The sequence below is a fragment of the Mya arenaria genome, chromosome 3 (genome assembly GCF_026914265.1).
Source record: "Mya arenaria isolate MELC-2E11 chromosome 3, ASM2691426v1".
NCBI lineage: Eukaryota > Metazoa > Mollusca > Bivalvia > Myida > Myidae > Mya > Mya arenaria.
Genome location: NC_069124.1, coordinates 50,779,467 through 50,851,555, shown reverse-complemented (window position 1 = coordinate 50,851,555; position 72,089 = coordinate 50,779,467). Strand labels below are relative to the sequence as shown.

The window sequence follows — 72,089 nt, the reverse complement described above, 5'->3', positions numbered from 1 at the left end:
ATTGATTTTAAAAAGGCAATCATATAATATTTTTGTGGATAAGATGGCCTCCAAAGGGTATTGTGTGTTACAGAAGTAACAGTGCTTGTATGGATAATGTGTTTCACAATGATCCTGTCACATTAAGCTTCACCGTATAATTATATAAGCAGTTGTATGTGAAACAGAAAAAAAATGGAAACCATATTTGAACCCAATTATTTTTTACTTTCAAGGTTGGCCAGGATTCGATGAGCCCCTGCCAAGCAACACGCCCGCGACCCTATGGGAGAACGAGTACAACCCCTTTGACCAGGGCATGGCGTGGGCTACGGCCCCAGACACACCTCCTGAATCTAGTGTATGTGAAGTATAAAGCCTCGGGCACTACAGCGCCCAAACTAATCTAAATATCTTTAAAAAATCAAACGTGTCCTAACCCACGGGTTCTCAGTGTTTTGGTCATTATTAGCCTGTAAAATGCCGGTAGGCATTTCTTTTTTACTAATGGCCAAAAGTCTTGTCCGGTCTACAAAAATTACAATATCCAGAAGTCTTGTCCGGTCTACAAAAACTACAATATCTGTTTTGTTTTATATCGCACACTCATAAATTTGGTATCGATGGAAAGAGGACATTAATATGCATTCAATTTTGGAATTGAAGCCAGTACTGCCGGTACAGTAATGTGTTGAAAATTGGCATTGAGGATTTGCAAGGCACAAATGAAACCCATACCAGACAAGACTTTTGGCCATTAGTATATATTGATTGTAATACGGATCTAAGATGACAAGTTACATTTTTCACCTACTAAATCCTAACATTTTATGTTGTAGTTTATTTCAAAAACATTTTATGCTGTAGTTTATTTCAAAAAGAATGAAAGGGTGTTGCTGTACAAGTGTTTATAAGAATAATTCTTAAGAAAGTATTAAATGACAGATTCTTTAACAAGCTTGTAAATATGATTAAAAAAAAATGTTGACAATTAAAATGAAATTGTGTCATTAGAAATACCTGAATAACCTCTATACATGTATGTCATAATAACTTTGAACCAGCAATCTTACTCAAGGTAATTATATTACTGAAATTGCATATACACTAAAGAATATTTTTGTACTTATATGCTCTTTGTTTTAATCTTTTATCATTTTCAATCTATATCTCCCACAGCAGGCGGGCATATGGAGCACCCTGACGAACAGCGCCAACAGCAGCTGGAACTCTCTATTGGGAATATGGGGCGGGGCGTCAACCAGCACCAGCCCCACCCCCCTCACCACTACCCCGAACTTCAACCTGCCTGGCCCCAGCCCCAGCAACCAGGACCAGCCCCAAGAGAACCTATTTGATCCCTTCAACTCTCCCATCTGGGCCCCTAATGCTTCTACGGGCTCCACTGGATGGAACCTGCCTGCCCCTGGCACACAGGCCCCTAACGATGAGGGGCTGTCCAATTAGGGGCTCACAGGGAAATGTGGGACATTGATGAAGGAGCTGTGTCATTTAACATTTAATTACTTAAGTATCTGTTATGAACTGATTATGAATACAGAGCTTTTTCAATAGTTTTATCTTTAAGTAAGAAACTAGATAATACAGGAACAAATAGTCAATGTGATTGTTCACTAATTATGATATTAAGAAAATCAGCTGGCCAGCCTTGTTTTCTTAGACACTTATTTTCAAAGGCAGTATATTAATAAAAGTTTTATACTCTCTCTGTGTCTGACAAAACAAGGTCATTTTAAGGTGTAAATGATCATTTTAACTACATGCTTAGGTGTTTTTATTCTTGTTGATGATTTTATTATAAAACAGTTTTAATTGTCATTGCAGTCCCCCTATCATTAAAAAGAATTTTAAATTTACCCCTACCCTGTTGTAGGTTTGAATATATAGTAAGAATTTGAAATAATTGACTCATTTAATATATATCAAATTTCTCGATTTTATATCAGGAAAGATTTTAGTAATGATCGGTAAATAATTTGCTACATGTATTGCTACTAAAACAAGAATAACATCATCTTCTTCAACTACTTCAACTTCAATAATACTACCACGACAGAAACAATTAAGCTACATTATTATGCTTATTGCATACTAATTAGGCAACTACCGGTACTTGTGTAAAAATAAATCCATGTTTCAAAGAAAGTATTTTTTTAAAATGAAAAAATTTGGCACGTCTTTTTGTTGCAAGTTACTGTTCTGCTTTATGACAGTTTTTTTTTTCAGGAAAAATATTCCTATCCGATCTAACGGTTTAAAAATAATCTTTTGTCGTATAGTTTGATATTATGATAAAATTGAGTTTCAATCTAGGTTATTGAAACTTGTTTATTAGCTAGTTTTGCTCTTATTCCTGCATATATGTATATTTTGTAACCCTTCACAATTCAAATTCTATTGTTATTAGCAATGTATAATATCAGAATATGTGTGAGGGTTTCTATATATTGTTCGTTTGCTGTGCCAGCTGTTTTTCTTCATTAGTTAGAGTGATAACATACACATTGCAGTCGTTGTACACGGACTATTGTGACTTTTCTACCCTATATTGTGAAGTCAGCTTCAGGGGGAACTAAGCTATATGTACATGTGTGTGTGAAATAACCTACATGTAAATATACATGTATAATTATATGAACTAATATGTGTACATGTATTACACCAATTTTACCAGTGCTTATAATTTATGCACAATAATAAAAGCAATAATGGTTTGTAAGCTGCACATAACTATTTATCTTTAAGCCTTTGATGATTTATTGTAATCATATCCCTTAGTGACCCCTGAAGCTGATCTTCACTGATGACATGAATAATTATTATGACATATGATACACATGTTATAAACAGTGTGACGACAGTCCTAAGAATTGAGGCTTGACTGATAAACGTCCTAGCAAGGTTTAAACTTATTGATAGATAATGTCAACTATCAGACATGTTTATTGATACTTGTGTATTACTTTTGCAACATTATTTCTTTCACTTTTGATTTGTGGAAGATTTAATTTGCTAAAAAATCCCGAACGAGACATACCTGAATTTTACTTGACATACCTGAATTTTACTTGAGATAGAAGAAAAAGGAAGAAAATGTTTGTTCTAAACTTTTAAAAGTAACGTGTAACTGAAGCACTGAAATTTAGTCACTGGCTATTATTCACATGTAATTGGAGCTAGTTGAGAATTGTTTGTTACATCACGTGGAATGAGTGTTAACGATGGTGTTGGTAAGAACCAAATTGACTGTTACCCATGTTTATGTGGCAAATTGGCCAAAAAGGCAATGCTACTTCATTGATTTTTTGTCTTCAACAGACTTGAATCATTTGTTTATTTTTTAAGGTTAAATGAAATCTAGTTTTGTGATGTAAAAATGTCTGATCATGTTTTTCTGGGTGGACCTAACAGTTACAAGAAGTGCATATACAGATTTCTTTGAGACTGTTTGCCATAAAAACATGCAACACACATTATGCATTGTAAGGTTTATTTTCAAGTTTTCATTTGTTAATTTTTTGTTATTTTTATTTCAAAACCATTGGACTTTTTGTCCACAATTTTTTTGTCTAGTCGTATTTAACAAAGGAATGTTAAATGCTTACATTTTTTTTCGTGTAAAATTATTGAAATAAATGGAACATTTTTTTGTTGGTTTTTTAATTAACATTGTTGACATATATTTTTTACAAGTTAATCTTTTTTTGAAGTTTGAGTGTTGCAATATAAAGTTTGCTGGTCTGTACATTTTTCATTTTTAATACCATAAGGCAATAGTGTTTCTATTTTGTTGAAATGTTTATACCGAGAAGGTTTAAAGGTGTCTGAAGGTGTTTTGTGTTAATTACAGTTTCACTTTGTAGAAATGTGTGTTTTGACTTGTACAAGGTTTCCTATAATGACTTGATAATTGTACGGCATGGATGACCATTTTGTTGACTGCAGTGTCGACTCGGGATTACCTGCCCTTGTGTACTCCGTTGCTGAGGATTGGCTTGAAACATGTCTTAACTGCTTGTTTTCAAAAAAGGCCATTGATAATGAATAAAACAATTACTGCAATAAAACTGCCTTTGTTCTAGCTCACAATTCATAAAGCCACATATTATTAATGCGTTTTTATGCCCCCAAATGGTGGCATATACCGTCCGGTTGTTCGTCAATCCATCCTTTACAATCATGTCCAAGCAATAACTTTGTTTTTATTAATGGTGTTTTATTTAAACTTAATATATTTAAAGAACACCATGGAAAGGTGTATCATACATAAAATTTGTGCTCTTATTTCAAAGTCAATGTCACAGATTTAGATCATCGCTATACAGGTCAGATTAGCTATATTTGTGTCTCGCCAATAACCTTTTTACTATTGATTGGAAATTGAACCAAAGAATTGTCAAGCACCATTGGAAGGTGTGTTGCACACAATGATGAAGGTCTTACTTGAAGGTCAATGTTATATATGGATTTCATAGCAACAATAACTGTCACAGCCATGTATTATTTTATTGGAATTTAACTTAACCTAACCAAACTAAAAGTGTAAATACAAGGCCTTTAGGGGCAGGTGTGTTGCAAAAAAAACATCTGTGTTCTCATCTCAAAGGGCACATTTGGATGTCATTATTGCACAATACTTCGTATATCGGTCATAATGTTTTACCTTGTCATTTAAAGCACCCCTTTAAAGAAAGGTCTGATGAATGAAATTTTATCCAAACCTTTTTAAAATATGAGTTTATACATATTTAGCTATCCATCCAAGGCCCAATAGAGGGCATTTGACCATTTCTGTGTTAGCTAGTTTTTAACCAGGTTTTCAACGAAAACCGGGTTATTAGAATGAGTTTGTCGTTAGGTGGGCGGGCGGGCGTCAAACATTGGTTTCTGTTCAATAACTTTAGTTAGCATTGATAGATATTGATGAAACTTGGTGTGTAGGTAGCTTATGGGAAGAGCTAGCCTGGGATTGCTTTTGAGGGGGGTGGGGCTAAGGTCAAGGTCACTGTTACTAAAAAAAGAAAAATGGTTTCTGCCCAATAACTTTAGTTAGCATTGATAGATATTGACGAAACTTGGGTGTGTAAGTTGCTTATGTGAAGAGCTAGCTTGGGATTGCTTTTGAGTGGGGAGGGGCTAAGGTCAAGGTCACTATTACTTAAAATAAAAAATGGTCAAGGTCACTGTTGCTAAAAATAGAAAAATGGTTTCCGCCAATAACTTTAGTTAGGATTGACAGATATTGATGAAACTTGGTGTGTAGCTAGCATGTGAAGAGCTAGCTTGGGATTGCTTTTGAGTGGGGAGGGACTACGGTCAATGTCACTGTTACTTGAAATAGAAAAATGTTTTTTTGCCAAATAACTTTTGACAGCATTGATAGATATTGATTAAACTTGGTGTGTGGGTAGCTTATGTAAACAGCTAGCTTGGGATTGCTTTTGAGGGGGGTGGGGCTCTAAGGTCAAGGTCACTGTTACTAAAAGTTTAAAAATGGTGTCCGCCCAATTACTTTAGTTACCATTGATAGATATTGATAAAACTTGGTGTGTAGGTAGCTTATGTACAGAGCTAGCTTGGGATTGCTTTTGAGGGGGGTGGAGCTAAGGTCAAGGTCACTGTTACTAAAAATAGAAAAATGGTTTCTGCCCAATAACTTTAGTTAGGATTGATAGATATTGAAGAAATTTTGTGTGTAGGTACTAGTAGCTTATGTGAAGAGCAAGCTTGGAATTTCTTTTGAGGGGGGTGGGGTCAAGGTCACTGTTACTAAAAATAGAAAAATGGTTTCTGCCCAATAACTTTAGTTAGCATTGATAGATATTGATGAAACTTAGAGCGAAGGTAGCCTATGTGAAGAGCTAGCTTGGGAGGTGGGGTCAAGGTCACTGTTCCTAAAAATAGAAAAATGTTTTTCTGCCCAACAACTTAGTTAGAATTGATGGATAGTGATGAATCTTAGTGTGAATATAGCTTATATGAAGCTGCAGATTGAACTTGCTCATACAACAAATTAATTGGCTATAATTTCTGATTGCCCATAACAAAAACCTGGTTTCGTCGCATTGCGGCGCTTCTAGTTATAATGCTTGAAGTCACAAACATTTTATGGAATAGGTATTTGGGCATTGTCCATATGTCTGTTACCATGTCTTCACTCAAATAATTGCAAAGGATTTCAATATAAAATGTTCACCAAATAAACATACCTTCATTATTTATATCTATTCTTCGAAACTATCAGCAGCGTAAGCAAACTATGAGCCTTTAATCAAACAGTAAAAAATAAGTCACAAACAGGTGTTAAGGCATGGAAACAACGAGATCAATGCTCTGCCAAAGTATGTCAATTGCTTTATAAGTTTTGTGTCTGAAACAAGCCATTTTAAGTTTCAGGTCGTCAAATGGTTAAAGCCAGTTTTTGTTTCTAGGTGATGCCCTTGATCATGATTTTTACGATTTGCTACTGGCATCTAACTTTGACAGAAGTGTTGGACATATACTGCTCACTTTATTTAATCAAAATTGCCAAGCAATCACAGGAATGACATGCCACCTGGACACAGATAAGGTGTACTATTTCTATTTGAAAATAATCGAATGTACTATGGATTTAGTTCAATAGGGGTCATCTACTGGTCAGGTCCAACCTCCAATATCAAGTTCGAGGGTCATGGGTGCGAGCATTGACAAGTTATCACTAAGACACATTGACGCATTGAAGGTCATTGTTACCTTTGACCCGATGACCCTTGGTCAGGTCCAACCTCCAATATCAAGTTCGAGGGTCATGGGTGCGAGCATTGACAAGTTATCACTAAGACACATTGACGCATTGAAGGTCATTGTTACCTTTGACCCGATGACCCTTGGTCAAGTCCAACCTCCAATATCAAGTTTGAGGATCATGGGTGCGAGCATTGACAAGTTATCACTAAGACACATTGACGCATTGAAGGTCATTGTGACCTTTGACCCGATGCCCTTAAATTAATAGGTGTCATCTACTGGTCAGGCCAAGATTCCATGTAAAATTTGATGACCATAGTTCCAGGTGTTATCAGAGATTTGTCAACCTTTTGGCGTCAGAGGTTGTGACCTGTGACCCCTTAAATCAATAGGGGTCATCTACTGGTCAGGCACAACCTTCATGTTAAGTTTGGTGACCATAGGTCCAGGCAGGAATCGTCAAGTTTGCGTTCAAGGTCACTTAGACCATGGCCTAATAGCCACTCAAATCAATAGGGGTCATCTACTGGTCAGGCCGAATCATCCAGTCAAGTTTGAAGGCCATGGGTGCAGGCATGGTCATCATTTGGGCAACCAATTAGCATTCAAGGTCACTGTGACCTTTGACTCTTAAAATCAACAGGGTCATCTACTGGTCAGGCCTAGCCTCCATGTCAAACTATCACTCGGACAAGCTTTGACATTTTCCCATTCAAGGTCAGTGACCTCAAGCTTTAACCTGATGATCCCTAAAATCAATAGGGGTCATCTACTTGTCAGGTTTAATATTCATGTCAAGTTTGATGACCATAAGATGGTTCAGTAATCACTCGGACAAGCTTTGGTCTACCCTGCAAAGCAATATACCCTCTCTTCTTCGAAGGGAGGCATAACAATCTGTTGACCTATTCAATTTATTGTCTGGACACCATTAACACCAACAAGTTCACCACACTGAGCAAGTAAAATATAAATAAACACTGTGCATAGCATCAGTTCCATAGATGGCATCTTACCAACCTTTATTGACTGAATTTGACAGTGACAAATTGGAACCCATAATTATACTTGACCTAGACTTCATAAGACAACATTCAAAACAAGAGCTGTCACAGAGACAGCGCGCTCGACTATTCCGCCGCTTTTCAGTGTAAGGATTGAAAAGTTTTGGCGAAACATGCATGGATCACTGATAGATTAGATTTCAATGCAATACATGATGTGCGAAGATATTAACATAAATGTGGTTACATGCAAAATTTTAACCAGAATTTTTAAGTGTAATAATAAAGGGCCATTATTTGCAAAACAAGGTTATCTAACTTGATTATTCAATTATGTTGGGTGGTTGAATACCATTGTATAAAGTCTCAATGCAATACATCAAATAGTTGCTGAGATATTATCCTATATATTGCCCTTGTTGTTTGTTTAATCCTCAAATAAATATATCACACTTCCTTTTCAACAGGCAATAAATCGTTTAGGATGGGTAGTAACTAATTAAATTGTCACAGTGGTGTATACGGTTAAGTAATCTAGCCAGGCATTGTAAAGATAAAAATCAATAATCTTCGTCTGTGAAACTTGGTAACTAAGAAAGTTATGATTGATGTCCTTTGGGTGTCCGAAAATTAGGTACGCAAAATAAATTATTTTGGGAAATAATTATGGGTCTCCAAATATTTAGAGTGTCCGAACTCTTAGGTGAATTACGGTAACTTTAATAGAAAAATATTTTTGTTGAAATTATAAACGTCTTACGATATACCATATCCCGATCTTCAACTGCCGTTTTAACCCGTATATACTCGATCAACATGACGCGAGTAACATCCCTTTCTACATAAATCTAAACAAACTCTCGGCTTGAAATTGACCTCAGAAAAAAAGTTCAAAAAATTGTTACTGGGTATTATACGCAGGCATTTTTTTTGCATCAAAATCTGTGGGAAAAAGTGTGTCTAATACCCAGTCATTTACGGTAATAAAGGGGCAAAAATTATATAATATAAAAGATAGAGTTATCTTTCTGATTAAATAAGAAGGTTAAATGGTTGGGAGCCTGTGTGTAAAGTTTCAATGCAATACATGATGTATTTGCTGAAGTATTGACTTAAAAGTGGTTACATGCAAAACCTTAATCAGAATTTCTATGTTGAATAAAAAAGGGGCCATTATTTGAATTTAATGCAAACTAGAGTTATCTTACTTGGTTATTTAAGTAGATTGGATGATTGAGTATCATTTAAAAAAGTCTCAATGCAATTCATCCAGTAGTTGCTGAGATATTAACCTATGTGTGCTTGCACGCAAAACCTTAACCAGAATTTCTGAGTCAAATAATAAAGGGCAATTATTTGCATTAAATGCAAACTAGAGTTATCTAACTTGGTAAATTAAGTAGGTTGGATGGTTGAGTACCATTGTATCAAGTCTCAATGCAATACCTCAAGCAGTTGCTGAGATATTAACCTATGTGTGCTTGCACGCAAAACCTTAACCAGAATTTCTAAGTCAAATAATAAAGGCCTATTATTTGCATTAAATGCAAACTAGAGTTATCTTACTTGGTTAAGTAGGTTGGATGGTTGAGTACCATTGTATCAAGTCTCAATGCAATACCTTAAGTAGTTGCTGAGATATAAACCTTTGTGTGCTTGCACGCAAAACCTTAACCAGAATTTCAAAGTCAAATAAACGCCTATTACTTGCATTAAATGCAAACTCGAGTTATCTAACTTGGTTAATTGAGTAGGTTTGATGGTTGAGTACCATTGTATCAAGTCTCAATGCAATACCTCTAGTAGTTGGTGAGATATTAACCTGTGTTCTTGCACGCAAAACCTTAACCAGAATTTCTAAGTCAAATAATAAAGGCCTATTATTGGCATTAAATGCAAAGTAGAGTTTTCAAACTTGGTTAATTAAGTAGGTTGGATGGCTGAGTACCATTGTATAAAGTCTCAATGCAATTCATCCAGTAGTTGCTGAGATATTAACCTATGTGTGCTTACATGCAAAACCTTAACCAGAATTTCTGAGTCGAATAATAAAAGGGCAATTATTTGCATTAAATGCAAACTAGAGTTATCTAACTTGGTAAATTAAGTAGGTTGGATGGTTGAGTACCATTGTATCAAGTCTTAATGCAATACCTCAAGCAGTTGCTGAGATATTAACCTATGTGTGCTTGCATGCAAAACCTAAACCAGAATTTCTAAGTCAAATAATAAAGGCCTATTATTTGCATTAAATGCAAACTAGAGTTATCAAACTTGGTTAATTAAGTAGGTTGGATGGTTGAGTACCATTGTATAAAGTCTCAATGCAATACCTTAAGTAGTTGCTGAGATATTAACCTATGTGTTCTTGCACGCAAAACCATAACCAAGGGGTGACGCCGACGATTGGGTGAGTAGTATAGCTCTCCTTATTCTTCAAATAGTCGAGCTAAAAATGTTGACATAGATCACGGAGTGACTTGGCGATCACACCAACCAATTAATTAATAACAAGTAACGTAAAGAACAGAGGTAGTTTTTTTTTCTTTATTTTTCTTTGCTGTACATATAAATCGCTCATCTAGGAGTCATTGTCAACATTCAATGTATGGGATCCTGAAACGATATGACAAAAAATACATTTAAAATAAAATCCACTCCAGCAAAGCAATACAATTATTGCATAGCACATCCATTTTGTCCCCATTTTTAAGGGAATGGTGGCAGTGCCCTTAGATGCGGGAAAAAAAGTATTTTTATGGCTAAAAGGGGAAAAATACTATTAGTATGATTTATATAATGTTCAACTTGCTTCCAAACGTTTTATGCAACAAACCTATCAACATATTCATATCTGAAGATTATGAAAAATATCTTGATAATACTTGTTAAAAAAACAACAACAAAACAAATCAGATGAGAAAACCACATCACCAACACATTCATCTTATAAAGAACACATGAAAATATGGGTTAAACTGATAACCATATATTGTTTGATAAAGAAACATTGTAGTTTCTTTTTTTATCAGACACAAAAAAAATCATTGCAAATTCACAACCAACAAATCATAATGAAAATAGAATGATGCTTCATTCAATGCATTACTAGAATAAATAGACAATTAAAGAAGACTTTAGTATAGGAACACTTTTATAATAAATTATAAATATTGAAACCATATCCACCAACCTTTAAAGGAAGTGCAGGGCACGTATGTGACAAGTGTGTACAGCCTGTGGACAGAGTCCTCATCCTCGTTACGCTTTCTCGCCAGACGAACACGAACTCTGTATGGAACGCTCCTACAATAAAATGATCAAGGTTATAACTGTTTTAAGTTAATGTGGTACGAGGCCAATAAAAAGAACTTGAAAATTTAATTTTCTATCACATATGCCAGTTTTTAATTCTTACCAAATACAGTATTAAAACAGGTGTCAATATTAGACTTGTATGGACATGGCCGAATTCTAACACAAGTGCTTGGCATAAAAACAAACAAACAAGCCATGCTATATAAAAAATAAAATCCTTTATCTGAGAAAGCCCAGAAGCAATTGACCAGTACAGGGCAACTGAGTAAATAGAATGAAAACCAGTAAGATACATTGTTACTTTGTTGTGAATTGACTGATCTAATTTGCATGAGCTCACTATCCTTTACAGGTTTTTTGTTGTTATCCGTAATACATATACTGATGATGTACTCAAGTACAATGGCCAAATAAGCATAAGCCCTGCAATGGTCAAGTTACTTCCCGAGTTGCTCAAAATCTTGATTTGTATAGCACAACTTGTTAAATAAAAGTGTTAAGAATCACTTTTTGCAAACATTTTTGTGCATTAAATGATCTTGTCTTTTTCTACGCCCCAAAATTTCAAATTAAGTCTGTCCATCAACTTTACACATGAAAGAAAGTGGCCTGCCACCGTCAGCATTGAGTGTGACCTTTTTATATTGCAGGCTTATACACTTGCAATCATCAAAATTAGACTTTTAGATGAACAAGCCCGAATTCTCATATTATGCTTGTCATCAAAAAATTTAACAGGCCCTGCTAAGTGCTATATAAAATTTGGAATTCGAGCAAGCCTTAAGACATTTTACCAGTATGGGGCTTGTGTTAATTTTGACCACTTGCAAATAATTTATAAATTAACATTTAGCATTGGTTACTAATCAACTGGCCAATTAAATCAAAGCCTTAAACTGCTGACAACAAATAGATCGCAGATTTTTTATATATTTTATATAATTCAAAAATTTATGTTTTATGCATTTTTCTTTAACCGTTAGAAAACCATTAAACTAAAGTATGAAAATCTACGATCTGATCTTTTGTCAGCAATATTTTATTGTTGGTTTGCAGATAATTTACACAAAGATTGACCTTTCCAAGACAAATAATAAACTAGAAATGTGTCCATAGGACACGGATGCCCCCACTTCGATTTTTTGTCACAGAAAATAAGCCATAATGATTATTCAGGATAATCTGAGGGCCCTAACTCCTAAATGATTAAAGCGATTTCCATGGCTATCGAACTTGATCAAGATATTATGGTCACAAACATGTGTTAAAAGTTTGGTGAGGATTGGACAAACAGTTTTCAAGAATTAGATCGGAAACAATCTTCGGGACGTATTTTTCAAGTCTTTTTTTGCAAATAAAGGGCCGTAACTCCTAAATGACAAAAGCGGTTTCCATGGCTATCGAACTTGATCAAGATATTATGGTCACAATCATGTATGTAAAGTTTGGTGAGGATTGGACACATACTTTTCAAGAATTAGATTGGAAACATATATTTTTGAAGTATTTTTGGCAAAAAAGGGCCGTAACTCCTAAATGACTAAAGCGATTTCCATGACTATCAAACTTGATCAAGATATTATGGTCACAAACATGTGTTTAAAGTTTGGTGAGGATTGGACAAACGGTTTTCAAGAAATAGATCGGAAACAATCTTCGGGAATTTTTGGCAAAAAAGGGCCGTAACTCCTAAATGACTAAAGCGATTTCCATGACTATCGAACTTGATCAAGATATTATGGTCACAAACATGTGTTTAAAGTTTGGTGAGGATTGGACAAACGGTTTTCAAGAATTAGATCGGAAACAATCTTCGGGACGTACGTACGTACGTACGTACGGACAAGGGCAACCCTATATGCCGCCACTTTGTGGGGGCATAAAAAAGTTGTAAAAACGTATATATCTGTAAACGCTATATCTGTGAGAGTGAAGCTTTAAAATCACATTTTTAAAGAGTGCTTTTATTAGCTGTGATGGGTATGCACTGTGGATTCTTTTTGCAAAGAGAAGCATAAGATTTAGGCTTGTTAATCCAAAAGTCTAATTTTGATGACTGTAAATATTGTATTCTGGTTTGTTAAAAAATCTTAATTTTGATCATACTTAGTTTTGTGAAAACTGATTAACAGATATGAAGAGAAACTCACAAAATGGGAAACCATTGCATCTTTAGAAACGTTCTAATTACAAACTCATTTTATCAAATGATTATAGTCTTATACTTGAAGAAAAAATGTTTGTTCAATAGTTGTTACAACAAAATCATCCCTACAGTAGATATCATCATAGAAATCAATGTTTCATACCGGATGCCTTTGGACCAGATGTGTTTGTTAAGCCGAGCCTCAATACGGACATCATTGGTACCCATCATCTTCTCAGCAAATCTACGGATCTCATTGATAGCACGAGGGGCCCTCTTCTTGAAACCACTGTCAAATTTAATATAAAAATATTATAGATGCAATATGCAAGACAGAATACATAATCATTTCATCACAAATGATTATACTGACATTCTTTTAATTCATAAACTGTGTATATTGAATACATAATTTCTGTACAATTTTAACTTCTGTGTTTGTTAGCTGTAATATGAAATATCTTATAAAAAACAGCCCAAAACTCGGGTGTCATTTATTTATTTCCTCTGCAACATTTATGCAAATGGATAGGATTTGTTATCAGTTATGAATTGACTTACACAATAGTAATGAATGAATTCACTATGATTCAGCAGTTACGTAAAGGGAAAAGTAACGCATTAACCATAATACAATAAAACCAGAGACTAATTTTTGAACTAAAATTTTATGTCAATAAAACGTGTTGCAACCATTATCGAAGTCATTGTTCATCATTCCATCCACATGTAAATCAATAACACGATACAAAAATGGTTAGCTTATACCATTATTACACATTTATTGCCAATGACATGTTCCCAAAATTCTAGCCACAGTGAAAAGAACAAGTTACTTACATTCCGAAGACCCTCTTGTGCAAGTTGATGGTGCACTCCTTCGTTATAACTTCATTGATGGTGGACTTGGGCTTCTGCTTACCGTCCTTGCCTCCCTTACGAGGAGCCATAGTGCTGAAAAAGACAGTTTAATATTAATCTATTTGTCACAATGTTGAGTTATCAAACGGTCCAACTCCGTACTTTGAAGGAGGAATAACTCCATTATAATTTGTGTCATTTCAATCAAATAATCAGGAATGAAAGAATACATATTGCAGATCAAATTAGGGCTATTGGTTCTCAATATTGTTCACCATACAAAGCGATTATGAACGATAAAATTGCGTTTGTTTATATCCCAACCTGCTAGCAAATATGGAGGAAAAAAGAGGAAGTCGATGGTTGTTGTTGTAGGTAAACTGTTTAAAAGCCGGATCCCAAATTATTTACCGAAGGATAACCGGTACCATTTGTGTCATTGTCTACACATTGATCTCCCCTTACACGTAATTTTTATGGATACTTCATTTATCATTAAACAGAGTGTTTTGGTATATAACTGATTCGTGTTATTGCATTATCAAATTCTGGATCAAAGGGTCCCATATTATTCTTGCACCACATGTAATTACATAGCAAACTTTAATACAGTACATATGTCCGTCGCTAAAAAGCTCTATCATAATCTATCTAACATATAAAATTACAACATTCTAAACCTGCACCTTAACAATTTGAATTGAATTGCATTGCGGATTCACTTACAACCCTAGTGTTGAATCTGGAGCTATTTGGGTAAGATATTACATGACATCGCCGAATAGCCATTCCATTTTCCATTTCGTACATTTTACATCAATATAAGATATATCACATATTGTATTTGCATGATATTTAGAGTCCTAATAAGTTATATCACAGAAAAATTAACATTTCATCAGAGGTTTGATCATGATAAACCTAACGCAATGTGGTATGCATAGAATCACCACTCTGGTGAACGAGAATGCAAAATAGCCGTCGGTGGAGGTACGAAAGTAACAGTCACGTTGATACATGTATCTATCTTCTCAACTTAAATCCATTTGAGGCCAGCTTCTTTTCCAAGCTTGCAGATAATTTTCCGATCGGCCGTAACGATAATAGTAATCACGGAAGACTTAAAATGCTGACAATGAACTTACCCAAATAAGTTAAATCAATTAATCCGAAACTTTCGAGGACTTAACATCACATGTGTTGGGTAAGCAATAACATCACATTTGTTGGGTAAGCAATACCATTAGATGTGTTGGGTAAGCAATAACATCACATTTGTTGGGTAAGCAATAACATCACATGTGTTGGGTAAGCAATAACATCACATGTGTTGGGTAAGCAATAACATCACATTTGTTGGGTAAGCAATAACATCAGATGTGTTGTGTAAGCAATAACATCAGATGTGTTGGGTAAGCAATAACATCACATGTGTTGGGTAAGCAATAACATCACATGTGTTGGGTAAGCAAGAACATCACATGTGTTGGGTAAGCAATAACATCACATGTGTTGGGTAAGCAATAACATCACATGTGTTGGGTAAGCAATAACATCACATGTGTTGGGTAAGCAATGAGAAATGATAGAGACTGAAAAATAAAGGACTTATTTTGCACTTTGAGAAGTTAAATTTAAATTATCTTGAATAATAGCGGCTTGGTTACATGTACAACGTTGTTGTTTGTTTTGACTGACAACCACTCACCCACCGGCGAACTTAAAACACGACAAATGTTGCATATTTTAATGATTTACGTTTTTGCATTGATCATCTAGACAGTTCATTATCTGAATCGAAAACTTATGCTTAACAGAATGATAACATTAACTATGAGTATGAATAATAAAATGTATTAAAATAAATGAACCTTTCTTTTGGAGGCCTCCGACGATAAGATGCATAGTTCTAGTTTTGTTCTTTATTAACTATTGTATGAGGTGCATGCTATGGCTTTGTAAAGCCGCATAGCGGCATCGACGCATAAACGTGTTTTTTTCGTTTGTGAGGTGATTTTCAACGTTTATGCGGCGACGCCCAACGCATAAAGCAGAAATTGCTTAACTGGGGTCTAACTGTGCCAGGATGAACCTAACCATTTATTATAAAGCTAAAACATATTTCAACAAAAACGATGGTGATGACGTTAATGCTGCTGCTGCTGCTGCTGATGATGATGATGGTGGTGGTGGTGATGATGATGATGATGATGATGATGATGATGATGATGATGATGATGATGATGATGATGATGATGATGATGATGATGATGGAAGTTGAAAATAAACCCTTAGAGTGTTCAAATGACTAGTACATTAAAACACAATCAATGAAAGAAAGAAGTCTATGAATACCCTACTATTAGTTTGAAATGACGTTGAAAGTATGTAGTTAGCGGCCTAGCGGCCTGGCGGTCTAAAATGATATCCTATTTTCTTATAAAACAAAGAAGTATTAAGCACACACTATCACTCTGAGGCGATTATCAACATCTTTTTTAAAAAAGTCGAACAGTCAGTCAGCTTTTCAAAGCATGTGAACATGCCTCTTCTTATATATATATATTCTATAAACCTTTAAAAAAATGTCGATCGAGCACTTCAGCGGCCTAGCGGCGTGAACTTAGCGGCCTGGCGGCCTAGCAGACTAAAATGGTATGTATACATGCGTTTTCTATCAAAACAATGATAAATCTATGGTTTAACAATTTTGCCAAATACAAAAAAATAAAAATGCTGATATTCGCTGTAATGGATTTTTTAGGCAGCTTGGTCGAGTTTTGGGCGAAATGCAGACATTCCATAAAGGATGGTGATTTGTGATAGAAACCGTAACTTTGTCATTTTTTAGAGAAGGAAAGGCATGTATAAATGGTTTATATTAGAAACCAATTTTAGGCCTTTAGGCCGCTGAACTGCTTGATCGACTATTTTGAAAAAAAAGTTAGTTGCTTAAGAGTGATTATTTGTGCATAAAACAGTAAATATATCATTGTTTTCGTGAACAGGCATGTTTAATGCTTTAAAATAGCTGACTACTTTATCGACATTTTTGAGGAAAAAAAATGTTGATAATATCTTCGATGTGTTAAATTGTGCATAAAAACAGTTACTATGTCATTGTTTTAAGAGAGAATGCATGTATACATGCTTTGAAATAGGATTCAATTTTAGGCCGCTAGGCCGCCAACTTCATACCGCTAGGACGCATGGCCGCTAACTTCACGCACATGTTGAAAGTGCGCATTGTCAAGGCTAAATGCCCGTCAGTCTGACAATAAGGCAAGAATATATGTTACGTCATAGGACGATTCATTTTACTTTGTCGTAACATTTACTCCATCCTTTAGTCGGGTTAAACGTCATTTCAAACGTTTTCGCAGAAAAATCAATTGGTTTATGTAAAAAAATACGTCTTTAAAAGTCTAGTTCAAAGCTTTGTTAAGTGGACATAAAAAACTAAGACCGATCTTGATGAAACTTTATCAACCACTATTGTACTAGCATATGTTTTAATTGCTTTTTATGCGGCGAAAGTGTGCCTTTTTGCCCCATATAAAATCCTTTTTTTATGCGTTGAAAATCACCGCTTAAACGAAAAAACACGTTTACGCGGCAATGCCGCTATGGGGCGTTACATGGCTTGATATGTTTAAATATCTAACCAATCGTATTAAATTTTGTCAAATGGCTGATCTCATCGTGTAGCCCTACTTAGTACCTAAAGTAATTTCTTAACGCCGGTGCAAACTTCAGTCAGAGCTTTTATTTGCACCGACAACGCATATGAATCTGTATATAAAACGAGTGTAATCAAACTAGAACACTTACTTGTCACTCCGAGCCTTGGCAGGCTAAGGACAGTTTCAGTATAAATATCAGATGTTAAAGAAAGATAAGTAAATTGCTCCAGATATTTGCGATGAATACAGTATATCTGGTATGTATAGTTTTACAAATAGATGATGATGATGATGATGATGATGATGATGATGATGATGATGATGGTGGTGGTGGTGGTGGTGGTGGTGGTGGTGATGATGATGATGATGATGATGATGATTGTTTTTTCATTGTCATAAAAGTACACTTTACTATTATGTATAATGCTGCTGCTACTACGTACTATAACTCCATCCATACTTTTACTACTACTACTACTACTACTACTACTACTACTACTACTACTTCTACTACTACTACTACTATTATTACTTCTACTACTAGTGTATTACTTGTTTCATTACATAGGTTGTGTGCCTTTTTGCTAGTTTTGGACTTGTTTTGGGACAAGACACACTTTGCAGCTGTGAGTGTTCTTTTCATTACCTTAACGCTTATACAAAGTTTGCATGTGTGAAGAACACACGTTAAAATCAAATTTCGGTGTTATAACACTCAATATAATGAGCAATATAACTACTAATATAAATGTGTGCAAACCTGTATCAAATAGTGACCTAGAAGTAGTGATACATTTCTGGAAAATATTTATTACTGATAACAAGATTGTAACCGTGTATTTAATAGCAGAAAACGCCAAAATATTAAATGAAAGATTTACTGTGGTCTAATCGTCTCATAAGGTAGAAATACCGTGTATTCTGCACATTTCTTTCAAATTAAACTTGGTATCCTTTATAAAAACAATTGTTTTCGACATTTATTAATCCTTTTTGGAATATTAAAACAATATCATTAATTGTGGTAAATCTAATTTGGGAGTAAGAGTGCATCTTTAAGTTGTTCTTATCATACGGCCAAAATAGCGAGATTGTCTTGATATCAGTTTAATTTGTCATACATTGTCTGAACTTGTCTTTGAAAGACAAGATAAAACAATTAATTCATCAATTATTTTACAACAATTCTAGATGACAAAGGCAATCACTATGTCATCGCATTCGCAAACATAGTCGACATGGACACAACATCAGGGGCTAAAGCGACCCCGTCCTCAATCGTTCTTCGCTTCACTGCCGACTCCTCCACCCGTGTAACGGTCTCCATTAAGGGAACGAATTCATCCGACCAAACAAAATGGGGCAGAAATGGAGAATTCACTTTGCCTGCCTCAACGCTGATCATTGATGATGGAAAACACAGCAACAGAGCAGTTATCATCCACGGAGACCATGATTTTTCCCTCCTTGCCGTTTACCAATTCCCCGACTTTGAGATTCCAACACCAGTACTTCCCACTGCAGCTTTGGAGACAGACTACACCGTGACACTGCAAGCACCGAGTTTCGTTACTTCTGAGCATGCGGTTAAAATCGTGATTGTTGCACTGAATGATTCCAGTTACGTGACTTTGCAAGATGCCGGTATCCATACCAGTTTTTCTTTGAAGCAAAACGACGTTCAAATCATTTCCAGTACCAGCAACGATTTTAGTGGAGTTCGTGTACATAGTAGAGATAAAATTGCTGTATTTGCAGTTGCATCGGCTGGCTTTTTCCAAAGATCTTATCAACTATCTGCCAATCAAAACAACTATGCACGATCTGTGTTCATGCAAGTCGTGCCTTTTGATAACAGTGCTCTGAGATACATTCTTGTTCCTATGCTCCAATTACATTCAATAGTCCGTATTTACGCCAGAGATGACAACACGAGTGTCACACTGGACGGGTTTGGCAGTCCAAAGACAGTTCACGTCTACAAGGAAATATTCTACGAAACGTCTTTTGATAGCAGATACCCATTTGAAATAACCTCAACCAAACCAATTATTGTCACACAAACCCCTATCTTAGACCATGGTGGTGGAAAACTGTTCACCTTAACTGTACCAGCCGTCACCCAATACAGCAACGAGTATGGCATATACGGCGCAACGCACGCTTATGTTTTTATACCTAGTAGCGAATCATCCGGAATCCTAGTGGATGCCAAGCCCCTTACCCACGTGCCGGATCAGTTGACGATCCAAACCGTCAATACAGACTATGTTGTCATGTCTGTGCCATTGTCCCACGGCCACACAAAGCTGTCCCACATTGGCCAAAGGTCGTTTGGGCTGCTGGTGTACAACGACGCGTTGAAAAGGACGTATATATACAGTCCGAGATACAACTTGCACTCCATAGGTTGGTACAATCATCATTATTTTTCTTATGATCAAATATATTCATGTTGTCGTTGATTTCAGCACGTTGGAATTGTATAGTTCTACAGGGCCTATTCACTTGTATATTGGTCTAAGATCGTATTAAGTATCTTGATGCACCGGAGTCCTGAAATGTTTGAATGAAAGTTTTATGTACTATGTAGTCTAAAATTAAGCAGTTTCCATAGGCATAAGGGAAAATGCCTTTAAAACATTCATATAGAAAATTTGCCAAACCGCACTGTATTTTTGCCATATTACCGACATACATCTGATTTAGATACTGTTTGCTTTCAGATTGCTTTCCATCCATTGGAAGTTTGATCGGCTAAGTCGTATTTTCTACATGTGCCCGTTCGATGAATAAAAAAATGTGAGAATAGCCACTTTGTTTAATCATGATTTCCAAATCCCTTCGCGATCAGAATAATATTGGATAACTTAATTATTCTATATGCTATTTTGATTTGTCCCAATGTTTGAACATTAAGCCACATTAAGTGTGGGATCAACACGAAAAATGCATTTATTTGACATTAATGTGACTAAATGAGTACTTCTAACTCATTGTCTTCGTTTTTAAAATACAGCAAAATCTATTCTTAAGGCTCGTATAGCACGACAACTAATCGCCTGCTCCACCACTTATTTATATTGTGCAATGAAAATGTGCTGTCGACACTTCCGTGATGCAGCTATGGCTCGTGTTTACTTTTACAAGCGTGAGTACGGTTTATAATTCATTTGATATTTTTTTCAAGCGGACTTATTTCGAAAATCGGATAATCTGGTACCATGTAAGAGCACTTTAACTGCAGGTTCGTTACGATTTCGTTTCATTATTGTGCCAACTGTAGTGCCAGGAGTTTTTCTCCCGAATCGGACGTGTGCAAATTTTGAGATCAATTTCTTTGCACCACCGATAAGTGGTGGAGATGGCGTTTAGCGGCCATGTATAGCAGTAGTTGCATAACCTCAGGTAAGGGGTTTACAAATCAAACTTCATATAATGACATCCATTGTAACACTACAAACATTTTCTATTTCAAGAATACATTAAACAATGTGTTGAAAAACGTTTATAACTATTCACATATTCATGAATAATAGCAGGGCAAATAACTTACAATAGGAAAGTACAAAAATTATGGTACAAATGTACCACCTTAAAAATGAAATTCGCAAACTATCACAAGCACAGACATTAACCTTTGACCAAAATCCATTATAATTTGCATCTACTTTATTATAAGTTCAAGAACAATGATGAATGCCTTTGTCCAGTTGGAGTTGTTTTTGTTAGTGTTTGTGCTGCTTCTGCTGCTTCTGTTGCTGCTGCTGCTGCTGCTGCTGCTTCTGCTTATGTTGTTGTTATATAATATATATATATATATTTGTATGTATATTTATTAATAAAGGTTAATTTATTCGTTCAAAACAGTTACTCCAGCGACTTCAAAAGCAGACTCTGTCGTAGTATATTATTTCCAAAGAAACGGAAATTAAAAGGCGAGTTAAGGCTCTGGCTCTAGTGAGTAGAAACCAATGTTTTCCACAACAACATGGGGACTCGCTTTTGAATTGTACAGACGACAGTTTTCTGAAACAAAACAACATATCTATAGTATAATATGTAACGGTTTTGAATCCAATACATTGTGATGAAAAAATTTGGAAACAAGAAAAATGCAGCTTCGGCATTTTGAATTGATGTCATCGTTATCTAACTCAATGCCATTCCTTGATGATCCTTCTGTGATATTTTAAAATATTGTTTAAAAGTCTCACAATACTGTAATTTAAAACCTGGATGGAAATAAGAGTGTTATTTTAACTCTTTTTTGTGGTATCCTTTCTAAATAATGTTGATTGGTATGGCTTTATGAATTCATACATATCTTTTAATAACTGTATGTCTTAATTTTAAATTGCCATGTAAATTAAACATTTTATATTTAAATAATTATTTCTATCTATCTAGTAATGTATTGCACCTTCCAAGTCAAAAGAAAATCATTCCTGAGGATGATGATGATGATGTTGATGATGATGATGGTGGTGATGATGATGATGATGATGATGGTGGTGGTGGTGATAATGATGATGGTGATGATGGTAATGATGATGCTCTGCTGGTACTGCTGCTGCTGCTGCTTCTGATGATGATGATGGTGATGATGATGGTGATAATAATGATGATGATGTTAATGATGATGATGATGATGATGATGATGATGATGATGACGTCGATGCCGATGATGCTGATGCTGCTGCTGCTGCTGCTGCTGCTGCTGCTGCTGATGATGATGATGGTGATGAGCTTAAGTGACTTATTTCCTTCAGAGAAGCACTTGAACGTTGCACAGCAATCCCAGATAAGCGTGGGATCTGTAGTGTAACACCATGCGCACTTGTCCCAGTCAAAGGCTCTGCAATAATTGCCCTCGGAGATCTGGTCGGGAGCCGTGTAGTTATGCTCATGTGGCGCCTGTGCATCCCACCGCTGACACGGTACTCCATACTCGGTGACGTTCAAATGACCCATATACCCGTAGTGGTCCTCCGTCGTGTAACAGCGGTCATCGTTTCCGTCTGAAACATCGTTCATTCGAGGATATCACTATGCTATGGTTAAGTGTTGCATCGACGGAAGTAAAGAGAATTTGCCACATGTGTGCCTGTTGCTCAAGTTTATGTTGGAAATGCTATTTGATATGTCAACGAAACACTGTTTATTACAATTTATATTTGATGATGGTCAACTATTACTGTATGTTGTATCTTACGTGCGAACAGTACAACATTTAGGGAAATGAAAACTTGACTCCTTACGCCCGGAGCACGGTTGTGAGGCACCTTTGGACAAGTTAAATTTCACAAATGTGCTTTGAATAACTGGTAAATCATTATCAACTTATGTCTGGTACTGACCGTTTTCCTGAAACAAAATCGACGAACATCCAGACTGTGAACAAGCTGCAGCACAAGCAATCCTTGAGGGTGCGTAGATCTCTGCCATCTCCGTCAACTGTGAAGAATATTAATATACATGCACAGTCGAACCCCGTTGGTCCGAACTCCCAGAGACCGGCCCAAATACATCGAGTATGCTTACATTCAGCATAAGGAAGTCGGTTCTTTAAATCCAGTTCGAGCCAACACGGAATTCGAGCTAAGTGAGTTCGAGCCAACGGGGTTCGACTTTACCATTAGCTAACACTGATCTACATACACGTATAAAGGCATTTATTTGATATATTTGTTTTCAAAAAGGATAAGGTTTGTAGCATTTGTTTCTTTTTAAATATAACTATTTAAATAACCCTGAACATTTAGATTGCGAATGTGATTTAGATAAATCTGAAATCGAAAAAAAACTCACATTTGCGTAATCATAATACAATGGTATTCCATTGCCGTGAAAGATTTCTGTACTGATATGCATGGTTAACGCTGCGGACAGACACAGCCAGACCGCTGTTTTTGCAAGGCATCGCATTTCCTATAGAAAATTGAGAATGATAAAAGATAAATAACACAACTAATATGAAACCATTTTAGTAGTGGTAAACTTATATGTATTTTGAAGATGCACTCTTACTCCGAAGTAAGATTTACCACAATAAATAAGATTGTTTTAATATTCCAAATATTCCAAAAAGGAATAAAATGTCGAAAACAATGATTTTCCAGAAGGATACCGAGTTTTATTTGAAAGAAATGAGCATACCACGGTATTTTCTTCTTATGGGGCTATGGTATAACACCAATTGTTTCATATCTTTGCGCTTTTGCTATTAAATTAATGGTTACAATCTTGTTATCCGTAATTGATATTTTCCATAAATGCATCATTATTAAGTTAGTTGTTAAAGGTCTATCAGTCAAAATTGATGTGTATTTAATATGACGGTGGAAGGTTGGAAGGCAGTTGGTAGATGGGGATTCGAATATTCAACTACCTGCTAGTTGCCAAAAAAAAATAACAAGCCAGATGTATGTTTATGCATTTACACATATCTTCTGAACAAATACTGGTTTTGGTCACTATTGTTCGTACATCCGCCAGTTAGATATTCGACCATTTCCAGTCAGTTCTTCGCGATTATTCAATTACAAACCAGTTGGTAGTAGTGGATTCAGATCTTTTTCTTTGTTATGATTAACAAAAGGTACACATGTAAGGAAATCAAACAGTTCTTGTGTTTTAATCATGTACACATATGTATGTTTGTTTTGATAACCACTAAAAAGATATGTTTTAGTAATCATAGAGTTGAGATGGAAACTGTTTGCGTCTTCAGTTATGCTATTTGGGGTTTCCATTGACAGTCGGCAATGCTAGAATATCAAAAGCATGTATTTTTCTGAATTTTGCGTAAAGAAAAACAGTTAATAAATTTAGGAAAATTTACTGATTACAATATTGTAACGTGTATTTAATAGCCGATATAACGCACGGAATTAAATGACTGGTGAGTCCTTAAAGATTTACGGAGATCAACTATCATCTCATAAGGTAGTAATACCTGTTTTATGATCCTTTCTCTCAAATTTAACACGGTATCCTTAATAAGAACCATTATTTTCGATATTAATTCATCCTTTTCGGTCAATTAAAAAAAAAAACTGTTTTAACTCTGATACTGCGTATAATTTACATTTAATCCAGCTTCATTAACTTTGCGCAAACGTTGGATTTATATACCCGCTTTATTTGTGAAAATCTGGTTTCATCTGCTATACTTAATATACTTATTTACGTTAACTTTTCAAGTTAAAAATGATAGTCACACCACTTGAGAAAAGATTTATCTAATGTCCAATTCAGAGATACAGAGAAAAACTACGTTGGCTCTCTTAATGGCGAATATATAGATCGATGTTTCTCATTAAAGGTTATAGTATTTTATGAATTTGACTTTTACTTGACCCGTACCATCAACTAATTGTGCCTTAGAAACCATAAATATTAAGTCACTCTAGGGAAAATTGGTTGTTTAGCGAATTCTATTATTTACTCATTTACAATATTTATGGAAAAGCAAGGATATCTCGAATATAGAAGTCCATGTTGAATGAAAGACAAACTATTTTAAATTAATATTGATAACACGAACGTGAAAATGGAACCATATTTATCCTCCAGGGCGATACCATGGCAGATACTGAAAATAATTATAGAAAATCAAAGCAGTTCATTGTCCGCGACGGTGTTACAGCTGAGTTTCTATTAGTGGGGTTCAAAGCATCAATGGTCAGGTTGCGACTCGCATATACTCTCAGCTCACAGGACGATATCATAATTGGAGCCAAATCATATGTCAATGTAAAATATGTTAATAAATAATAGGATATTTCTTAAGGAATGAATTGCGGGGTTGATGTCATTATCGTGCTATGAACGCAATTGAGATGGTCAAAGTGTGTTGAGTCCGAAGGAACTTCTGACACAATACAAACAATAACAAGATCAATAGTTTTTATGTATATTGTTATGCGATGAATTGCGATCCGAAAATATCCGGAGATGTTGCGTTCATCGATTGATAAACGCAATTACCGAAAGGCAGTTCATTTAAGGAATGGAAGTTGAGGTGTAAATATATAAGGTTAAAACAAACTTTACGGAATTGTGAAGTTCCGCGGGAAAGTGCTTCGCTGGTATAAGGTCAAATATACAAAAGAGTTGTCATTTCAGATCACTTACTATGAATCACCAATAAAAGTGTAAAGTCTCTCTGTAACATTTATGCTCTCAGTTCTATGGTTCTAAAGCAATTGAATAACCTTACTTCGTGTTCAGCCATGTGATTTCAAGAGTATTTTACAGATGTAAACGTGCATTTTTTATAAAACGCTATCTCAGATTGTTTTAAGCATTTATTTACATAGTTTTAAAGTGTACATCACATTTCAACATAACTTAAACATCAAGACGACACATTGCTAAAAGCTTATATCAGAACAGATAAAGGGTTACATTACACGTAATGATGGCATCGGCAAATACCTAGACGAAAGTTCTAGAAGAAAAAGGGCATCCTCAACAACACTGGCAATATAAAACATGACGCTGGCAATAAATAACGCAGATGCATAGTGCATTACAGCACTTGCTTTGTGAAAAAGCAATACAAAGAGACAAAAATAAACAGAACGTCTACGCCAACGGAAATACATTCTAACACAACATTATATGCATTGTTCGTCATAATTGTTACACATACATAAATTGCATACAACAAAGCATGCATGGTGTCTTGGCAAAGTTCCCCACAAAAGCACATGTGTACACAAAATCGTACGAAAATGTAAGTGTATGTGTTTACCTAGAGATCAATGACATAATTTACATAAGTGTTCAATTTAAGTGTCTTTTTATGTATGGCATTATGTCCAAGGTAAAATACTTCCAGAAAAAACATTCTTTGGTTCGAGCTTTCAAGATATGCATAAACAATTAAAATAAACACATATGAGTTTGAATGCTATGTGAAAATGCATTTTTATTCATAGTTTGGAAACATCTAGGATCCACCCGACTGTTAATTAAGAAAGTGTCCCTATTGAAATCTGGTTACAGCAAAGTATTGTCTGAATTATAACGCTTCCATAACTTTGTGTTATTATATGGTCGGCCGACATAATATAAAGCAAAACTTTGATAACATAGTATGAGGGGTGCCATTTGTGTGTCTGATTCAGGCTAGCCAAGTTTGTTTATACCCAAGGGTTTTTCTAATCCTATCGCACAATTCGACATTGTTCAGTTTACTTTTATTAATTCGCATCCTATTTTCAGCTTTTATAAGATGGGCTTAGACCTAGTTTCTCGAACAATCAAAAATTATGTATAAAGCACAGTGTTCAGCTAATAAAAAATTAAGAGCGGGGAGGCAACATAGGTGAGCTAAGTAGTATGGAAAATATCATTTTTTATCCCACCTTAGATAAGAAGATCCAAAAATTTGACCATGCTAGAAATTATTATCTTGCCCACGGGCAAAGTTAAAACAAGTGTACCATTATGGATTTCCTTTGTTATTGTAATGTGTGTGTCTGATTCAGGCTAGCCAAGTCTGTTTATACTCAAGGATTTTTCTAATCCTATCGCACATTTCGACATTGTTCAGCTTTTATAAGATGGGCTTTGACCAAGATTCTGGAACAATCAAAAATTGTGTATACAGCACAGTGTTCAGCTAATAAAAACGTTTCGATTGGTTTATATTAAGAGCGGGGAGGCAACATGTGTGTGGTACGTAGAATGGAAAAGATGACTTTTTCTCCAACCTCATATAAGTAGATCCAATAATTTAACTATGCTAGATATTTTTATCTTGCCCACGGGCGAAGATAAAATGCCCGTATGGAACTCCTTTTTTAATGGTCACAACATTGTAATTACCTCCCTTGTTGAAGACTGTCGTCATTAGCATCAAGGAAATCTTGTCTTATGGTAATATTTAGAACACTAATTAGTTATTTCTCGCTTCAAATGTCACCATAAAACAGTTTTCAAGCACCATTCAAGAAATAATGCTTCATTCTCCTTAGAACTATTTAAAAAGACCGATTTGACTATTATCATTAACTGGATCATTGCGCGCATATCCATAACAACCACGTGCTATCACATATCCATACGCAATTATTTTCACTAAGCACAAAAGAGTTCTAGCAAAAAAATACATATTTACTTAATTTTGTTTAACTGAGGTGGAAAACTGAGAAAAAGCATCTACCATAGCCGAGAGTGTAAGATAGGTTTATCCCGACCCTCGCGCAGGGTGTTTTGCGGAATCTCGGTAAACCTCGTTTCCGCAAAACACCCTACGCTCGGGTCGGAACGAACCTATCTTACACTCTCGGCCATGGAAGATACTTAATAATAATCTTGTCCACGGGCAAAGATAAAACAAGGACCCGTATGGAACTCCTTTTTTATTGTCATCACACAATTACCTCCCTTGTTGAAGAATGTCGTCTGTAGCATCATGGAAACTTTGTCTTGTGGCAATATTTAAAATACAAATTAGCTATTTCTAGCTTCAAATGACATCACAAAAAGGTTTCGAGGCTGCATTCAAGAAATAATGCTGCGCTCTCCTCATAACTATTTAAAGGACGATTTGATTATTTACATAATCGGAATCATTGCGCTCATATTCCAGACAACCACAAATATCACATATCTATACGCTAATTATTTTCACTACGCACAAAAGAGTTCTAGCGAAAAAATACATTTTGTTCAACTGAGATGGGAGAAAAGCATCTACCATAGCCGCTCGTGTAAGATAGGTTCGTCCCAACACTCGCGCAGGGTGTTTTGCGGAAATTCGGTAAACCTCGTTTCCGTAAAACTACCTACGCGAGGGTTGGAATGAACTTATCCTGCAATCTCGGCCATGGAATATTCTTACATGTTTGAAGGAGATGGCCAAGTTGTTATGATTGCATTCCGCTCGATTTCGTTCATTGATTTCGAAAAGTAAGATAGAGATTAACTAGGCCAGTACCGGAATACTATTCTAAAAATAACCCTCTCACAAGGTGCTTACATCCAAATCACTTGAACAACGGGATTATTTAAGTAGTAATAGCTATTTACAATGGTTTGAAAAAAAATAGAATTTTAATTTGACACAACTAAGTGTCTCTCGTTTTTCACACAACTTGTATTATTTTACATTTGACCTGGTTTTACCAGGTTTGTATCCCTATCATAAATAAAATAATTGGTATCGGAAACGTTTGTAAATTGGTACATTAAATGCATGCTAATGCAATCCATATTATACATAAAATTATGTATTTTATCAAACGCGACATTTTTTCTGGTATTCATTGATAGACAGATAGATAGATACACAGTTACATAGATACATAAGTAATGGATAGATGAACGGGCGGACGGACAAGCAGACATAGATGACATATATAGGGCGCTTGTCCTTCTGAACGGTATTCCTTTTTGCAATGCAATGCAACAAAATGAGGATATATTTGCCATGTTTATTTCTAATGTATAACTACGTAACAACGAGTGTTTTCCTGAGTAGCATTAGATGCAAGGTACGAAGTGTATGAATACTTTGTAGTTAAAAGTAAATAGTACGTCATAGCATCTTGCTAAATCAACACGCATATTAATTGGAACAGTATAAAACTACCCACTTAGTGAATACAATATAATATACAAAGAACACGTGAAGGATCACAAACTACTTGGTCTTTATAAATATATTGTTACCTAAACTGGCATTTGACCATGTGAGCATGTCTTAGTCTGTGCTTTTTAAGAATAACATTTTACGCTCACGAATGAGGTGATACAACAACTCGTTTTCTCTCCCGTCTCATAGAATCAATAGCAGCCGGCAACAAAAATGTCAATGCATCACACCAAAATGTATAGGAAAGAGGCGTATTCCGAAACTGTTTAAGCAAATAACGCATACGCCAGAATAAAAACGCAAATCAGTATCACAGCATTGCAGTTCAAGAAGAGACTGACCGCACCAGATATAGTCATGGTCTCCTTGTATCTTTCAGACATTTCAGTCTCTAGCAAATCTTCACCAAGTTGTTCCACGTCTATCTTGCTGGTGCGGTGAATTGTTTTAGACACGTCAGTGAGCCGTGATCCACCTGAAACATCAAACGTTTTTGACTTAATGGTGACAAAGAATTTTACGTCATACAGTGTACCGTTCTTTTCAACACTTTAAAATAACTCGCAAATGATAAATATGTTAACATCCTGGCAATGGTCTTACTATAGGATTTTGACACAATGTCGGTATGTATATAGCTGTACACATTGACAAATCTATCTTTGGTGATGCGTCTATGACATCCCATCGTTTGGTCACAGTCAAGAAGACAAATAAGCTTGATAGTCTGTTCTGTGAAAGACATTTAATTAATGTGCAATTGACAAATTATTGAGGTGCGTGCAAACGTAATTTGTCAATTTAATTAAACAATATGTAGAATATTATGGTCGAAATAATATAAATTTTTGAAAAAAAAATGAATAAAAAACACTTCGAAATAAACCATCTAGGTACAGTGTTTATACCATTTCTAAAAGTATTCATTTCCATGGAAACGCTGCTCGGCGTGGCGCTGACTATTGTTAGTCTTCTGTGTGCTAGTTTGTTGCGTTTTACTCCAAGTTTATGAACGCTCCACACAGTCAGTCCTTTCAACTGCAATCAGTATATATTTCTCACAAATAACAGAGATTTAAAAATAACAACATTCGATCGAATCAATGCAAAATTATACATGTTCGGCATAATAGATACATGCATTCAAGCCGCAAGGAAATAAATAATTTACGTATTTCAATAATTCATTGAAAACTACAGGGATATATATATATATGCCAACCAGCTTTAAAGAGGGAATACATGTATAATGGCAGTCGGTTGAATTGTGGGACTGCATAAGATCGAGCTGATTGCGTCAAGACAATATCAACGAGACCATAGGTCGAGTGCGATGCATCTTCATGCAAGGAACGAGAAGTTAAAGACTCTCACATATCAACCGACTAACTATTTCTTTTATTTCATACCTTTGAAGAGAGTATAAAACTAAATTAACGATAGTTTTTTTTTTTACAAAAGCATTTTAATTCGAAGAAAACCGTCCTATTTCTTTCACGTTAATAATACGGAATAAGAAAACCCACTGTGTTATACGGATTTTTTTTCGATTCTCATATATTATGTTTAAATCTTACAATATCCTAGACGGAACGGGTAGATTAAGCTTTTATCCAGAGTTTACCTTTTCGTAGTTGGGTTTAGCCGTACAGAAACTTAACCCAACGGCTATCACCGTAGAAACAACCAACAGTATTCCAGAGAAGTAGGTAAAGTTCACCGCAGAAACAACGACGGGCCTATGATCAGGTTCCCCACATTTCGGTGCCGGATAAACAAAATCCAATACCAGACGGGTTATTCCAATCAATTGGCCAATCAGCATACCCCAAAATGCACCCTATATGTACGTAGACAAAACTATTCAAGTATAAGTTTACAATAAATAATAATAAAAAAGACACTGATTCTTTCAAAGAAAAGTTGCTTTTATATCTAGTTTTCTTTAAAAAAAACAACACTTTCATTCAACATTGATTTAGAACTGCAGTTTAAACACATTTCATTAAACAAAAGGCAAGTTATAATTAGAAACATACACGTAGTGAAACTGCATCGTTACTAATTTATACCTAACCTCTTCGTTTATTCTCGGAACCAGAACACCCAGTAGGAATATTACACATAGAGGTGGCGCAATGTAACCAGTGACAGCTTGAATGTAGATGAACAATTGTGCGCCCTGGGCGGACTTTATTAGCGGAACCCATGCAATACTTAGACCGACCAGAAAAAGAATGAAAACACTGAAAAATAAATAATAAGATTATATTTTTCATTTATTTAACTTATGTTTGTCTTTAACTGTGTCTGAAGTAGCTACGAGTTGGGGTTGTTTTGGATATCAATGGTGTGCATAATAACTCATTTTTACTAAAATCATTACAGATAAATACTGTAGTTTATCGACTACGTTTTAAGTCAAGTACCAACCGTCCTGATATTAGCAGTTCCTTCTCTGATGCATCTTTTCTTATTTTCTTCCAAATGTCCATGGTGAAAAGCGTCGCTGCACTGTTAAACACGGATGTAAGTGAGCTCATAAGCGCGGATAACATCACAGCCATCATAAGACCTTTTAGTCCTGTCAATAATTTAATGCATATTTTATAACCACTTTGTGAGCATGTTAGAAAAAGGGAATATTTCGATTAAAATTACTTCATGATATAAGATTGTATTCGTCTTTTCCGATTGCATTAGTTATAGATCTACTATCTACAAAAACAACATAACAAATTCTTCTCCAGTAGAAGAAGCAAACAAACATAAACAAGGTACCTATTGGAGCCAGTTCCAGGACCAGTTTTGGATAGGCAATATTGGAACATCCATTCTCGTTATCACACACACTCATACAGACCTTTGGATCAACACATGCCACCTCATCTAAAATAGGAACAAATGAACCATGTAGTTTTGTATCGATACGAGTTTTATCGATGCTTCTTTTTTCAGAGAACAAAGATGGCACATTTACCTATTTTGTACAATTATTGTCAAACATTTCTACACTATAAAGCTGTTGACAAGCCTAATGATAAATAACAAGTCGAATGGCCAGGCTTAACCTGATCATCAAACTTTCCTTTTGTATTGTTTCTGTCTTCTTTATCATTTTGTTATTGAGTTCATGAAACCTGTACAAACTATACTTGTTGCGTCAATAGTTAATCTTAGTTCCAATAACTTCAATGTAATAATTTGTTTAAGTATTTTTACCAGGGAAGAGAACTCGGCTGATCATTCCAGGAAAAATAATTAGGAACAATGGGAGGATTTTGAGATATCCGGCCACAATTGTAGCACCACGAGCATGTCCAATATTTTTGGCCGCTAGCGTTCTTTGAACGATTACCTAAAATGTCAATAAACACGGGTAAGTGGTTGCAGTGTCCAAACTACTAACACTATTCCATTAGAGTCTAATTGAGTAAAATGAATATCATATTTAAGGTTTATTAAAGGTTTACGAAATAACGAGTTGATACTGTATGCAAACAAAAAACATACTTCTACTTTGAAAACTCCGACAATACATGGTCTCTGCCAATGTCAAAATAAGTACATGTACATTCAAATTACAATTTTTAAGGCTGTAAGAAAGGTATGATATGGTAAAAACACCAAACCTGATCAGTACACCAGTACCAAAGCGAAGCCAGAGTGGACCTTATTACTACCCCGGGCCAGGGAAGGTCAGAATTAACGGGGTCGCGAAAAATGTGGAACGCATCCTCCCGGGGAAGACCGCACATACTTCCTTCCTTTGGCTCGAATGAAGTTGGATAAGCTTTTGGGTATTTGTATTCAAGGGCCCAAAGACCTCCGACTTTTACGTATGCTGTAGTTTAATAGATTTTTTATTGAAAGAACGTATTCGTTTATGCAAATATGTAATAATGTACATTAAATATAAAGAGAGAAAAGAAACACAATAATGTTTAAATGATATCGCTATATGCTTTACCCATTGCAGCAAGAATGGATGATCCTGTCAGCATGATAACAGTCTGCAGAGTATCAGTGAACACCACGGCCGATAATCCGCCTGGTAAAAAAACAACACAAACAACATTAACAAAATATTATTATTTATATAATTCCAGTTATTGAACATCAAATCAAGGGTAGGATATGCTCATATGGTTATTGAATTGATGTATTTCATGTTTTTTACTATTCTTTTTTTAATATATAGTTACATATCCTGATATCATTGACTTCAATAAAAGTAAATAGTTTGCTAAATATTATTGTTTTAAAGTTGAAAATGGATGCTGACCTACCTATGACTGTATAAAGACCGGTGACAACTAGAATCGCTGATATTGAAATGTACGTGTTCCATCCTAATGCCTGTTGTATAAACACTGAACCCGCGAACACATCAACCTACAGCAACAATAATAAAAGGGCATGCAATACATTCAACGCTGATAATCAACCAATGGGTCTGTGTATTGTCTGATACGGATTGATACATTATTTATAAGGTTTATCAATAACTGTGCTTGTTAAAACGTCGAGGAATAATTTTTACTTCTTAAATATAAACGAAATATTGTCCAAGGTCACAGTGAATTAGGTATGATACTCGCACATAATCCGTACATATATCACAGTTAAAGCCTTACTGATATTTTTGTCATAATGTAAAGTAGTGTGGATATGACACTCAAATATGTCCGAAGTCTTCTGCCCCCAAAACGCTTCTCCAGATATTCCGGCATCGTGTAAATCTAAAACACAATGCATTCAATCTTATCAGACGAACACGTCCACACAGAAATGAGTTACAATATGTATTAAATGATAAAATAAGACTTGTATTATACCAGGATAAGTTTACCGAAGGATAAAGACCAGGGTTATTCCGTTATGATATATCTCATCCAAAAGATCACAACAAAGTTGTCTTTCTTACCCCTGAGGTGAGATACACGGGTAGGAAGAGCCATCCTAACAGCAACAGCAGCAATACAGCCTACAACAACAGCCACATTAGCAGTCTACATATATTCACTTCCAAATCGATCTTACCATTTGTATAACCTGAATCAAACTTTGTTTCATTCTTTACTTTGCCCATCGAAAGCCATACATATTATGCAATCATAGACAAAATCATTAAATTCGCGACGAAACGAATTCATATCATTCCGACTACACCAAATAAAACTTACCCCCCACTCAAAAGCAACGACGGCAATCCCAGATTTGGCACCACTACCAGCCAATCCAATGAAATGTTCGCTGCCGATGTTACTAGCAAACAACGAAAACCCAATCTGCAAAATATATCAAATCGGCCGTAGGAGAACGTTCTGGTTTCTTTACATGAGACCGCCAATCGGGAAATACACATTGTCGGATATTGCAAAAAAATTTTTTGCCTGAAACATCTCCGAACCATAGGATTTTGACGAAATTCCTTGCTGCGGGGATGCGAATAAAACAACACAACTTGCAGTTTTGTCTTAATCCCATGACCTACTCACAACCCCAGATAATACACTGATAGGGGCATTATGTTTTGCAACAGTTGTTTAATATGTTTTTGAATCTTGCATCCTTTACCATAATGATCAGTACAGTGTCTGAATAAATAGGTTTAATGACATGATAAAGCACGCATTAAGTAGATTAAACTACATAAACAACTGAGATGACTATTAAAGTCTTTATAAAAGTAAATAACTTTACGTACCGGTAACCAATGGAGGTTCCTGCCTGCAAGGAAATAGCCCTTTACCGACTCTCGGTTCTTTCTGCATGCAGACTGCAACACAATGTATTGTTTTGTGTTTTTTGACGGATTGTTATAGACATAACGTGTGTTAACTGAGTAGATCTTTGTCTAGACATAAAGTCATGGTTATATAAAGTTATAATGTATTCAAATTTCCCAATAATTTAACAGCATCACTAGTTTGATGTGCAATTATAAATTACCTTGATTGCCTCTTTAAAGTAACAATGCACGTATTCAAAAAGTCCCCCTATAGCTTGTACAGCTATTAAACTGTATTAACTTAATATAGTTGTTGGAGTTTGATTTCAACAACATCACTAGTATGATGTGCAATTAAACAATACCTGCGTTGGCCAAGTAAATTAACAATGCACTTATTTTAAAAGGTCCCCTATAGTTCATACAACTAACTTTATTCACTTCATAAGTTGTTGAAGGAGTTTGAATTACCTGTTTATAACATTGAATATATATCGAATGGTAATAACAATGTGATTTTTTTAACAGTACCCAATCCCTTTCGTTTGAAGTTCTACTTGGTACTGACCATAACAAGGTTATAAAGTTTCTAGAAGGTATGTTAACAGAAAAAAAAACAATTCTCGTTTTAATAATCATGAAAAGTTACTTTAGATATTTATTTTTTTAAATAAAATAGTTATATACTTACAGACAAACCAACGGCGAGAACGAAAGCAAAATAAAGTCCAATAATCAAAAAGTCCCGCCAATCTTCCAAATACGACGTCATTTTATGCTTTTATATAATTATTTCGATTCAAATATCCTTTCAAATATTATATACTATTAATTACTGTTCATTTAAACTTGATGTGAGGGCAACTTTGAACCAGTATGATGCTGAAAAACGATACATTTCATGTGCTTGAAATTTTCTTGCGTATGAATTATTTGTTTTCCTCACCCTAAGGTTTATTTAATGTGAATCATTTTCTTATTGTTTAAGAAACATCCTCTTAACAAACACAAACATGAAAGTGACTGAATGTTAAATATTTGCTGATATCGCTCTTGCGTTTGTACAAAGTATTAAATGAGGGCTAGTACTTGATAGTAATCAGATAACAACAGGACGGTATGTCTGTCCGTACATATTGGGCGATAAATAGGTAATATATGGACGGGTAATACATGGAAGATGAGTCAAAATGTTGTACGATTTAGTAATGACTCAAATATCTATATGGTTTGGTTTATTATATAATATAGCAAATTTCGATGATTTCACTGGCTTTGGTAAAAAAAAATTTTTTTCATATCAACTACTTTACACAACCAGAAATATACATTTGGACAATTTTAGAAAAAAAAGTATTGAAAACGCCGATTTTTCAAGTTTACATTTAATTCTTAACAATAAATGGTTTGAAATGGTACAAACATTACGCATGGTATTCGTACTAAAGTGAAAATAATCACAGGGTGTTATTCCTTCGCTTGTTTTTCTTTATTTTTCATAAAATGTACTGAAAGTACTGAAAGTAAGAGGATTGAGTTCAATTGTGTAAAACCACTGTGTAGTGTCCTCCTCCGCGATGGTCGTTCCGCGATGGTCGTTCAGCCATGGTCGTTCCGCGATGGTCGTTCCGCCATGGTCGTTCCACGATGGTCGTTCCAGACTATATTTGGTTGTCTCACACTATCCAGAGTGTGCTTGTTCAACCTCCTCTATGCGTTCTGGTCCCAGCATCCACAATCGTTTTGATGCTTCGCGATGCGTTTCGTTACCCCCCCCCCACACACACACACACACACCCACACACACACACACACACACATTGTGATGAGTCGCAGCACCTCTCATACCCATAGCGTTGCACCATTGTCTGTAACGCAAAGCGTGACAAAGTAATAAGGTTTGTATTGTCCGCAACAGTCGGGCTTATGAGGCTCAAGCTATGCATGACGGAACCAGGTCGTTACTATTCAAGTATTTTCTTCAATTAAGAAAAGAGCTAAGTATACTCTTTTCCTCGTTGACTTCACTATTTTTCGATAAGACTGATTCGAAAGGAAACGGTGTTTTTCCTTTCGAACCAGGCACCTTTTTACTTAAAGCGATATCTAAATGTCACGTCACAAACCACGTGGTTTGACACAAGTTGTATACTATAACATCATGACTTCGATATCTAGATGTCATGTCATAAACCACGTGGTATGACACCAGTTGTATACTATAGCATCATGACTTCGATATCTAAATGCCACGTCATAAACCACGTGATATATTACCAGCTGTATACTATAACTTCGTAACTTCGATATCTACATGTCACGTCATAAACCACGTGATATATTACCAGCTGTATACTATAACTTCGTAACTTCGATATCTACATGTCACGTCATAAACCACGTGATATGATACTAGCTGTATACTAAAACATCATGACTTCGATATCTAGATGTCAGGTCATAAACCACGTGAAATGATACTAGCTGTATACTATAACATCATGACTTCGATATCTAAATGTCACGTCATAAACCACGTGATATGATACTAGCTGTATACTATAACATCATGACTTCGATATCTAGATGTCACGTCATAAACGACGTTGTATTACACCAGCTGTATACTATAAAATCATGAATTCGATATCTTAATGTCACGTCATAAACCACGTGGTATGATACCAGCTACATACTTTAACATCATGACTTCGATATCTAAATGTCACGTACGTCATTAACCACGTGGTATGATACCAGCTGTTTACTACACTATCATTACTATATGTATGTCTATCTTTTAACTCAATTATCTAAAAACAAACGGGAAGTAAAGTAAACAATTTGAGAAGTTTGCCATAGCTTAAAACTAAAAGTTGAAAAAAGAGAAAAATTATACAAATGCCTTCCAGCTTTTTGTTGTAACAAATTATTTAGGAAATCAGTTTATTTTCAAGTGTTTTTGTACATATTCATATACTATATTTCTATTAACTATTAACACATTGTTGAATTAAAAAAGGGAAAATATGCAAATAAAAACAAAAAAGACGTATAATTAAATGTATTGTTCTAAAAGGTCGACAAGACTGTGAGCTGTGGGCAAAGTGGATATGTTAGAAAATAGTAAGTAGTCTCCCTTTGATAGTTAAGCAACTAAAGTTATTGTGGGAGGTCACGTGATAAAGATATAATGCGTTGTTCGTAGGTGTGTTCACTATTAAACCTGAAGGTATTTGTTCAAAGGTATATTTACAGAAATGTCTTTACGCTTTACTCTTTCGTCAATTAACATGTTAAAATGTGACAATTCTTTAGTTTAAAGTTTCTGCAATAGTGATATACCCTGACATAGGTCGGTTTGGTACAGAATCCCGGTTCTCGGCAAAAAAAAAAAAATATATATATATATATATATATACCCATCTACTGTTTGAGATGTTTGTGGAAACAATTGACATTTTTTTTTGCCTTATCAACATTTATACAGTTCGGTTAAATGAATCATCGGATACAATGGATACGGGGCTCGTTCAGCCACCAACATTGAACCATGGCCACGAAATGAGGAAAGAGAACAAAGACAAATTTAAAACATTGAAATTACTGTTTGTGTGTTTTCAATAATACTACATGACTATATAGTCAAATGTAAATACAGTATCTAAACTTGATTTATACAGTGTATATAACATGCTATATTTTCCTTGTGTGTTTTATATTAACCACGGCCTGTGTTTGTTGCTATGCATGTCTTGTTATGCATAGTGGCTTGAGGACAAAGGCTCATTCAAGTCATAATAAATCAACTAGCCAGAATTATATTTTACAAAAAATCAAAAGTACTTCTGAATTTTGTCAAATCTCATTTTATGCTTAAGACGATGTATCATATTGATGATATATATTTTTTTAAGTATTTGTAAAATATTTTAGCTAGTTGAACTGATTTATTATGACTTTAATGAGCCTTTGTCACCAAGCCACTGTGTTGTTGTGCGCATATGATATTATATACAGGGACGGGTCCAGGAATTGACGTCGGAGGAGGTGTAACATAGTCTTAGGGCCACACTCTTTTGATATTTGTGCCTCCCTCCAAACCAAAATTTAAATGCTTTGAAATACTGGCAAGAGTGCTTTGGGTAACCACCTCCCTGCATGCCCCTTGGATACGCTAGTAAAATATGAACATGTATATTTATTATAAAGATTGATATATTTAGAGAAGCATCTAGCGCAAGAAAATACTGCATACATTAAATCATTACGATAACGTTTTTTTTTTATCTCTTTTAACTTGGTTTGTTTCACCCGATGATGTCTAATGAAGTCGAAACGCGCTGAGGAAGTCGGAGTTTGTCCTCTCTTTTTATTTGAAAATACTCGTATAATAAGATATAAGTGCAATATTGGTGCCATCAATTTATCTTATTAGGCTATCATTGTTCACATTATTAATAATGAATGAATGGATATTGAAACTGATATGTTTTAATAATTCACTGAAACAACCTCTTTGCTAATTGCACCGACTTAAGCTTATATTAAACATATTAAAAACGCCTAGTGGAACTCAAACAGATTTATGCCTCAGCAAAATGAAATGTTGAAGTTCTGTGATAACCTTTGAACATTTGGCCTGGATTAAAAGATTAAGCGATTTAAATGGAATAAGACACATGTACATAATAGGCGAAAAATCCTTTTTACTTAAGTCCATATGAATATAAACGATTAACTAACAGTATTAATTTGTGCGACGTTTAATCTTTGATTTAGCGCGCATGCGTCAATTCCGTTGCCACAGATCAAAAATATGGCTGACACCAAATTTCGATATTTCGCTTAAGTTTAAAAATAAAATGAAGTTTATCTAATTTTGTAGTAGAATGAAATCCGCGTTATTCATTTTATTAACTCATTTCTTACACAATGTTGGTGAGTATTCTTTTTTATTCTTTTATTGCATTGTAGTCAAGTAATACGATTCGAATAACCAAGCTAGTAACACAAATTAGGTATACACAGTTACTTATAATTTTATCTTGTTAAACTATATTTGTACATCTGACAAATGTTATCGCGTACATCATTTGTCGTTGCTTCTTTACAGGTATTTTTAACATCAATGCAAAACAAACATTAACAATCGAAACACCACGTCCATTTGACGGAAATCTTTCTTCACATACATCTTCACAACACATGTCGCTTTCTTCTTTGTAGACGCGGACTGCCTGTTTCCGGGTTCCTTGAGTACCGGAAGTTGGTACTCTAGCACAAAGGGCGTCCTAGATCTGTCCTCCAGCGATACAACCACCACAATTGCATTCTACGATACAGATTCTTTTGGAACATTTAACCTCACCTGTGAAACGCAAGACGGGGACAAATACATCTTCAAGTACGTCTTTTTTTGTTTTCTTTTCTCTACCTCTCTTTCTTATTATGTAATCTTCCTAAATCATCATTAGCCTCCATAGGGCTAGCGCTCTTATTCTTTATATTACTACTTGTTATCTATTCCTATTCTATTCCTCTATTTCTAAGATGTATTATTCCAGAATTCTAATAATCATCCATAAGGCTCTTTTTTATTATAACTACTTGTTTCTGATATGAAATTTAACCAATTTTACTGGTTTACAAAAAACGGAGTATGTGTTTTAACGCTATACAGCAAATGCAGAAAATGCCATTATTTTAAGGAGTATGTGTTTTGACGCTATACCACAAATGCAGAGAATGCCTTATTTTAAGGAGTATGTGTTTTAACGCTATACAGCAAATGCAGAGAATGCCATTATTTTAGGGATTGTGTGTCTTAACGCTGTACAACAAATGCAGAGAATGCCATTATTTTAGGGAGTATGTGTTTTGACGCTATACCACAAATGCAGAGAATGCCATTATTTTAGGGAGTGTGCGTCTTAACGCTATACAGCAAATGCAGAGAATGCCATTATTTTAAGGAGTATGTGTTTTAACGCTATACAGCAAATGCAAAAAATGCCATTATTTTAGGGTGTATGTGTTTTGACGCTATACCACAAATGCAGAGAATGCCATTATTTTAAGGAGTATGTGTTTTAACGCTATACAGCAAATGCAGAGAATGCCATTATTTTAGGGATTGTGTGTCTTAACGCTGTACAAAAAAATGCAGAGAATGCTATTATTTTAGGGAGTATGTGTTTTGACGCTATACCACAAATGCAGAGAATGCCATTATTTTAGGGAGTGTGTGTCTTAACGCTATACCACAAATGCAGAGAATGCCATTATTTTAAGGAGTATGTGTTTTAACGCTATACAGCAAATGCAAAAATGCCATTATTTTAGGGTGTATGTGTTTTGACGCTATACCACAAATGCAGAGAATGCCATTATTTTAAGGAGTATGTGTTTTAACGCTATACAGCAAATGCAGAGAATGCCATTATTTTAGGGATTGTGTGTCTTAACGCTGTACAACAAATGCAGAGAATGCTATTATTTTAGGGAGTATGTGTTTTGACGCTATACCACAAATGCAGAGAATGCCATTATTTTAGGGAGTGTGTGTCTTAACGCTATACCACAAATGCAGAGAATGCCATTATTTAAGGAGTATGTGTTTTGACGCTATACCACAAATGCAGAGAATGCCATTTTTAGGGAGTATGTGTTTTAACCCTAACCAAAAATGCAGAGAATTTCCATAGAAAGTAATAGCAAACATTTTGACTATTTCTTGACTACATTCGAAAGTCAGGACCTTGCGAAAGACTTTAAAATAACGAACATTCGATACATCCGAAATACAAACAAATATTGCACCACGCCTAGGACATGTACTCTGTGTTAGACAGCATCTTGCTATTCTTATGTTATTAGTTTTGAATGATTTTATTTCTTTTCAGGTCAAACTCATTTACTCAGTTCAGCCTCAATTGGAACCTGTACGTCTGTTTCGTTTTGACGAGCACTGATTATGACAACAAGTACATCTACCATTTGGGCTCCAGTAAGTTATTAAATGCACTCACATAGACATTAAAAATATATGTTTTCCCTTAAGGTACGACCATAAATTGAACATTACTCAGTATTGTATGATTTGCCACACAAGAAAGCAGCAAACATGAAATGTCACGCAGAATTGCAGCTGTCTTATTCTTCGAATTATATGTAAAAACTTTACAAACATTTAAACTGATGAATTCCTAAATCCATTCGAAACAGTCCCTTTACTAAAAAGAGTTTCACGTGGTTACTTGTTACAGATGAGAACTCGGACGCTAGCGGAGAGCGGCTAAAGGCGGCCATTTCCGGTTCGTTGACAGCCAACGCTGCCAACATTTGTGACAGGACATCCTATGATGCAGGCACAGAGCATATTTTTCTTCTGAACAATGGTGAGTTGGTTGAGAATAGTCAATTTGGTACTTTCTGGCACTGCTCCCAAAGCGTTGCATAGTTTCTATCGCGTTTACAAAGCCATTTCCAGGTTTATTGTAACTCATTTGATGCCCGTATTTGTAAGATAACGAGTTACATTCCCAAATATTTTCGCTGATCGCAAAGTCATATTTAGTGATTTCGAATAACCAGAAAATAAATAACTACACACAACAACTCAATGAAAATTACAGGTGCAAGCCCAGTAATCGAACATTAAAAAAGAGGAACAAGGCAAGGGCCCAAACGACGATGAACTAAAGACAACCACTACAAACAGGGGTCATGATTACGGACAGTCTCAAGTCCAAGTCTAGACTCAGACTCAGAAAAGCATTTTAATAAAGGAACAAACAATTATATTTATTCCATTTCTTTTACAAAAAGTATGTTAATAATAGTAAAACATTCAACTATTAATACATTTCAGCAATTTTTTTCCATCATTGCTCTGATAGAAGCAAAATTACAATGAAATGAAGTTTTGCCATAATGAGTCTTGAGTCTGAAATTAGTCTTGAGACTGTTCGTAATCACTGCCGCAGACCACATACTTATCAAAATAGCTTTACAGATAAATGAAAGGACGGCCAGTGAAACACATGGCCCCAATATCACGAAAATACTTAAGTCAAATCTCAAACTCAGTTTCAACTCATTCCACCATATAAAAGCATAGTATTCCTTAACATCTTGTTATGTTTTATACTTTTTGAAAACGCAATTTCTCATAGAATATGAAGATAAAAAGATTTTGTCAATATTTCAAAGAAAACTAATTCTAGAGCAAAAAAGATACTTGAGTATTTTATAAAGAATACAGAATTGTACTCAAATACATTTTTGGTGGAAGTATATATTTACCTTGGAATTCGACCAAAGGCTTTTATCAGCATATTCTATGATAAAATGCGAATATAAAACTGTAAAAAACATATATGATTTTTAATGAATTTTAATGCTATGTGGTGAAATGTGTTGAGACTGAGTTTCAGATTTGACTTAAGTATTTTCGTGATATTGGGGCATGGTCTCTGGAACACGAGTCTACTGGGGGCTCAAACTAGTTAATATGGTCATAACCCTACATAAGCAAAATTTGGTATTTTTTACAAAAAAATCCAGGAAATGAAGAGACTGCAGCCATATACTTTCCTGTTGGGCTGCAGGGTGTTTGGTGGTACACGTTTAAAGCAACCGGAGGTCTAAACACGTATTGTGACGTCAACAGCACGGTGAACACCTGTAGCGCGAGTGACAAAACAACCATGACGTACAACTACACCGAATGCGCTACGTTGCAGGCTTATTCGGGTATGTCGCTTTTTATAATCGGTGAAAAAACACACTTGAAAAACGTAAAAATAACATTTATTTTTACAATTATTGTGAAACAAGATATAAAAACTTATAAAATATTAATCACTCTCGTTTGTACGATGTTGCGCGAGAGTGTGGTCTTTAGCTGTGGGGGAAACCGGAGTACCCGGAGGAAACCCACATGTCCGACTTGTTGACCACAATCCAAACTCACATAATAATTTAAACGAGGAAACCGTTTTAGAAGCAAAATTAAACCTTAAATACACGACTTATCACATTATAAAACATTGATAATTTAAATATATACAAACAAAAATATATATGTCGAAGACACCATTTTTTTAAATAGATACATAAAAGCTTTGTTTTATTTTTTTCATAATGCATATTTAATTACGTATTGCAGTCAGCTTAAAACAATTGAATGTTTATGCTTTGAATTATTTCCTGCAGCCGGGGGTGTTGTGAAGTCAATGTGGTCCTCGAGTGACGCCAACTACGAGTATGTGCACGTGTATAACACGGACGATACCACGGACGAGGGGACAACGTACAGATTCACATGCTATGTATGTACATGAAGTTGTTGTTTTTCTTCTTCTTCTTCTTCTTCTTCTTCTTCTTCTTCTTCTTCTTCTTCTTCTTCTTCTTCTTCTTCTTCTTCTTCTTCTTCTTCTTCTTCTTCTTCTCATGTTGACAAGTTAAGGTCTATTTAACTTTTTTATGTAGAATTTCATTAACGTATTCATTACGATATACCCTAATACAAAAGTTTCTTTCGTTTCATGTATTTACTCGCCGATCGCCATTCATATATGAACATGTATTGTTTACTGTCAATGAGTTGTTATACTGACCTATTACATTGCATATATTAAGGTTTGAACTGAAATACATTTATGTTCTGTTCTTTAATACTAGTATTATTCTAATTGAATCACTCTCGGATATAAAAGCGCTGAAAGTGCTGAAAGGCTGTAGCCGCGACAAGCGTGATTTTAAATTTTTTAAATAATTTAATAAATTCTGTTCACATGCAATTAAAAACAAAGGTCTGGCAAAAACAAAGAAACACCCGATATTATTACTTTCGATGTTCTTTTCTGAACTAATACGGACACTTTAATGAATTTTGAAATGCATTATCTCTTTGTCTTTGTAGGTGTAATTAAACATCAATAAATAGAAAATAACAGCATCTAAATATTCATCTTTATAGACAAATGTAAAACAATGTGCACTCGTAAACTTTAAAATAAAGGTGATTCCAATCAACACGTCACAAGAAGTGAACCAGGTGAACGCTACCCAGTACCCTCAGCAGTGTGCGACGTCACAAACGCCCACAAGCGTTGATTCGCCCGGTGCCATTATCGTCTTCTACAGAAATGGTAAGAATTTCTTCTACCGAAGTATTGAAAGTTTTCAATTTATCTTGCATGTTTGTTATTTTTCTCTTGTTGACCTTTATTGACTCGAATACATCTACTAAACCCCTTTTCCATTTCTTTTTTCCAGAAACTTGCGGTAAGTACTACGACATTCTTTGAGTTTACATTTAAATGATAACTTCTTATTGGTAAACAGCGTTTTCCAGTGTTAAATACTTTATTATTCTTATTTTAAATCCATTCTGCATCATCTTTGAAGGCGGTGGTAAAGATGTGTTTTGATTTGAAGCCATTATTAAGCATCATCCAGTAAACACATGCATACAACAGTTGAGAGATTCAAATATAATTTCACCATATTTAATCATGACATGCATTATGTCGTACTTCAGAAGACCCAACGACGACGACGACGACGTCGGCGACGACAACAACGATGATGGCGGCGGCTGATGCGTCGTCATCAACTGTTTTATCAACTGCGTCTGCTGTCGGTGCTGCTTTGGGGGCCTTCTTTATTCTTCTGATCTTCTTCTGTGGGGCTCTTATCTTTTACTATTATAAGAAGAGGAAAGAGAAGATTATTGAAAACGATAAACTCCCCTTGTCTAGGCCCCATCCAGCTAACACGAGATTAACGAATGGGGATTTGTACAGAGATTCTATAAGAAAAAATGGTACGAAGACTCCAAGAGATTCTAAAACGCCAAGAACTATGAATGGGGACGTAAAACTCAACATTGACGGAGATCTTGGGATACGCAGAGAAAATTCTATTCTTATCACGATGAGCTCCCGCGGTGGTAGTGGACTGGGGCCGTTGGAAGGACCTCATGATGTGACAAGAACCCCTGTAGTTCCAGTAGAAGAACCAGAAAAGGTAATAATTGGTGATTCTGTACTTGAGTCTGAAACCGAGGCAGACGCCATTCTTGCATCAACGTTCCTTCCTACTTCTCCTGACGACAAAAACGAGCTTTACTTTACGGATGATGAAATTAGAGAAATTGAAAGAAACGCAGAAAAGGAGAATGAGAAGGACGATGAGTGTGATATGGATGAGATAGATGATGAGCTAGGGCTCCCTAGACTGTCAAGAGCGTTTACTCCGGTAATGCAACCTGAAGAAGCAACACTGCCTACTATTGCTTATAAGAAGAAAGAGGCAGAAACGGATACAGAGGACGACGTTCGTTCAGATGGCATTAAGAAAGTCAAAGTCAGGAAGCATTTAAAAAAGAAAAGAGTTCACTCCAGCAAATTAAATCGAGCTGGTTCTGGATCGAAAAATGGAAGAACGAATTTACTGGAGACACCGTTCTTGGAAAGAATAAAGAAATTAGACACTGAAAAGGCTATGTTAGAACAGAAAACAAAACTTGAAAAGGAAATGAAACAAATAGAAAATGAGGTCATAAAAGCAAGGGTAAGACAGGGTTCTACAACGCCTGCTACCAATAAATCTAAAAGGTGAATACAATCAGACCCCAGTATCACAATCATTCTTATGTTGATTCTTAATCTCAGTCTCAACTCACTTCACACAGAACCGCATGGCATCATTCAAAATTTATATGTTAAGTCTTTTTCATAGATTTTGTTGATAAAACTAATTAGTCAGTATTTAAAAGAAAAAAAATAGTTTAAGAGAAAAAAAGTGTACTAGGTTCCATTTGATTTGTTTAAAGTGCATCTTGTGCAATAGAAATAATTTGATTTAGAATACTGAGAAATAATGTTAAGGAACATAATGCACATGAAAAGGCGCTTTTAAAGAGAGTTAAACTTACGTAATTCTGAATAATGTCGTGCTGTAATGTGGAAAAAGAGTTCATATTGAGATTGAGGATTAACTTAAGTATTTTCGTAATATTGGGGCCTGGAATATACGTAAACAGTCATTGTAATCATTCGACGAATTTTCCCATTTCAGTGAAATCAATCAAAATTGTTTATGACCTCATTGCCTGTTTTAGATTTGTTGGTAACATAATTCACGAGTGCGTTTCACTTTTCACATCTATATATCTTTGGCTACAACAAATTGTTTCACTAAAATGGGTATATTCGATCTATATTCTTCACACATTCTAACAGAAATTTTGGCACATGCTGTAATGTGTATATAATCACCTTTCGAACCCTTGCTTTTATACTGTCATGAAAAATGTATATCGTTGATGCAAGAATACTATATACCTATACAGTTTGTGCCACAAATTTCCAACTTGTAAAAATAAAATGTAAATCAAAATTAATTCGCCAATGTACATTAGTGTCATCTTATTAAAACGATTGTCCAGATCTCCTTTGCATAAAAAGAAAATGTATTGGCCAATGTTGCGCAAAATTGTAACAACAATTCAACTTTAGTCTGCGCGATAAATCCAGTGTATATATAACCGGCTGGATATCATTAAACCTTACTTACACTCTTGTTTGAATATCGCTAACATAAAATATCGAGATCGTATATTAGACATGGACGGTTTCTTGCAGGTCGGGAAGATCGTCAAAGACCCCACAACCGCTGCATCCGGTAGTAAGTACGTGGTGGACAAACAAGGAAGTGCGGGGATTCAACGACCAGATCAAAGTACGTATGCGCTTTTATATATCTTATAAAAAGTTAAGAAAGAATTTTTATGAATTGGGCTAAATCAATTAGTTACTTTCAGCGACGTTTCTTAAGAATGTACATGTATTTACTTGTGGATCAAATTGACGCTATCATTAGAGTCAATATACTAACAAACATTATTTTGACAACAACGATTTTCTGTCGTCAGGATTTGTCCCAAAAACGCCGGCGAGCGGAGAAAGACGCCGTTTCGGCGATCCACCCCCAGATAGTTCACGTGGCAACCGCAGAAAAACACCCAGGCTCAGACATCCTATGGAAATACAAAGAGATGTATGGAATTTTTGCTCTCTTTTTTACCAACGAGTATTAAAATTGTTAACGCCCTGAACTTGACAATGACCTTTAAATCTGTATTGCCATTTCAGGTTGACAAGGATAACTAACGTCTTTACTCATACGTTTTGACAACAATGATAAAACAATCCTTTTAAATTTTAAAAATATTGTCAACAATATCAGCAATAATTGTGTTTTGATTTAAATTGAGTCAAGGCCAATATTTACCCTTTTCTCCTATTTTCCCGCTGACATTCACAATACGATGATCATTTTGTATTTTTTAACTCTGCCACCGATCTGATACCTTGCTATACCATTTAACTTTTGGCAACGACTATCATCTTATTCTCCAGTATTAAACTTTCACGACCACAAATTATCACGTGGTGACTGGTAAACCTTGACAACGACTGTTTATCATTTTTGTCCTATCGGACCATTTCTCTTGTTTTGCTATGATGTTGTATATTTTTGCGTGTTTCTTTTCTTAGTTCCAAATCTAATTAGTTCTTTAAGACATAGATAATTGAAAATGTAAAACAAGTTGATTAAAATGATAACATTTAATTGGCCCCAGTACACTTACTAAGGTTGTGCCATTAAATGAGACGGAAGTTTGATACTGACGGATGGGCTCATCAATTCCATTTTACTCCGTTTGGAATCTAAATGGTTAAACTCTAATGGATTGACTAAATTTGACTAGAATTTTTAATTGAATTAACTTTTAGAATGAGGAGGATCAGACCAAAGCGGAAAGACTCAAAAAGAAAGAAGAGTTTTGGCAAGAAGAAAAAGTTGCAAGAAGCGGTCGACGACGGGAACATCCTGAAGCAGTCACCATCCCCTCAGTTAAAGAGGACCCCTTCGACCATAAAGAACAGCCAAAGGTGAGGACATAATAGGAATATGACTTATAATTACATAACAATCACTGTTGCAAAAAGGGGATTTTATGTACTTTAGAAAAAAAACTTTGACCATTAAACAGCTTTCAAAAATGGGTGGGGTATCGGTTGGTATTATTTTAAACATTTCAACCAAGTTTTAGAACTTTGGGAGAATGAACGCGTGAATACAATCAGTTCTTTTACATGTGTGTTTTTTTTTTTTCAACCTCGAAACACTCGGATATCTTTCAAACGAATTTTAGCTCAACTTCCGTCTCCGATGCAATTACCACTTTCTCTACACACACCTTTACCATTTCAGTTTCCGATGTGTTTATCGCTTTCTCTTAACATACCTTTACAACCTCAGTTTCCACTGCGTTATCGCTTTGTCTAAACACACCTTCACAACTTCAGTTTCCACTGCGGATATCGCTTTGTCTAAACATACCTTTACAACTTCAGTGCACCATTTGACGGAGGATTTATTGTTACTGTTTCTTTCCAGTCCGCACCCATTGTCGCTCCGTCCCGCACCGGGAAGTCAGCGCTAACACAGAGGATGGAGCGAGAAAACACCACCTTTTTCGATCCTCCGAAAGATCCGAAGAGCAGCGACGATGTTTTCGAAAAAGCGTCACATCTTTGGAACTATAAAACTCAAACATTTTGGTGATAAAAATGAACCTTAGGCTCATTATATGTTTTCCTGTTATACATTTTGTTGACTGGTAAGGTTAATAACTGCGTAAGATGTATTCTGTTGCGATGGCAAATCAAGAAAATTAAATCTATGTTTCTACATTATTCTTCGGAATAATAGCAGATATTCCATATATGAAGTTCTCGAGCACTTAAATGCCAATCAAAAAAAGAAGTGTATTTAGTTCAAAAAGTTATTCACAAAGGGCCAAATACAGCATTAAGACCATTTACCTGCAGAAACACTAGGCATTCATTACGTTTTGTTTCACTTTATATGGTTGTTTTCAAAAGGAATCGTTGTGTGATTTTTATGTGCGTTTTGTAAAATGTTTGATATTCATTACGTTGTATTTTGTGATAGGTGTGTGTATAGTACCATGTTGTGTAAGTCATTAGTAACTTATCGGGCACTTTAACTGTAAGTCATGCTTAGTAGTGAATGTTTCATAGATTATTGCAGTCTGCCATTTAAGTAAGTCAATGCCATTCTCATACAAATGTATTTAAATAAATAATAAAAACACATTTGAACGCGTCATTTTTGCCTAAACTCATCAAAACACTGGCCAAATAGGTTTTTTATCGTATGAGAAATGACATAAGTTAAATACCATACACCAGTGGTGTGCTTACAGTGTTAATTATGATCGAGTACGTACGTTAACTACCAATGCCTGTATCGTGTTCCTGAGTGCTATTCTTTTTTCATCTTTTCATTAACTACCATGCCAATAACTGCCGCATAAATAAATTGCAACGCTATTTACTTATAATGCATGCTATTTTTGAACGTTGTTCTTGAAAACATCGTTCAAAAAAGTAAGGTCACCCGCTACACCCTCTTAAGAGCTCGTGTATAACCTCAATAACTCGGGTGTGGGTGCCGTAACTATTATTTATTGGACCCTTTTTTTCTAGGCATTTCATATGCACACTCTCCGATCCCGTCGTCATTTTATAACGGAATCCATAGTTCATGTATCAGCAAGAGGATACAGAAAGTCGTTTCTATGCTGATAAGTACACAGTTTATAAGGGCGTTTTTTTATACCAAACTAGTTTTAGTTATGGTTTCAAACGTTTCGGCAGTTTCCTAAGTTTTGCTTATATTGTACAATTTCAACAACATGATGAAGACATTTCATGTAGCCCTTAATTCAGAATTTCTTCAAAACAATGATACAGCAGACGGACGTTTGCCATTTTAAACTAAATTGTGATTCAAAACACGTTTTGTTTCACTGTCCACTGTGTTTTCAAAGTGATCTTGTTTTCGTTTGTTTTAAAGTAGCAACTGCTTTCCACATCTACATATACAAAAGTTTGATTAGCAATAATTTCATGGACTACAAAATGCAAGTTGATCATCTGTTATAATTAACTGTATTTAAACTTCTGATATCTGTCAAATTAACAAGACTGCACCCAGAATATAAGCTTCTTCTCAAGACAATACAATTATGTATCAGCCTTCGATATATTACACGTTTTACACCTGAATGAACGCCTGCTCCAAACGCGTTATAATCTAAGTCATTTAGAGCATGTTTTATAAACTCTCTTCATGAATAAGAGGGGCAGAGAGAACGGGCGAAGTTAGCTAGCCCTTTCTTAATCATTAAGATTAAAAATATATTATCTAAATATATCTCGATAATCAAATTATTGGACAGGTGTGCTTGAAGCTTGAATTTCCTGATAGATCCAAATGTTTTATTGACCGAACCCACTACATAGTACACCTAAACCTAAAAAACCTCTTGGTCTAAGGCAGCTATTGTCCCTATATTCAAGAACGGGAATAAATTTGACCGTGCTTATCACAGAGTATTACATTAGTTAATGTAACGTTCATGTTTTGTCTTTAATATTGGGTAATAGAATAAATGGATGGTGTGAAATAAATATTAAGTTTAGTGATTGCCTGTTTGGTTTTCGTGATAATCATTCTTAAGCTGATGCGATTTTTTCTTCTACATGCTATTATCCAAAATGTATTAAACAACATGTCACAGCTTAGGTGTGTATTTGTTGATTACCAGCGAGCTTTTGATACGGTTAATAGAGATGCGTTATGGATTAAGTTAATTCAAACAGTTATAAGCTGTAAAATGACTAGCATGATCAAACGTATGTATAATGACATACAGGCATCTATTAAACTATGCTCTGCTGGAGAATTGGAGTTTTCTCATTTTTATGTAACAGTCGGTGTAAAACAAGGAGAACCTCTCTCTCCACTTTTGTTCATATTGTATATAAATGATTTCTTTGGAATTTTGAAATTTCATACATAAACTATTAAGGATTTAGAACTTTTATCAATGTATATGATTTTATTCGCTGGTGATATTATAGTATTTACCTCAGCTCCAGCAAGTTTACAAGAGCACAGATCAATGCCCTTTACCATTATTCTGTTGAATGGGGAATAAAAATCAATGTAAATAAAATGGAAGATTTGTGGTTTTGAATAACAGAAGCAAGCTAGAAATGTACAATTCTATATTCAAAATGAATGGGTGAATATTAGTTGTCTTGGTATTAACTTTCATTATACAGGCAATATGTCACATGCAGTAAAAATGCTAAATGATCAAGCTCTAAAGGCCAACCATAGTCCCTTGTCTTTCTTTGACAAAGTTCATCTTGGTATTAAAATTAAATTGTCTTTATTTGACGCTATGATCGGTCTAATTTTATTGAACGGTTCAGAAGTATGATGGGTATTTAACTTTAAGGAAGTTGACAAGTTACATATTAGATTTCTGAAATATAGTTTAGGTGTTAAGCAACAAACCCCTTTCTCTCCTGTATATGGTGAGATTGGCAGATTTCCTTTATCCATTTTATGCAAGTAAAGTTCTGCTAAATTTTGGTTAAAAATTATGAAAAATGTAAATTCACCAATTAATATGTGATGTAATGATTTGAATGTTAATGTAAATAATTCTTCTTGGGCAATGAGAATAAATTATTTATTAATCATCTTGGTTTTATGGATATAAGACACAACTTTGAATTAAAACTGGTAGATATTCTGGTACTGCCAGACATGAAAAGGCTGTTCTTCAAATATGATAGAAGACGAGTATCATGTTGTGTTGTACATTGTATAATAGATTGAGACAAACATACTTAGGCAACACCTCCTGGCCTACTATAAATATGTTTAAATCTGTATTACTATTTTAATCTACTCGTAAATTACTAAACACTGAACAATTTATCAAATTGGATTTAAGAAAATCTACCCTGGAACTTTAACTCTTTCTTTAATATACTATATAAATATTTCAGTATAAATGATTTATGACTGTCTTATTATTGTGTTGTTTTTGCGATCTACTGTACTACTTAATATGTGTGTGTTTGTATACGTATTATATTATCAATATGAATCAGTATGCCGATTTCTGCCAAAAAACTTAGAAATTTTGAACTTGTTACACAATGTTGGATACCTTCCAGTTTGGGTCAAATACACATCATATTGGCTGAGTGGCATGCAAATCAACTGTACTCGGTGTTTGCATTTTTGTGTGGGCCAGGGAAAGGAAAATCGATGATTTTTAAAATTTTCTGTTCATCAAGTCAATATTTATTTATTGTCGGGTACTATCATCAACAGTTTAACATAAGCTATGAATAGCTTTTGACCGACATTATAAAATAGCATAATTTATGTAAAATTCATGTAAAGTTCATGAATTCTTATTAGATTTAATTCTGAAGATAACACCAACAAACACCAAGTAAGTTAGAGTCGGATTTTGACGATCAACAGAAAATAGAGAGGGCTAGCTCGACCTTCGGCCGAGATCGGCAAAACTGAACTCTAACGTATACTTTGTGTAAATTGTGATCCGTTCCATAGCTTGTAAATCGTTTTGCCAGATTGAGACCTTTGATTGGGGCTGGTACCAATGTTCTTGAAGCGAGTTTTCTAAGCCTTTGTAACAAGGGTGTAACTGAATGTAATATTTCTTAAATATTACAAAATTTCTAGCCTGTCCAAATCAGTGCTCTTTCTGGACTTAATCTCTCAGACAACCTTCGATCGGCATTGCATGTATCTATAAAATTATGTCGATGTTGATTGAAATCCCCTTAATCAAATAAGCGCATTATAGTGTTCTAATCCTTGCAGAACTTAAGGAGATTTAAGTTTTTAAAAATCTATTTAAACTAACTCATGAACAAGATATAAAACAATTTATAAAAATTAATTCTAAGATACAATCTGTCATGTAACGACAACATAATAAAACAAATGAGACATCCATGTACTTCAGTTCAATAGAGTTCACTCAAACATACGAATTCACCATTCACAAGTCCACAATAAAACGACAGCCACGCAGAGGTTTTATAAATAAAGCAAATTGCGAAAACCCGAGGACGCCGGGGCTCTACCAAAAACCTCGAGTAATCCGATGTATTCGTTCACAAGAAAGATCAGAGTATAAATAGGATGATATGGGTGTTTTATTATATGCTTTCCGGTGGTTTATAGAGATCTACCTGATCAATTTGATATTTTTCACTGTTTTGAACTTTTAGCCCAACCTCACGTCCAGATCAAACATCAGCCCGCACATGGCTGGGACACAATTTCATCGACGTCATTTTCGAAATGACTTTCTTTTCGCATACAATTTGGCGCGCTTTTTTGAAAAAAAAACTACCATAAATTGTCATTTTATATCAGTTATAGCATATAATAATTTTGTTTGTTTGTTTCCGTGTATGATCGCGACATATTCCACCTCATGTACACCAAAAGTAAACATTTCACTAGCGTCTACGCCAGTCGTGAAATATAGATTTTGGTGCTCACTCGGTGAAATATATTGCGATCTTACATCTTCCATAGAAACAAACAATACTCTATGTTATGATCTTGACAAAGTGACAAAGATATAGAGATATAGCAAAGTTGTTATTCTTCCTTCACAAATATTTCCAGTCTGGTCAAAAGTCAAAGTCTATAGCTATTTCACTAGGTTTTAAACAGCGATGACGACGTCTTCGTCAATATGTTGATTCTCATATCTATGGTGTTCATCAACTTCGTCAAAGTCATCATTAGGATTATACTCCTCGAGTCTAATGTCACTTCGTGTCACTTCCTTAATCAAAGGTATAACCGGGGTTTGAATGTTCTCCCTCTCCGGTGACATGGGAGGAGATAAATTATCAAATGCTTCAAGATTTCCCTCTGTGACAATATCCACAGGAGTCATTGAAGGAATTGGAGAAAATTCGGTCTGAGTAGCATCTTCGAAAAAGTGTTGAGTCGACTTTTTACCGACTTCATTTGTGTTTCTTTTTCGAGTTGAAGCCTCTCTTTTCTTCAAGCGGCTTATTTGAGTCGAAGGTGTTCTAGGAGGCAGGCGCGTAGACGGTGTACGTGGCGGAAATCTACTTGATGCTCGAGTTGGCACGCGCGCTGACGGTGTTATGCTTGTCAACCCACGTGACGCGACGCCATTTCTGGACAAAACTGTTGAGCTTCGTTGTAATTTTGAAGGCGTCTTATTTGGCTCGTGTCTTGAAAACAGACGCCTCACATGCGATGGGGGTCTCGTTGGGATAGGCTCTTTGTCCTCCCAAAATATCGCCCGGCCGTAGAGAAACTGCAAGCTTTCATCGGCAGAAGAAAGCAATCCAGCTTCTGATTCAGACGTAGTTTCTAAAAATAAATAGAACACATGGAAATTGTAAAATAACAAAATGAGTTCAATTTCAACCGTTATATTAGGTTTAACTTAGTTATGGTTGAATGACATTAATTAAAATCTAAATTATTAAGAATGGGCGATTGAGCGTAGCAAACGAGCTCTTCTAAGTCATTAAAAAATTCTGGGACTGACCTTTGAAATAGTCGAAGTACTTCTTATCCGCGTACAACTCTTGTAAGAGTCTGCGCCATCTGTTGTCCGAAAAGTTTCTTTTCAAAGTGGCTAGGTCCATGCTTTCCATGCCGTTCGCCATATCTCCTAGGTGTTCCTTCCACAACTTGGGGTTATCCTTCCTGTGGATTCTGGCCAGAGGGTGCATGCCCTTTAGGGTCGAGTCGGATCTTGAGAGGGGCAAAGGCTCAGTAAATTGATCCTCTGGTGACTTTCGTTTTACTAAACTAGGCTTGAACCTCGTATTCGTGGGCATAGCGGGTGTTTGCGGGTTCGGAACGTGAGAAGATCGATCTTTCGGTTGCTGAAATTAAAGATGTTTATTACCATCTGAATTGGCAATGCAAGTACATATAACATGACGCTGACTGTATGTTTAATGACAAATCAAAGTAGCATTTGCTTATTTCAAGAAATCTAAAAAAAAGCAGATTTCGAGCAATCTACATCCGCCGTTTTAATGCCGCACTTTCACAGATACACCGTTTTGACAACTTTTTTTATTTCTTGTCTAGGAATGAGCCAATCTTTGCATAAATCTGTGTAAACCCTTGAAATAAGACGGCTGACGAACTATCATATCGCCGTTTTTTAATTAACGTTCAAAACTAATTGTTTTACGGCTAAAAGCGTTACTTACGCTTGAAGAAAAAAGAGGATTCTTACATAAAAACCCCAGTTAATATGGAAACCTGCGATCTATTCTTGTGTCAGCAGTCTTATATCAATGGTTTCCAAACACAAACGCAAAAGTTGACTGATTCTAAGAAAAACATGAAAAAAGTTGTCAAAACGGTCAATCTGTGAGAGTGCAATTTTAAGAAAAGAACTTGCTTTTATAAGATAAAATGTAGCAAATTTATACAATTGAATACACATCTTGTTATACGGTTTATTACCGTGTAGTTTATGCATCAATGGAGGTACAGGTGACATTTGTTTCATGGGAGATATCTGGTTAGCCCGGGCGTGTCTCAGCCTCTTGATCATAGCTGACCAGGGTCGGGATCGAGGCCGTAACACGGGGGGCTTGTTCCACGCCGGCTTCACTTTTTTCCCGGTATTCGGATTGGGTCGGTATAATACAATTTTCTTCACAAACCCAGTATTTTTAAAAGGCACATATTTTGTCACTACCACTTTAAGTTTCTTGGATTGTTCCTTATTTTTATGACGTTTTCTTCTCTGAAAGCAAAGGAAAAGATGAAAATTCAGATCACGTGTGCTTATGTCATTAATGTATAATTCACAGAGCATGAATGGATCTGAATTTTCTTCCTTTTCATTTGCCCTCCGAATTTTAGTATTAACTTACTTTTCTTTTACCCTTCTTAGAATTTAATTTTGGCAGAATGAGTCTGGGCTCTTTAGTGTCGTCATCAGACAAGTCGTCTACAGCATTTTCAATATCAGCAATGTCACTTAATGTTTCGACTTGATCCAAGGGCTGCACAAAATATAGAAAGAAAGAAAATTACTTTCTTTCCATTTATGCTCGGCGAAGAAAGCCATCAATAACATATTTTTATAAACAAGTTTTCATACAGTGGATTTTCGATTATTTTCTTGAATGTGAATTTATGATTATTTTACGTCTGTAATATATAATTTGAAAAATGTAATCAAGCGGTCATAGAAGAAACTCACGTCTGCAAGATTCTGTTATCAGTCTGTATACTAATATGCAAGCCATTACAGGACGCTATAACATGTCCAAAACGGTCAATATATTCGCACGTGCTCCCCGCGCTTACCTTGCCTTCCTTGCTTTTGTGTCCCTCTCCCTGATCTTCCGATTCGTCAGCAAAACGAGTTTTCCTCTTGCGGTCGCCGTCCGTGGCCTCCTCTACCTGAATCACAACCTCCCGCGCCCCTGTCCCCCGACCCCCGTTCTCACTCCCCTCTGGGCTCTCCCGGGCTCTCGCTGAAGAAGTGAAGATTAACATGATTAAAATTTAACTATTAACATAACAACATACAAGTATACGTGTAAAAGTTGCTACTTTTAGTTTTGTATCGTCCATAGATATACACTAACTCTGCGCGATAAATGTATTACTGAAATGCGGCACATAACGCGAATTATATTCTGACTCTATACTGGTAAATATCAAAGAATACTGAAGCAAGAGTGATTATATTCTCGATAACAACATTGTAATACACATTTTGAACCATCTGACAGAAGAAAAGAAATCTGCCGAATATTCCTGTTATGTCATTATTTACTTCATCGTCGGCAACCACAGTATTTTTCTCTATTACACTTCAAACATAGCGTGGTGTGTATCGGGGGTATCCGACGATGTATTTACTTACGCTTCGCCTTCGGCTTGAATTTCATTTTGGCCATCGCAGCCATGCGCGCCAATTTTAGCGGACGTCTCTTGCTCCCGCCCATGCCCTTCACGTTCTCTGCGTACACCTTGTCGCGTGCTGTCGCCGCCTTGAACTCGTCCTTGTTGTCCTTTCGCTTCCGCTTTTCAATGAACATGCCCGCCTCCATCTGGAGTATATGGGATGACAGCTAATAACCTATTCTGGAGGAACAAGGGATTAGCCCCAGTGTCCAAAAATGTTTAAACTTCAGCAGTTGGAAATTCACGTATAAAAAAAACACAAAACATGATATGGGACCATTTAGGCAAATGAACAAAAAACAACAACATGCAAATCTACTTGACCAAAGAATCGGAACAAATTACCGCTGGCTTGAAATCGTGTTTAGTTTGTAATGCCACAACTTGAATTGCTTGGTCTTACCGCTGTTTGACGTTGTTCTTCATCCATATACATCTTCCCGCTGTCATAACCCTGTACGTATAAAACAAAAATGAACAATTAAATATACAAATAAACAATTTAAGACAACTGCGATGAAAGTATACATGAACATATGAGGGAAAGGAATAGGGTACTCGAGCCCTTACAAAGTCAAATGGAGATTAATCTTACACACACACACACAAAAAAAAAACAAAAACAAAAAAACTAAACGAAATATAAATAGATTTATCTGTGCATATAAACACGACTTTCCTATCATATACAAACGCGCTTCTATTCACATATAATAACCTCTTTTCTTACATATACATACCTCTTTTCTCACATAAACATACGCCTATCCTCAAGTATATACATTCATTTAGCCTCACATATACATACATCTTTCCTCACATATACATACATCTTTTATCACATATAAATACGTCTTTCCTCATATATACTGGGCGAGTACCTAAATCGGAACAGTACCTAAATATGGAACACCCATTAAAAAGTGTTTTTCCGATCGACATCAGTTTATTCACGATTTTAATGAATAAAGACGCTTGCTTCAGATACAAGTTCCAAAGAACACGATTCTCCGGTAAGTATTTCAAATACTGCAATCATTTAAAGTTTTTCATGTTCAAATGTCAATACATGGCACGCGGGGAAAAGACTTCAAGCTTGCCACAATCACAGCATACTGGTACAGTCTGTATTTTACTGAAATCACCAACTTTTACTGAAAAAATGACAAAAAAAGACAAGCTGGAAATAACATAAATTATTAATTTACTTAAACAAAACATGGAGCTATAATTTTAAAAGAATTCATAAAAATAAATAACAAATTAATATTGTTCCATATTTAGGTACTCCGAGGACGAAAATGGCAGTCCTTGATTGTGCGGTTAATAAAGTACTTTCATGCAGATTGGTAGTATCTTGAAGAATGCAATTTATATCAACCAATTGGTCTTGAATCCTAGTATGCTGATGGAAAATTTTGTAGTTGTGGTGCAAGTCTAACTAAAACTATTTCACAAATAGTGCCGAAATTGTTCCGATTTAGGTACTCACCCAGTACATACCTCTTTTCTCACATAAACGTACGTCTTTTATCACATATACATACGTCTTTCCACACATATACGAACGTCTTTTATCACATATGCATACGTCTTTCCTCACATAAACATGCGTGTTTCTAAGGAATGAATTGCGGGGTTGATGTCATTATCGGGGTATGAACGCAATTGCGACCATATCCCCGATAATGACATCGACCCCGCATTCATTCCTTATATTTACACCAATAGTTCATTATTTTATTCAAGAAACGTTAAAAAAAATACTTCATTTCATTTCGGATTACCTTTCAGTAATCCTTTCTTACCTATTCTGTAAATAGGACGACTCGACTGTTACCGGAAACATTTTTTTTTTCAAATGACGTCACAATAACGCGGGAAAAGATCAACCACTTGAATTCACTTTTGACACTTTTGGCAACAAAACGTTTAAAATATAATAACTTAGCACTTTCTAAAATGTTGTTTTATATTTTACGGGACTTGCTAACACAATACAAACAATAACGAGACGCAATAGCCGAAAGGCAGTTCATTAAAGGAATGGAAGTTGAGATGTAAATATAATCACATATACATACGTCGTTTATCACATATGCATACGTCTTTCCTCACATATGCATACGTCTTTCTCTCATATACAAATGTCTTTCCTCACATATACAAAATATACATACGCCTTTTATTACATATACATGCCTCTTTCCTTACATATACATACGTCTTTTGTCATGTACACATACATTGTTTATCACGTATAATTTATATCCTCAAATATAACTATACATGCCATCACACATACAACACTGCACCCACCTCCAGCCCATCCACAAGTTGTTCCCGGCGGGGTGCCTTGTTGAGAAATCCGTTCTTCCCGTCTTCGGGTGAGAACATAAGTCGGTCAAGGTCGTATCGGGACTCGTCCGGAAGACCGAGTCGCATGTTCGGTGATAACTCGTCCGGATCAACCTGTAAATGAGCGGGCACAATATTGCATCAAGATGGTTTCAGGAAAAATTTACCTCGAGACTTGTTTGTTTGAGACAAAATATTGCATTCAGACTTGTTTGGGACCAAATATTACATTCAGACTTGTTTGGGACCAAATATTACATTCAGACTTGTTTGGGACCAAATATTGCATTCAGACTTGTTTGGGACCAAATATTGCATTCAGACTTGTTTGGGACCAAATATTGCATTCAGGCTTGTTTGAGACAAAATATTGCATTCAGACTTGTTTGGGACCAAATATTGCATTCAGACTTGTTTGGGACCAAATATTGCATTCAGACTTGTTTGGGACCAAATATTGCATTCAGGCTTGTTTGAGACCAAATATTGCATTCAGACTTGTTTGGGACCAAATATTGCATTCAGGCTTGTTTGGGACCAAATATTGCATTCAGACTTGTTTGGGACCAAATATTACATTCAGACTTGTTTGGGACCAAATATTGCATTCAGACTTGTTTGAGACCAAATATTGCATTCAGACTTGTTTGGGACCAAATATTGCATTCAGGCTTGTTTGGGACCAAATATTGCATTCAGGCTTGTTTAGGACCAAATATTGCATTCAGACTTGTTTGGGACCAAATATTGCATTCAGGCTTGTTTGGGACCAAATATTGCATTCAGGCTATTCTGTACAAAATTACAAAGATCACCTTTCTGTTGAGTGCTTCCCATTCTGCCCGTCTCCGTTTGTTTCGCTTCTTCAGCAGAAGGCATACGACAACGATAATAATAACGACAATCAGTATGATGATGATGATCACTATTGCTGCTATAACACCAGCGGAAAGCGCCTCTTCTTCCGGTGCCGCTGTTGTTGTTGTCGTCGTCGTTGTTGTGGATACGGCTGTCGTCGCATTTGTCGTCGTAGTTGTCACCTCGTCGTAGGCACATAAGACTGAAAACAATGGTAAAATGTAAATGCTAATTACAAAAAACAACAACAACACCTTAATAATGCTGTTATATGCTGTAGTATTTCAGGTATTCAACGCAGGCTACTGAATATTGTCATGGAAGGACACAATTTGCATTATACTATACTGGCCCCATTATCACAAAAAATATTCAACTGCAACTCAACTTATTTTTGCACATCAAAGTATGGTTTATGTTTTGAAAAGCGCATTTTCTAATGCATTATGTTGATAAACATCATTTCAGATTTTTAACTACTATTTCTTAAGCAAAGTAATTATGTACTTAAGTTATAGATAAAAAATAATAAATTTGACCCAAGCGAAATTTTACTCTAGAATTATTTTTCTATAAAATCTTGACAAAACATTTATATCCACCACATAATATATAATAAATGTTTTCAAAAAGGGTTAATACATTGAATATTTTTAATCATACAATGTTTTATGTGGCAAAATGCGTTGAGAATGGGATTGATATTTGACATAAATATTTTCGTTATATATGGGCTAGTTATGTCTTGTGTTCCCCTTACGAATTTTTATCTTACGAATATCTATGTGAAAATCCGATTGATAAATATCCGTCCATTTACTGACAAAAATATCGTCCAAGTACTCATTTTTAATAAGGTATCATAGATGCGCTGTATATTATCGCGAATAAAACATATCCTAATACAGTGTGTGTATTACACGTGATAAATTGCGTCATAAATGCTACGTCGGAAGGCAGCATTTTGCTTCGAATGAAGACTTTAAACAAAGATAACTTCACTATTTCTTCACCATTTAAAATGAAACATAGCGCAGTCTACGCCGCGTATGGAGCCGCGCCTTTTACTAGAGTTTGATTGAGAGTTTAGTTCCTTAAAACACTTCGACAAACCTTTTCACAATACGGCCGTCTGACGGAGCACTGTCAAAATATTATTTTGGAGACAGGTTTGTCGAAGTGTTTGTGGAAACTAATCACATAATCAAACCCCGGTAATGAAACGAAGGCGGGGCTCTGTAAGCGGCATAGACTGCCTTTTGTTTCATTTAAAATGGTGCAGTAAAAGAAAAGTTATCTTTGATTTAATTCCTCATTTTAAGCAAAATATTGCCTTCCGACGTAGCATTTATGACGTAATTTATCACGTGGTATACACACACTGCTAATATACATCATCAGTTCATTTCACTTTCTGTAAAATTGATACTTGTTTATAAACTTTAATATTAACATCAGAAAATTATGTTTCGCTATCATTGGCGACAAAACGATATACGGTAGTATAATTGAACCTAAGTAGGCTGTACATGTTGGTTATATTGATATAATCAAGGAGCTAAAAGGTTCTGTTATATTCTTCTCCCATTGTGCGATTATGGAAAAATCCCCATCCCATCACAAGTTGCTTACCAAGTCGCCCAATCGGTTTATATTTATATTTGATTCTGTTTCCCATTGCGCATTAGACAGTTACTAATATGAAAATTTAAAAAAAAATGGTTAAAAACTGGCAGAAATGTTTATAAAAAATAAAATAAAAACAATGTGTTGAAACCTGGTCCTTTACCTGCTTTTAACCGGTCAAAATAGTTGAATTAACAGGAACCACGTAACGATGTTTTTTATGGGTTTGTGTGTGTGCTTGATTTTTATTTCTTTTGTTTCTCTTGTGTGTAAAAGGTAATCAAGGCAAAGAAACTTAAGTTAAGTCTGGATTTTTATACTAAAAATATGATAAAAATATTACGGTCTGCAGTAAGATTTAGATATGCCCCTGGTGAATCGACGTAGCTGTTGTTCATGGAGGCGGGACAGTCCCCGGGATACTGCGTCGCCGTCACGTTCTCGTAGCCAGCAATACGCTGAAATTAATATTTATTATCATAAGTTATACTAATCATATATTGGAAACTAGGCACAAGTTTAGAAGCTAAACATTTAATGAAAAACAAACTGTTTACGGCTCAAAGCTAAGGAATTACACACATTAAAAGAGGGACAGCGAGACCACGTACAAAACAACACCATAAACGCATAAAATGTACTTATAAATATAGTTTCTACATTTTAACTTCGTTATCACACGCAGGGGCGGATCCAGGAACTGACGTTAATGGGGGCGTTATTTAGGGGCGAAACCTTTTGATATGCGCCCTTCCCTTAAAGCTGCACTCTTACAGATTGAACGTTTTGACAACTTTTTTTTATTTTTTGTCTTGGAACTAGCAATTTTTTGCGAAAAATCATGGAAACCATTTATATAAGACTGCTGACAAATAATTAGATCGCAGATTTTTATATTTAAGTTCAAAAATTGATGTTTTATGCATTTTTCTTAAACCGTTAGTTTAAGCCATAAAACATTAATTTTCGAACGGAAATATAAAAAAGTACGATCTGATTTTTTACAGCAATCTTATTGGTTTGAAGATGTTTACGCAAAAATTTGCTCTTTCCAATATAAAAATTAAAAAAGATGTAAAAATGGTATATCTGTGAGAGTGCAGCTTTAAAGCCGAAATGTAAATGACATATAATGGGTCCAAGGTTACTCTCCCAATAAAATTCTAACAATTTCAAGTCCGTAATGGTTCATTTTGAGTATATTAAATTACTTTTTTTCTCTCCGATACTGACATAAAAAAATAACTTTTAGCGATTTAAGGCGAATGGGGGACTGGTTGTGCCCCACCCCCTAAATCCGCTAGAGACACTTACATACTTTCTAATTTGAAATATTTAAATGAACCATCTGACGAGAGACTTACATAGCAAGTTATTCTGTACGTAGTTGATTCGTCCGTTTCGTTGTCCATGTTATACACGTGTAACGTGTATTCATTTATCGTGCCGTTACCGCTGGCCACCGTCTGGTTGCTGCTGTACAAACATTTCGTCACGCCACCCGCTGAAATACGACTTTAGACGTACCAATCGGAACACTTCGGCTATTTTCAATCGAAAACAAAATCTGATGTATATAGACGGTTTACAATGTTAGAATTCATTCACAATTAACTATGCTGCAAGTAGATTTGGTAGTTATTTTATTAAAGCAAAGCAGTTAAACCTAAGGACTTTACCAGGGGCGGATCCAGGAATTGACGTTAGAGGGGGCGTAACTTAGGGGCGCAACTTTTGACATGTGTCCCTCCCTCAGAACCGACAGTATATGGCATGAACTGTTTGTATGGGGATATGGGGTTACTCCCTCATGAAAATTTTAACAATTTGTAGTCGGAAATGGTGCATTATGAGCTTATTTCATTACCTTTGTTTCTCTCATATTGATGAAAACAGTAAACTTGGATGATTTTAGAGGGGGCACACGCCTGGTACGCCACCTCTAAAACCGCTAGTGTTTACTCCTGGGAATCTTAAACATTTATGTATTAATACACTTCATTAGTAATCAACTTTAACTTAGTAATACAAATTACGCATTAAAATATCGGCTCCCATCTTACTTCCTTCGTCCCTATAAGGTACCTGAGTAAGCCTGTATCTGGCTGCATTCCGTGTAATTCCATGTCATGGTCTTCTTGTCGTCGCATACGGTCAGGGAGGAGTTAGAACAGAGGTTAGTCCCGTCCCCCGTGTCGTAACCGTATTGGAAGTTACCCAGGAAAGGGATGGGACACTCGCTGGAGGCGTTGTCTACCGAACCTGTGTTAATAAAAAATAATAATAATAGAATTATAAATAGTTGAAGATCCCCTGTATTCCAATATATACCATTATATCGTATTTGTCCGGTCACAAAAGCAAACTCCACACAGTGTTACTTCCCTTACCTGGTACAGTACAGTAATTACTGCCACCAAGCGGATTACATGACCATGGAAATATATCACGTGATTCAAAGATAAAGTTGGTAAATCATCTTTGATTCTGGAGGTCATATCGTATGTCAACCAACATTTAACTTAAATAATTGAGATGTTGTAAAAACTATTCCCCAAAAAGAAAAACATATTTTTATTATTATTATTTGTTTTATATAAAAAAATATTATACGTGTATAACTTAAATTCATTTTGGCAGAAATCCATTCTGCTTGTCATTGGAGATCACTACGTAGGAGATTGCCACAAAAGGAGTAGGCAATAATCTTTGCTCAAGACTCTTTTACGGAAAAGACAACATTTGAGCAATACAAAAAGACAATGATGTGTTTAGCTAGAAACAACTTGTTAACTCTTCTGTTTAGTTTCATAAACATTTAAAGTCTGAACATAAACATCGACTGATAAAACCCAACCATTCTTCATCAGGACGCTGTATGGTACATCGGTGTAGTCGCTCACAGAGCACACTTCTGAAAACGTCGCGTCTCCGAATGACGCCAACTTGAACTTCACCCTTTCGTTGTTTGCGTCTGGTTCCTCCGCTGGAATTGTTAAAGAAGCACTCTTACTCCCGAATTAGATTGATCACAATTAAAACAATTGTTTAAGTTTACCAAAACGGATTAATAAATGTCGAAAACAGTGGTTCTTATGAAGGATACCGAGTTTAATTTGAAAGAAAATTGCAGGAAACACGATATTTCTACCTTAAGACACGATAGAAGATCACAGTAAATCGTTTAGGATTCACCAATCATTTATTCTTTTTGCGTTTTCAGCTATTAAGTACACGGTTACAATCTTGTTATACGGTAATTAATATTTTCCAGAAATGCCTTATTTAGTAACTAGTTAAAGGTTTATCACTCAAAATCTATGTTTGTTATACATGTGTATGTATTGATTTTGAATACGAGTTTCACTTTAAGGTAACAAAGGTGTTTGTGATGCTTGTAAATCAAATTTTTGATAAAGGGAACAGGAAGTTCGTATTATCTCTAAAACTGGTAACAGGTTTGTTTATACGAAAAAGGTCCTAAGCGCAATTAGCTGCCGAAACTCGAAAGACTGGCAATACGAGTAGTATTAAGCCAAAAAATAATGTTTGTTTAGGGTAACCTTACCAAAATTTCTAGGTAAGGTAGGTAGGGATTTTTTATTTATTTTTTTTAAAATTGAAAATCTGTCGTAAGTTCAGAGTGTTTTCTTGCACATGGCAGTCTTTCCTACATTACTGTCTTTGCCTGAGTTTGTTTTATCATATAAACAATAATTCTGATTAAAATCTGCATTTATCCGCCCTTCGTAACTCTCTATTCGCTAACGAATATTTTTTTTGCTCAGAAACGGAAAAAAATAGTTAGGGTCGGCGCATTTTTATAGGTAGGGTCGGGTTACCCGAAACAGACATATTTTTTTAGGCCTTAGCCATTTATGGGGGTCCAATTTTACCGCCATGCTATTCAATATATAGTAACGCGTTTTAAGGACAATTTACCGGACGCCTTGTAGTATTGGAAGATGTATGTGGAGTTGATTTCCCGTATGTCCAGACATAGGTACACGTAGAAACGCAACCCGAGGTACCTTATTCTGTTCGTAGACCTGTATAATAGAACATATTTGGAAATTTGGTACCGGTGGTAGTTTTCAATACTGCTGTTGTTCTTTATTATTGATGATTAAATCGTTATTGGCAATGGCAGCGGACGATGAAGATGTTGCTTTGCTGATGTTGTTTAAGTAAACAACATGTGGCCTGCATTGCAGGACTTTGTCTCAATTAAAAAGAACAACAGTTGAATGTGTTTGCCTAAAGCATCACCCTTTTAGTTTTAAATAGTGGTAAATTGCGATGGCTTTTTACAGCAGGACTTTGAAACTGTTTATTTTGTAAGATTCGTTAGTATTAACGAGCATCAAAAAACTAATAAAAAACATAACTCTTAATTCTCAAAATCTTTATTTTCTTAAATCTCGAAGGATGAACAATTATTCCAGATTTAAAAGTTTTGCTCACTTGACAGCATATTGTGTCCCTGATGTTTCGAGGCAGGTGAAGTTATCTGTTGAGAACGTATAGACGGTGTATCCGTTGAACCAGCTTTCGTCGAACGTGAGGTAGCCTTTCTCACTACTGAGCCAAGTACCTCGAAGAGCTGTTGGGAAGGTGCAACAGTCTGAAAAATAACAAGTTTGTAGCTAGGTGTAATGACAGACAGATCAAAAATATAATGTGTTATATAATTGGTATCGCAGTAAATGGGAGGGGCGTCGTGATAAAGATGGCGACCTCTGACTCAAAGGGTCATGAGTTCGAGCCGCTTTTCTAAAAAAAAAAACAGTGATGGTTTCTATAAATGAAATGAAATGGACTCAATAGCGATTCATGTCGTCACAAGATATATTTGTTTTCACAATCGAGCTGGAAAAAAGTATTATAAACTTGCAGTAGCCACTAGCGGAATCAATGGGTGGGAGGCACCCCTACCAACAATTTAAACCAAAAACCAAATTTCGTTTCTGATGGAGGGGCGCAAGTAAAAAGGGTACGCCCCTAAGTTACGCCCCCTCTAACGTCGAATCCTGGATCCGTCCCTGATAGCTAGAGTAAATAGCATGCTTCATATGATATGGGTAATGACAGACAATGCTTTGATAAGTATTACAACGCGCAACACTTTAAAGGGATGAAATAAAACGCAATAAAGTAGTTGGGGAATAATAGTCATTGCATATAAACGTATCATAACGGGCACCAAAGTAAATGATAGAAATTACTCTTATGCTTAGCGAATTTCTAAGGGGTATGAAAAAAATCACCTATAACAGTCATACCCTGTTCATCTATTAATATTAATGTCAAATCTTATAACTTTGCTGGAAGACCTTCATCAAAACATAAAAATATGTTACCTGTTAAAACTATAACCAAAGCCACTGAGCTTATGAGTAAAATCCCGTTTGATGCCATATTCTCCTTGAATGATGCTCTTTTCTCATCTTTTATTGGTAATATTTATTGTCCGCCATTTTATTTCGTCCGTTGCAACTATGGTGATTACAGAACTAGCATTTCCGGTAGTGATTTTTTGATTAAAAAAATATGTTTAAAATAAAGAATTTATTCAGTGTTAGAGCCAATTTCCCATTTCATTAGATTCCTTCAAACTATTTTATATTAACAAATATGATTATTTTTTTTCCATTTTATTTTGTTTATTAAGAAAGATATTCATGTAACTGGGTGATTAGTCTGGTTAATCCCTGGTCAGGCGCATAACATGTTAAAGATTAAGTCGGTGTAAACTACTTAAGTCATGGTCTTTAATATACATGCATCTTTAATTCCTTTTTCAAGTTCCACCTATAAATATATAATATTGTTTTATGCAATACAACCATAAGCATTTTTCTATTAGTATTGACATGATGCGTTTGACCAATGACATAAGAAATATATATTTTGAACAGTGAAAGAAATGAAAAAGATGTGTTTGTGAAGACATAATATACGTCTGAATGCATTGAATACAAAAAAAAATATATATTTCCAAAGTGCCTTTATCCGGGGCCACGCCCCCCTAACCGGATACAGTTTCCCAATATTAATTTACAAAGAAAAATAGTCGTTGCCGGAATATTTTTATATCTTTATTTTTCAACGCCCATGCTATATTTTTTTCATGCCAATCATTTTTAATTATTTTTAACCACAGTGCTTATTGAACTCCAAAGAATTAAAATATACATGAATAATACTTGATCGATAGCTTAATGCCGGATTAATTGTTTCACCTCTATCGTGACGCTTAAAATGTACTGAGACACACTTATTAAAATAGATAGAAACGTTTTTGTTACTTTTTTGTTACAGAAACAGAAAACATTTTATCAGTATACTTATATACGTTCAAATTTGTGATTTTCTAAATAAATTATACGTCGATTATAAAGATAGGAAAGACAGGAAGAAAGGTACTTCCGACTGACGGATTAATCTCCATAGCATTTGACGCCCTGCAAAATTCGTAAAATTAGTTGAGAACATAAAAAGGTGAAAACTAATGGGACATCGAAGCATGTGACTTAAAACCAGACACTAGTATGATGTACCCCTAAGGGGTGAACTTCCGGTGAAAATGTGGTCCGTCGAAAAGGCGTCGCTGCTTACTTTGGTGCTATTTATTTTCGCCGCAAAACATTCAGGTATGTAAAAGTTGTTTGTGATGATTTCAATTATCGTATAAGCAGTTTTTTTGCGAGATCGCAGTTAAATCTTTTCAAGTAATTTATTGTTGTACTTTGTAATTACGAATTCAACATTTCGCTTGTAATCTCGTCTGACAGCATGTAACCCGTTGTTCCCGTTGTGCCGATATTTAAAAAGTCGTAACAACATTGAAAATGAAAATCATTAAAAGATCTACACAATTCCAAAACCCCTCCCCTGCAGATGGCGCGTGTACGTTCCCTACTGATCTACAAAACAGCACTTGGGACTCGAGCGACATGGGGGAGTTGAACTTCACTACAAACCAATTTACTGCCCAACACGTTGTCGAGTTCGGCTCCCTCACATTCGACTGTGTCGAGAACTTCGAAACAGACACAGTGGACAGATACTACATTTTGTAAGTAGTGGAGGCCCCCTTCCTTCCCATTTTTTCCTTATATTTCATATTAGCGAATAGGTAATAGTTAGATGACATGAAGTAAATTCGAAATGATTAAGAATTTCTTAATCATTGAAATATTACTTCAGGTCAAATAACTGACTTAGAATACTACCTCATTGGCTGATACATTGTCAACGCAAAATCTGACGCAATGAGTGTGTATCGCATGAGTGACAATAGGCGGACCTTTAAACACCCGCGAAAGTTGACATTAATGATTAAGTCTAGTAATTAATAATTACCTTTCTGCAATTTCATTCGCTTAAGATGTTGGCTGTATTCTTAATGCTATTACGCAGGGTGTTAATTTTGGCCAATAATAATTTAAAAGATGAACTCATTCATCAAACAAATAAATAACCACTTCAGAAAAATGGGTTTTAAATCGTTCGATTTGCGATGGCACAGTTGAGATAAGGCGGACAAGAGCAGTAAGATTCTGGTCTGATGCCACGGTCGCATCTTTACAAATGTTTGTTTTTCGTGACGTGTTTTCAGGTCAGAGTCGTTCACCTATCTGTCGAATGAGTTCAAGGTGGCACTCTGCTACAACATGGAACAGGTCAGCTCCACGAAGTACATCTACTACGCCATGACGTGTGAGTACCCTGACAGTGCAAGTAGAACTGATCATCACATGTAAAACTGCTAATTATCTGATCTAAACTGGTAAATGGACACACATATAACTGCAACGCCTGCCCTGAGACATGCAAGATAAATTTAGCAAACCAATTACGAAGTTCAGTCGAAACCTGTTGGCTCGATATCCCGGCTGGGACCGGCCAAAAACCTTCAAGAATATCGAACCAAGCGGGAATGCTGACATAGAGTAAAAATAAATCTTCGAAGCAACGAAGGAATCGAGTCAAGCGATATCATGGTGAGCCAACGGGTTTTGACTGTTGCATTTTGAATTTCAAACCGACATCAGTTTATGATCGCATTTATGGCACAAAAGCCAAACCACAACAACTTACGAGAAACTCTCCAGAAGATACAAATACTATTTCAGTCAATCTTAAATAGTGTTATATTTTAGGGGCACTGCCTTGGAACGGTCAGCGAAACCACAAATGAGTTCACTGGGGGTTTTGTCCGTCTCGAAATCAACCTCACGTATACTTCAGCACCATCCAATACAAATAATACAAATTCAAACGTTTAAACCTTATCGACCTAAACAAGTGAAATGCTCATGTTTTGTTGTTGTTGTTTTCCAGCTGTTTTGGGTAGCACGGACGTAAGCCGCGTGTTTTTCCAGCTGGCCACGTATTCGTTCACGTCCAACGAAGTGTGCGAACTCTCGGAAACCTCCATCAGTCAGACAAGGGTTCTTGTCAAGCAAGGTATGCTAGGATTCAAATGCAACACTGAACAATCTCTTAGACAACAGCTTCCTACAGCCGGCCAATCATAGGCCTGCAAAAGTGTTTGATAAATCTCACACACAACTGTTTTTCTGTCGAATATATCAACTGGTAAATCTCGTGCAAATCGTGCAACTACTTATGTTACAAGGACGTTCTTAATACTACAGAAATGTTTGTTTCCTGTGCTTTCCTGACATTTTTTCCCCATACAAATGTATGGTATCGAACTGTGAAACAAGCAATACACTTTCTGTTGTCTAAGTCGGATAGATTACGAGTAGCCGTTTGATATGGAATTATCAACTCGCTACGCTCGCTGATAAATTCCATATCAAACGGTTACTCGTGATATATCATATACACATTACAAAATCGAGTAAGTGTTATTCACGTCAAAGACTTACGCCCCTCAGTTACACTCCTTGTAACGTCAAGTCCTGGATCAAACCCTGTAACCATGCACCAAAGCGTTATAAACTGTATAGCCATACAACCAAATATACGCATAAGCAAGTTCATTAACATTAATCAAGTAGAATATTTAAGGAATAAATTGCGGGGTTGATGTCATTATCGTGGTATGAACGCAATTGGGCTTGTCAAAGTGTTTGGAGTCCGAAGGACTGTACTTTTAATAGTTCATTATTTTATTCAAGAATTGTTAAAAAATAATTCATTTCATTTAAGAAAACTTTCCAGTAATCCTTTATTAGCC

The 72,089-nt window shown here is 35.5% G+C and overlaps 5 protein-coding genes across 10 annotated transcripts in view; 3 read left to right on the top strand and 2 right to left on the bottom strand.

Moving 5' to 3' along the window:
• LOC128226974 (transmembrane protein 131-like) overlaps positions 1-4,067 on the top strand; it is a 51,294-nt gene extending 47,227 nt beyond the window's left edge. For all 6 annotated transcript variants that reach the window (XM_052937112.1, XM_052937107.1, XM_052937111.1 and 3 more), the window contains 2 exons: positions 216-340; positions 1,159-4,067. In XM_052937112.1, the coding sequence (XP_052793072.1) occupies positions 216-340; positions 1,159-1,446 (413 nt within the window). In that variant the 3' untranslated portion in view covers positions 1,447-4,067. The remainder of the gene's footprint in view (positions 1-215; positions 341-1,158) is intronic.
• Positions 4,068-10,266: 6,199 nt separating this feature from the next.
• LOC128228202 (60S ribosomal protein L31-like) lies at positions 10,267-14,407 on the bottom strand. Its single transcript, XM_052939365.1, has 5 exons — positions 14,383-14,407; positions 14,038-14,151; positions 13,361-13,486; positions 10,927-11,039; positions 10,267-10,349 (listed from the first exon to the last, which is right to left on the bottom strand). Exons 2-5 carry the CDS (start codon positions 14,145-14,147, stop codon positions 10,315-10,317), a joined length of 384 nt encoding a protein of 127 aa, XP_052795325.1. The 5' UTR covers positions 14,148-14,151; positions 14,383-14,407; the 3' UTR covers positions 10,267-10,314.
• Positions 14,408-17,910: 3,503 nt separating this feature from the next.
• Positions 17,911-20,552, top strand: LOC128229144 (uncharacterized). The gene is made up of 4 exons (XM_052940859.1): positions 17,911-17,998; positions 18,310-18,367; positions 18,933-20,150; positions 20,468-20,552. Exons 1-4 carry the CDS (start codon positions 17,981-17,983, stop codon positions 20,500-20,502), a joined length of 1,329 nt encoding a protein of 442 aa, XP_052796819.1. The 5' UTR covers positions 17,911-17,980; the 3' UTR covers positions 20,503-20,552.
• An 8,625-nt stretch (positions 20,553-29,177) lies between these two features.
• LOC128228185 (sodium/myo-inositol cotransporter 2-like) lies at positions 29,178-36,089 on the bottom strand. Its single transcript, XM_052939348.1, has 15 exons — positions 35,778-36,089; positions 35,063-35,134; positions 34,539-34,643; positions 34,280-34,339; positions 33,990-34,094; positions 33,642-33,747; positions 33,323-33,403; positions 32,985-33,196; positions 32,575-32,710; positions 32,134-32,241; positions 31,786-31,936; positions 31,430-31,598; positions 30,977-31,192; positions 30,261-30,390; positions 29,178-29,827 (listed from the first exon to the last, which is right to left on the bottom strand). Exons 1-15 carry the CDS (start codon positions 35,856-35,858, stop codon positions 29,619-29,621), a joined length of 1,941 nt encoding a protein of 646 aa, XP_052795308.1. The 5' UTR covers positions 35,859-36,089; the 3' UTR covers positions 29,178-29,618.
• A 10,521-nt stretch (positions 36,090-46,610) lies between these two features.
• LOC128226101 (uncharacterized) lies at positions 46,611-49,732 on the top strand. The gene is made up of 5 exons (XM_052935992.1): positions 46,611-46,669; positions 47,743-47,839; positions 48,033-48,157; positions 48,898-49,056; positions 49,565-49,732. Exons 1-5 carry the CDS (start codon positions 46,634-46,636, stop codon positions 49,730-49,732), a joined length of 585 nt encoding a protein of 194 aa, XP_052791952.1. The 5' UTR covers positions 46,611-46,633.
• Positions 49,733-72,089: the final 22,357 nt, after the last annotated feature.

Bases quoted from the DNA above. Each gene is read 5' to 3' on its own strand.
- LOC128226101 (XM_052935992.1), top strand. From the start codon at position 46,634: ATGAAACAAATAGAAAATGAGGTCATAAAAGCAAGG. The intron at 47,840-48,032 runs GTACGTATGCGC...TTCTGTCGTCAG, and splicing joins GATTCAACGACCAGATCAAA to GATTTGTCCCAAAAACGCCG. The intron at 49,057-49,564 runs GTGAGGACATAA...GTTTCTTTCCAG, and splicing joins ACCATAAAGAACAGCCAAAG to TCCGCACCCATTGTCGCTCC.
- LOC128229144 (XM_052940859.1), top strand. The intron at 18,368-18,932 runs GTGAGTGTTCTT...CAACAATTCTAG, and splicing joins ACAAGACACACTTTGCAGCT to ATGACAAAGGCAATCACTAT. The intron at 20,151-20,467 runs GTTGGTACAATC...GTTTGCTTTCAG, and splicing joins ATACAACTTGCACTCCATAG to ATTGCTTTCCATCCATTGGA.
- LOC128228202 (XM_052939365.1), bottom strand. From the start codon at position 14,147: ATGGCTCCTCGTAAGGGAGGCAAGGACGGTAAGCAGAAGCCCAAGTCC. The intron at 11,040-13,360 runs GTATGAAACATT...ATTTTATTGTAG, and splicing joins ATCTGGTCCAAAGGCATCCG to GAGCGTTCCATACAGAGTTC. The intron at 10,350-10,926 runs GTTGGTGGATAT...ATATCGTTTCAG, and splicing joins GCCCTGCACTTCCTTTAAAG to GATCCCATACATTGAATGTT.
- LOC128228185 (XM_052939348.1), bottom strand. From the start codon at position 35,858: ATGACGTCGTATTTGGAAGATTGGCGGGACTTTTTGATTATTGGACTT. The intron at 32,242-32,574 runs GTAAAAATACTT...TTCCTATTTTAG, and splicing joins CAGCCGAGTTCTCTTCCCTG to ATGAGGTGGCATGTGTTGAT. The intron at 29,828-30,260 runs GTATAAACACTG...TTGATGTTTCAG, and splicing joins AATGAATACTTTTAGAAATG to GTGGATCACGGCTCACTGAC.